We start from the raw sequence: 72,089 nt of genomic DNA on the forward strand, positions 1-72,089 counted from the left end.
TTTCTTTGGATATGGCAAAGAAGGAAAAATCCAAGAATAAATTGCCCTTAATTGACGTCCTTGGCCAAGGACAAAGAAAATAAAACACTTCTTGTATCTAATGAGGCTACACATGGCCAACTTTTGCCATTCACTACTCCCTAGCCTCAACTCTCTCTCTCTTAGCGTAGTGGATTTTATTTCTATTTCATTCTTTAAAACAATCAACTGAGGAAATTTAGATGGAGTCTCTCTGTGAGTTTTTAAGAGTGCATCAGGGTCATAAAAACAGAGCGGTTCTATCTCTATGAAAATATACATTTCAAATATATCCATTCTAATAATCAAATTATAAGGGGAATTGTCCTCTAATAGGGAGCTAATAGAAGTTGATTCTTAAGGCTGCCTGGAGCTGTAAGCAATAAGAAACAGATTTATAATGTGAAGCTTTTCTGTTTTCTTCTTCTTCCCACTCCCCTCATTTTTATTATCTATGCCAATAACTAGATGACTCAAACTTGGATTAGAAGGAAATAGATTTAGCAATCAGAGTTCCCATTTGACCAAACCTCCCCCTACCATCCATCCATTCAAACACACACACATACACAGTTTTTAAAAAATTCATGTAAGGGTTTGCCTAAAGATGCTAAATTTACTTCCCTGTTTGACTGGAATTTTCCCCTTCTGTACATTGCAAAATTGTTCCCTGTGGGACCATTGATTAGCTATTGAAACTGTGCTTTGGCTAATGAGGAGACTGTTAACAGGGCACAGGAAAGCGAATTTGGCATAACGAGCTTTTAGGTAATACATGGGAAAAGGAGAGGCAGATTTTTTTAACATCTTAATTTTCTAGATGCTTTCCTGAAAATGTAGCGTTTTACACCTAAACTCGCTTAATGAGTTGTGCGTCTGTTACTGCAGAGAAAGCAAGCATGAGAGAGGGAGAGAGATGAAAATAGATCCCTGTTTCGAGGTTATAACCAATTGTTTCCCAGATGAAAAAATATAATAACCAGTCACACACTTCTGGCTGTGACCAAACATAGATTTTTCTCACTAGTTTGTTGTCATGCTGATAGTAAGTCACAACAGCCTGAGTGGCAGTGCATAGCTGGGGCAGACAAATATGGGTGATAATCCAGCCCTTCCACCCAATTAATTTTCCTAAATGACTGAGAAAGATCTCCTCCATAAGGCCATGTGGATAAAACCTCTTCAGCCAGGGAAAAAGACCTTTCTCACTCCTACTGGTTAACATGCTAAAACCCCTCCGCATAACGAACAAAGAAAATATCACAGGAGGAAAGGCCCACAGGATCATCTCCATACTGTGCATTATAACACACGGCATAAGAGTAACGGTTTTTTTGTGAATTTAAACAATAATGTCCCTAACTATTGACAGCAAAAGGTAGGGATAGCATACTAGTGTGGCACAAGAACATGAAGATACTATTATCAACGTATTCAGATGCCAAAGAGAACACAGGCATAGCACTTGGGTTATTTGGGGGATAAATACTGCTCCAATAATTATTTTGGACTGAGTTTTATGTCTTGTTTTGTTTCATTTTGAATTTAGGCAGGGCTCACATTCTCCAAATTCCCTGCAGATTCAACGACATCTTTTATCTATACCCAGCCAGATTCACACATTTATGTTACCTATCGCTTCCTTTAAGAATTTAAGTTTGAGACCCTGGAAAAGACAAACTGTGGCTGGGTACTTTTCACAGCACGTTTAAGAGAAGCTATCCCTTCATTGAAGGCCACATAAAAGAATAAGGATTAGATGCGGCTTTCAGCAAGTGCATGAACAAAGATTAAGACCAAGTCATCAACGCTTGAAGAAAGAAGTCATGTAACATTTAGAGATGAGAGTCTAGGTCAGCAAAACAGTAGCCACTCACCACATGTGGCTATGGAGCACTTGAAATGTGGCTAGCTCAAATGGAGATGTGATGTAGCACAAAATAAATAAACACCAGATTCTAAAGATTTACTAGGAAAAAAATGTAGACTATCATAATCTTTATACTAATTACATGCTGAAATGACATTTTGGGCATATTGGGCTAAATATTATATATTATTAAAATTAATTTTACCTATTTATTTTTATTTTCAATGTGGCTGCTAGAAAATTTAAAGCTACATCTGTGGCTCACCTCGTGTTTCTATGGACAGCACTGGTCTAGAGGGAACTATAACCACTCCCTTCAGGTTTGTTCCCATTCCTAATAGACTTAGTACTTTTTGGAATCTCCTCAGTGAAGAGGAATCAGGGGCTAATATCAAAAACCACTGTGTATAGCTTATAGCTTATAATACATCTGTGTGTAATAAACAATATACGGTAATCATTACACAAAATGGATTCAGGCGTTCTTAGAGTTTTCTAAAAGAACCACTGTGTAGGTAGCACATGTGCATGGACTCTACTTGTTTGGACTCTACTGGGCTACTTAACCAGCGATAATTACAGAATCCTAAAACAAAGCTCATTCAACCATCATAGTGCATGCTCCATCCTTATTTCAGTGGATTCTCTGAACACTGACCTGGGAACAGACCTCAGCTCTTGAAATAACCCCATGACCGCTCTCCAGAAGCAACCTTGATGCAAGAGAAGAAAAATTGAACTTCTAATCCAACAATGGAGGTGCGCATCCTGGCTTTATATTACTAACTGTGACACTTCAGTTAACCCAAGACACTTGAGTTAACCCGAGACACTTCGGTTAACTGCTCTTAGACTTACTCCCTTCAAATATAATAAAACTGGGTTTGTAACGACTGTTCCATCAAGTTTCTATGAGGATTACAGGGGATACAGTGCATGAAAGTGCTTTGAAGACTGTACAATTTTACCTAAAAGCTTGGTGCTGTTACTGCGAGTTGGAAGTTATAGTCACACCTTCCTCTGGAAGCAGAACCTAATGCCTGTCTGCGTTCACAGTCCTCTCAGTTGGTGGCATCCCTCTGCAAGTTGCATTCACTCCAGCAGGCAGGCAGCAAGACAGTGGCTGTGCACCACCAAACAAATCCTGCTAAAAGTTTAAAGATGCTGTAAGGTAACCAGTTGTTCTGTCTTCAGTGTCAGACAACTGATGAGATTAAACTTTTATTGATTGGACAATTTTTGAGGAGTTCTCCTGTTTCTGTTGGTTGTTTTCACATTGTTCAGCGAGACTGCTTGTTCCCTTTCAGGGCACCAGTGTGTTTGTCTCAAAGACACCACAGAGCCTGCACTGCATACCTTTCTTTCTTGCTTGCTTTCAAGCTTTTAGGCTTTAGATATTCTACTCCTCTCTCCCTGTTTTGCAATCTCCTTCCATTATAAAAAAAAAAAAAAAAAAAAAACTACAGATAATTCTAGGTTGGACCATCCTTCCCCTTTCTTCACTACAAACAATTTTCCCCTGAGACAATAAACACCTCTCAGGGGAGATACTGGTGATTCTATAATCCAAGTTCTTATAATGTTTATGTGGGTACTTCTTGTCATTCCTCTGAATCTGCTGGTTATAACAAGTAATATTTTACTGATTATTTTTCCAAGTTAATGTATTTATTGTTAGTTATTTTATACTAAACACTCTGATAGCCCCTATAAATCATTTTTTAAAAAAGCATGGAGCCAGCCCTGATGGCCTAATGGTTAAAGTTCAGTGCTCACCGCTTTGGCAGCCCAGCTTCACTTCCCAGTCACGGAACCACACCACCTGTCTGTCAGTTGCCATGCTGTGGTGGTGGCTCACATAGAAGAACTAGAATGACATACAACTAGAATATACAACTATGTACTGGAGCTTTGGAGAGGGGAAAAAAAAGAGGAAGATTAGCATCAGATGTTAGCTCAGGGTGAATCTTTTCCTGCAAAAAAAAAAAAAGGATAATAAAGATACACACACACACATGCAAAAGCATGAAGCAGGTCCCTGATTTCTCTCCTATAGATCTGGTATAGATTTCTTTCTCCCTTCTCTATTGTCATGGCCCTCAACTCCTTAAATATATCACTTTGATTCCTTGACAGGAGACAACTTGCCTCCTACCCACAAATTTACTCAGTTCCTAATTTTCGTGTGTATAGGGAATTGCTGGTAGTCCAGTAAATCTCCCTCTTCCTAGAAGTCTTTCCTCAGCCTTGCAAGAAGTTGGGTAATTGCACAAGTTACTTAACCTCTCTGTGTCTTCAGAATCTTTGTGACACAGAGACACTAGTAGCACCTACCTCAAAAACTTGTGAGAATTAAACATTTCCTGGCACATTATAAGCACAGGATAAACATTAGACACTCCTATGATATCAATGGAGTACAGTCCAAAATTCTATTAGATACCCCTTCTCTATAGCTACCATAAACTGTATTTATCTACAACATTGCAATATTTATTCTGTTGTAATAGCCCATATACAATTTATTGTTTGCTGTATATACCAGACTCTTCGCTTATATTAACTCATTCCATCCTACCCAACCTTATGTGATATATACAATCATTTTCATTTTTTCAGCTAAAGAGAGTAAGACTTCTATAGAGCCATATACCCTAGGGCACGCACTTAGTAAATGAGAGAAACAGGACTTGAGCCCAAAGCACGTGTTCTCAACTGCTCACCACACTTGGCTACCTCCCTTGAGGGCCTAGTCTACCATGTCTGTGTGCCCCTGTATCTAGTACAGTGCCTGACCCATAAGTTTACATTCACTCTTTGGTTCATTAATATAACACCTTTCTAAGGAAAGACATAAATATGTTTGTGTTTCAACCAAATATATTAAGACACACAAAAATAATGTATTTGTCACATGGATCTTTGGATAGATTTTTAGAGGGTTAAGCTGACCTAGCTTTCCCATTTTAGAAGTACTGTCATTTCCTTATCAAGAGGGAAAATACATACAGGAATAAATTTTAGGCAGATGTCTCATTTCTCCAATTTATTATTCTGGGGTGAAAATATTGAGTGACATAATGAATCACAGGACTGTCATACCTAAGTATGCGACAATACATCAAACAGGCATGGCTCTTGGAAAAACTAGCAAACAGGCCTAAGCTAATGATGAATTAAGTTATGGGGATGTTTTAAGGTTATTAACGTTATGGGGGATGGGAGAAATGTCTTAGGGAAGAATGTATATTCCTAAGCTGAAGGTAATTTATGTTTCAAATCAGGTTTAATTTAGGACTCCTGAAAAATCATAGAATAAAGATATCCTTCAATAATAAGTGTAATCTATTGGGGTCTCTCTCAACAAATAGTTTCTAAAGTGAGGATCTCAGGTTTTACGGAAGGAAGGGAATGGCCGAAAAATGAGTCTGTGGGTGAGTCAAGAGAAAGTGTATAAAGGACCTTGAATAGTATCTCAAGAAGTTTGGCCTTCATCCAATGGACAGAAAAGAGTCATGTCAGCTTTTTGGGAAAAAGAATGACATCAAGGTGACACATAACTCCAGATGAAATAAGGGGAATTGGAAAAAGAAATTTAGAGGCACTAGGAATATAATGGAGAGAACAGATTTAAGGAGATATATAGGAGGAAAAATCAACAAGACTTAATGGCTACTTGGATGAGAGAGGAAAGGAGAACAAGACAGCAGGTGGAAGGCAGAAAGAGAAACAGGAACAGGTTTGAGAGAGAAGGGATAGTAATGATGGATTGGTGTGGTGGTGGGAGATAGCAGATGGGAGACTAGATGCAGAGAGAGGCAATTCATTGCTAGTCCTTAAATATGACAACTTCTCCACTCTTAGATGGAGGGGGAAAGATAATCCCTTTGGCCTTTAGCACAATAAGTTATTTGTGCCATGTCCATAGCCAGCCCAACAAATAGTTGTTGCTGATGTTGAAGACATGAGCGGCAATGCGGATTTGGAAACTAATTCTATACTACCTGTTGATATCACTTGTACCTTTGTGTTATGCGGTTATTTACTGTTTTTTTTTTTTGTCTGGGCCTTGGTCCCACCTATGAAGTAAATCCCTATGGACCTCATTGTTGGGGATTCTGTCCCGTGTCTTTCCGTGTCCCCTAGAGAAAAGGACATGGTTCCTAGTTTCTGCCAGGTGCTTTGAAAATAACTGTTATTTAATTGATTACTTGGTTGACTAACCTTCCCTCTGAGACTCCCCCTCCTTCCACCTCTACAAATTCTTCATCACATCAGCCTCTCCTTGGTCCCTAGATGCCTTTCCCTGAGACAAGCAGAATTAGTAGATGTGTCAAACTAAATTGCTCCTTTTTTCTAATTGTGTTTGCTGTTCTTATTACCATTTAAAAATATTGTTCTATCATTATACTTCCTACAATATCACGGAAAATACTTTTGGCATTCCAAATTGGCCTACCAATTTCTTCTGCAAATGAACCTACAAGCGATGTGACCTCTGCAGAGTATTACTTTGGCACCGAGCTCCCTTCTCTTCAAAAGAAAAATGAACTGCGAAGTATAGGACAAGCACGCATAACAACAGTCTGCCCTGCTTACATGGGGGTGCGGGTAGCTGGGGACTGAACAAAAACATGGCTGAAGGCAGCCCTGGAAGACACTGTTCTGAATGATCTGAATGCTCTCTAAATGCTAATTCCCTAGGTTTCATCAGGCTTCAGACAATTTTATGCTTTATTCAATCCTCATTGAAATCAAACGTAGTCTCTCCTCTTGTCTTCCCTCTGAACTTACATAATACATGTTCTCCAAGGGCTTAAGAAAAAGAGGGCCTGGTAGCACCCCTCTTAAACTCCCCCCATTGATGGGAGGCAGTGATATATTGTATAAAGCCTCAAAAAGACTCAGATTCAAATCTCAATTCTACCAATGAGATTTGTGTGAACCAGGGCATGATATTGAACTACTCGAAACCTCAGTTTTTTAACAGTTAAAATTATTTCAGGGGGTGAGCCTGGTGGCATAGTGGTTAAATTTGTGTGCTCTGCTTTGGTGGCCCAGAGTTCATGAGTTCAGATCTTGGGCACTGACTTACACACTGCTTGTCGAGCCATGCTGTGGTGGCATCCCACACACAGAATAGAAGGAGGTTGCCACAGATGTTAGCTCAGGGACAATCTTCTTCAATAAAAAAAAAAAAGATTATTCCAATATCCTTTACTTTCAGAGTTGAGTATCTAACAGATATTAGGTACTAGCACAATGTCTGACATATAGCATGCACCTAAAAATTTTGAACTATAATTATTATTACCTGGAAGATATAATTATTTTATCTGAGCAATGACCAAACAATATTCCTCTGCATGGCTGGAAAAGAAACACAGACCTGGAGTCAAAAGGGCAAGGGCTTTCTCTCTCTCTCTCCTGGCTCTCTCCTGGGTAGACAACCCTCTAGAACTGTGTGCTGGGCAATGTTGCTAAAGGCATGAGACCCAGGATCTGCTTGGCATGGGAGGGAGAGCTAATTCCTCCTTCTCTACTTGGATTTTCTCATTGAAACCCAAACCATCATGGTCATGTGCTTCTACTCTAAGAAGCACTATTCCTTACAAGTTATCTGTTCTTGTTTTTCCTTTTTTCTCTTTGTTCTTCCATTAGCTACAGAATCAAATGTTCCACTCAAGTCCTGCCTGCTAAAGACGGCTGCTTTCTGCAGCCTCGTAGCACTTCCAGTTACCTGCTCAGCCCTGGCTGGTTAAGATGGTGTGGATTCCAGCCTCCGTAGCCTGCACCTAGTCTGATGCAGATATTAAGGTCCTTTCTTAAAACAATAAAGGAGGTAAGCCAATTGTTGTATATTACCATTAAGCATGACCATGCTCTGTGAGAAAACTATCACTATCTCCCTCTTGCTCATGAGGAAACTGGGACTTAAAAAGAACAAATAACACAGGTTCAAAGAGTTAGTCAGGCAGTAGGCAGATGAGATGCGAATGCTGTCCGAGTAGAAGGCTCATATTCTTTCCACTTACAGAAGCTACACACTGGCAGCACACAGATGTGTTTGGTTTAGCCTGTACAATCCTGGCCTTATGGTGTTTTTCAAAAACTACCAATTGTATATTTCCAACATTAAAAAAAAAGATAGATTTGAAAATCCAATTTTTTACTTTTTCTTTTCAAAAATATCAGAAGAACTGGCAATGCTGGGCTTGTTTTCTTCTGGGCAACTGACTATTTGCTGGAACTAAGGATCAGGAGCTCCCTTCAGAGAGAGGATGTATGGCTTCCAGCTGCCACAGTCATTCCCTTTTGCTTTCCCACACCTCACTTTCCTCACTCTTCAGTTACTGGTTTGGCCCTGTAGGCTTTTGACTTTGTCCCCTGCATTAAATCCTGTTCCCAGAGGACAGCACATCTTCCTTTCTGCTATGGGTCTCAGGAGGCAGCTGGCTTCGGTCTCTTCATCTGGACCTTGTGCCTCCCCTCTCCTTCTTTCTGGTATGATGCCTTCCTGGTTTTGTCTGTTGATCTAACTTCTGACCATGCCTGACCCTAATTCGCCATTGCTGAGATATGCTACACCCCTCATTTGCCGGTAGTCAGGGTCTAATTCTCTAACTTGTGCTGATCATCCGTGTTAGATTGAGGTCCAGTCTGAATTACTCACTAGATCTGCCCTCTCCTTCAACTTTGACGGCTCGCATTCTATCAACACAGTCCAAGACTTCTCTGCACTCCCAATCCACTCCCTCCTACCTTCCCCACACTGCAAGCTAGTGACTGGTTGGCCCAGAAGTACTTTTCTTCTATTTGTCATCCTTCTTGCTCCCCTCCCACAGCATTTTGGGCCTCCCAGCACTGTCCTCACAGCAGAGCCCAAAGGAGGGACTTAAAGACAAGACAGGATTGATCAGTGTTCTCTGAATAGTACAACATGAGGAACTTTTTAAAAGCCCTCTGGACTTTGTGCATCAAGGATATTTCATAGGGAACTTGACAGAGACTTGTAAAATACATTTCATATAAGAAAGAAGTTGAAAAGGGCAGAAAACGCTGCAAGTCTGACAAGAAGAAAAAGAAAAAGGTGTACACTGAACTACTGGAACTGAAACCCTATTGAAAGCAGAGCTGCCTCTGACCTTTGTGCCTGCCTAAATGAAAAGGAAACTTCTCCTCCTCCTCCTGCATCCCTGAGTTTGTCAAGCGTGATTGATGACTCGGCTTTCCTAAGGACACTGCTGAAACCTTCTCACGTATCAAACGAGAGCCTGCAGAGCACTTATCTGCAGAAGCAAAGGCAGGCTATTGTACAGATAGAGGTCTGGCAATTAAAGAGAAAAGAGTAGAAGGCAACGCGGTTGCTGGCAGAACAACATGCTTCACCAACATGGTCACTGTCTTTAAACTTACTAGGGCAAGAATCAAAGATGTAAGGACACATTCCCCACCACTCTCCAAATAAACTCTCCAGTCCTAAAGAAAGAAGCCAGTGTCTCCCTTTTAAACCCATTGGATCATGTGTATTCCAGCTTCTAGGGCTGTATTCTCCTCCTAGATTACAGCTGAGCTCACCAAAATCTACCCATCTTTTAAGATCCAACTCAAATTCTATGCCATTTCTCAACTATTCCAACCTGCTATGCCCTATCCCTTCTCTAAATTCTATAACAAATACAACCTGTGCCCACGTCATTCACCAACTAGATTGTAAGCACTTCAGAATCAAAGCAAGGACCTGTCATTTTATCTCTACTACAGTGGCTAACATTTAGTAGATGCTCAATAAATATTGAAAAAAATGAAATGAATGAATATTGCAGTCTTCATTACTTATTTCATTTCTTATATGTTTCTTTTAACTTCAAGAAGATTATAAAAGGTCCTCAAGTTCAAGGATCGTGACTTCTTGTATTTCTTTGGCAGCCAGGATGGTACCAAACCCACACTAGGAAATGAATATTTACTTGATAAGAGTTGTTTGATTGACTAAAAGGAATTTAAAGCTTTCAAAACAAGTTACCAGTTGCAGCATGAGACATTCCTTCACTTGAATAGGAAATATCACTTTATGGATGGAATAAAATTGTGCAAGCTAGGGACAGCCCACGGTTGTTCAATGCCATAACTTCACTAAGCTCCAGAGTAAAGCCCTGAGTTTCCCTCTGGGATTTTCAAACACCACCTCAAAATGAGTGACTGGCATCTGAGCAGCCATTCTGCGGATCTTACTTCAGAGTTCTCCAAGCTTATCCTCAAAGGGAAGGGCATATCACACTTAATCAGCTCACATGTCAAAAGACAGTTTTGTTTTTTAAATGCATTTGCTGTGAGTTCCACTTGGGACTTGCAAATCCATATGAGATCTTGATTTGCACATCATTGTTGGATGCAAGACTGTGTGAGGAGAGCTTAGTTGTCAATGAGAAGTGAAGTGTGATGTCAACCTGCTTCTCCTTCTCTGCCTCCCGCCCTTGAATCTCCTGGGTGGATTCAGGTAGAAAGCATTGACAGTAAGCAGATAGGATTTGAAGGCCTGGGAAAGAATGCATGTGGGAAAAGAAAGACTGTCATTAGATTGTTTTCCTGTCTGTAATAACTTCTCTAAGACCATCAGCTTTAAGTAATAAGTTTTTGAAAACCAAAAATTTTAGATACAATTTTGTCTAAGCAAATCATTTGTGTGAACAAAACTCTGTATTTTCTCATGCAAACAGCATTTTCACATGCAAATTGAGGTGTTAGAGCTTTAGCTAATTGAGCAGTGCATAGAATTCAATGCTTTTTGCAAGTCCAAGTAGGAAGTGATACTGGTATAGCTACAGAGAATGTTGAAGAGAGTGGCTGGCCATCTACAACTGTGTGGCTCAGTCTCCTTGGGATGCTATAACTCTCTTGAGAGGTTGAATGAACAAATCATCTGAAGTGAATATATTTTCAAGCAAGTTATTGGTTAATTGACTCCTGCCAACTGCCTTCTGCATCAACAAGCTTTACTCCAGGCTTAAACTCACACATGCCACCCAAGTTAGTACTTCAATATGGCTCAGAAGAAATAGTCAAATGGGCTGGTCTTTTGGGTAGAGGTAACTACTTGAATACATCTGCCATTCTAGAATCTGTGTTAAACTGGAAATTGGCAGCACATTGAAGCTGGGTACTTGAGAAGAGGGTAATAAAGGCACTATTTGCAAGGATCAGGAAAAGCAACAAGAGTGTGTTCAGTACCTCAGGACTAGTAAATGGTTACAAGATCTAGACTTGAAGGGAAAAGGGAATGGGTCAGTTAATACAACCTAGAGAGAATTCTAAAAAGAGAACCATCCAACAGGAGTCTCCTGTGCCTTTCAATTGAAAAAAGTAGCCAATCTATCATGACCACCAAGGAGAAAGCCAGAGAGATCAATACTCTGATTTCATTCTTCTCTCTTCCTCTGGTGTCTTGCCAGCATCCCCCATCTAACAAACCCAGTTGTAAAGCAGAAGGCCAAAGCATCTCTGATTCTACCTCCCAGGTCAACCTCCTAGGCACAGGGCAAGACTTAGAATGGATGTGGAGGGACAAACCAAAGATATCCTGCACAGCTTCCCTAGAGCCAACCATTCTGCAGCTATCAGATTCTTTATTTCTTATTTCAGTATTTCTTGGCCTTAGGCTCCAGAATTTCTCTGAGAGCTACATCACAACTATACCTTGCTCAGCGCAATTGCCCACCCTCAGTGGAAATATTCAAGATGAACAATAGCTATCTTAAACCTATACAAATCATTCTTAAGACCTCAGTAATTTTAACTTCTAATGCTAATAAGGAAATGATCATGAAGTTCATCAATGATTGTGGACTTGATCAGTTTAGCTTATTTCCTAATCCTAGTCCAAAGACACTGCATATATAACGTAAGCCAAATATGAACAGAGACTCTTCTTCTTATTCTGCATCCCTACTTCTACGTGGTATGTTTTTCAACTACTCCTTTTATAAGTGTCACTGTTTTTAAATGCCTATGCGTATTCAAAATAATCACCATCACATAGTTCAGATTTAATTGTTCAGTAGTCATTTAACGTGTGCTATTTCTTTTCTCCCTACCTAAACTACAAGCTCTCTAAAGTCAGAGGACATAGATGATATTTATTCAGACATCTATTAGTCTCAATAAGGACTTCTCACTGATTAGCTCTCTGGTAATTTGCAAGTTCTGGTGACCAGCATTTATAGAACAGTATCTATGCACCTAGAACTCTGACAAACTGCAGACTACTTGCAAGCAAAAATTAAAGTATGCTTTATCTCAGGACCTTGGACAGTGCAGAGCACAGTGTCTTTCTACATGGTAGTAATTAATTACTCTTGAAGGTTGCAGGAGGGAAGGGATTGGAAAGGATGGAGAGAAGAGGGATAGCCAAACGTGCTCCTTGTTTGTCAAGGCACAAACTGCTTTAGGCATGTGGGCAGTTGTTAGATACACAGTAAGCAGACTTGTTGGAAAATAACTTGATCCATTACCTAACCCATATAGTGTCACCAAGATACTATGAAGATAATTGGCCTCTGAATATTTAGAATATGATCTTTGTCCTTCTTTTTACAGCTGGTTCTGTGCATCTTTATGTATAATAAGCCAACTTGATGTGGGTGATGTGATGACTCAGATACATGTGTACTAGGAGTCATGAATAGATATCAAAGACATCTATAAACACCTCTGAGAGATTGTGCAATAAAGAAAATGTCCTGACAAATTAGTCACAGCCTCAGAATACAAAGCTAATAATACATCCGCTCACTGTTCTCCCCAGCAAACAATAGGGGAGAATGGTGTTAGATTGAAATTAATCAATCTAACACTAACAATCGGGAAATTTTAAGAAAAAAAATTATTTCTTAAGGAAGGAAGATATTTTTTAAAATATATTTATTAAGACATAGCTTCATCTCTCCATTTCATTTTGGCCATGCCAAAACAATCTTTAAAGTGAACAGCAGCACTGAGAGCTTGCTTTTCCTTAGGCACAATATTTGTCAACACAGCCAATATGCTTTCAAGCAACCATTTTTAGACAAAAGCTTTTGAGGGGGTGGGAAAGAGCTATTAATATGGAGATCATTCAGCCAGTGTTCTCTGGGACAACCAGGGTTTCATGCAATTGTATTCATTTCAATATGTTCAAATAAATTAATCCTACAGCTAAATTTGCTTTTATTTATACACCTTGGGAAGATTTTATGGAAACAAACTATAAATCAGAAAGCAAAAATTTTTGTCAGACAACATGTCAGAAGTACTTACTATAATAGAAGCTCCACTCAACTTGAATGGGACACACGCACCACCACTCCCCACAACTTAAGAACCCCACAAATTGGATCCCACTCCATAAGAAGAAATGCTTTAGTGTTGGGAATGTAAAAGTCAACAAAACAGGTAAGGAGCCCTAAAGTTTTTATTCCAATCTGTGTAAGTGACTCTGTCTTTTCACACTGAAATGTTCACAAATCCAGCTATGCTAATTCTATCTCTGCTCTCTCCATCAGAACCACGGCACCTAAAGTACTAACCTTCTGAAACAAGTTCCAGATGTGGGCCCTTTCTTGCTGCTCCCCCTGATAATTAACTATCAACCCCCCAACACTGCTGGGTCTTATCCAGGATCTGTAGGGCTTCCTGACACTGGCGCAGGCTCTTTCTTCCTCTTCTGGGCAATCATGAATGTTTATTGTGTGGGCTGGAAGGCTGTTACTGCTGTTGTTTTGTTTTGTTGTTGTTTGGAGAAGGGAGGTTTGAGGATCAGTGTGATGAGTGAGGCTAAGTAAGGAAATTAAGTCATTATAACTGCACTGTCCAGTAGCCCCTTGCCACATATGGCTACTATTTAACTTAAACGTAAATTAAAATGAAATAAAATTAAAAATTTAGTTCTTCAGTTGCCTAGCCACATTTCCAGTCCTCATAGCCACCTGTGGTGAGTGGCTGTCATATTGGACAGCATAGATATAGAACATTTCTGTCATTGTAGAAAGTTGTTTTGGACAGTTCTACACTATGGTAAGTTACTAACCCTTCTGGCAATCTAGCCTCCTGGCTCAAATTACTTTACCATTTCTATAGATAACAGTTTATATTCTGCCTTGCATCTTTTTCCTTCATTGTGTCTCAAAAGACCATCATGTTTATGAGCAGCTAAAGCTTTTACACGTTCCTCTGTATGAAGCTTTTCTTAAATATTACCTTGGATACTAATTAACTAGGATTTGAAAGTGAGAACACATTGGCACTGTTAAGGTTAATAGCTTAATCCTTTAGCACAGGAGACAACTTCAAGAGCTTGTTTGAAAGATTTTTATTGAAGCACAGGGAATGTACCATTTCATTATCCATGAGCATTGTCTATTCCACTCTCCTTAGGAACTGAGCCATCTGTCTGTCCTTCGAGTAACTGATACTTAGAAAATGTTTCCAGGTCTTAGCATTTCTATTGGAAAAGTAAACTGCTAATAAAAGAGAGAAGGTTATTTTTCCAGATAATTCTGGAATCACCAAGGTCCAGACTTGGTTTTCGATCCATTTCTTAGAAATTAACTTGGAGTAAATAGTTAATTATTTTTTATTTAGGAAGAGTATAGGTAAAAGATAAACCATTGATGGTGCATCAAAAAGTAACTTCAGGGGCTGGCCTGATGGCACAGCGATTAAGTTCATGAGCTCCTCTTCGGCGGCCCGGGTTCACCAATTCAGATCTTGGGCACAGACCTACACACTGCTTATCAATCCATGCTGAGACAGGTGTTCCACCTGTAAAATAGAGAAAGATGAGCACAGATGTTAGCTCAGGGCCAATCATCCTCGAAAAAATAAATAAATAAATGAAAATAAGTAAATAAATAACTTCACTGGTTGCTAGGGTCTGGGGGGTGGGGGAAATAGGGAGAGGTTGGAAAAAGGTACAAACTTTCAGTTCTAAGATGAATAAGGTCTGAGGATCTAAAGTATAATGTAGTGACTATAGTTGATAACACTGTATTGTATGAATGAAATTTGCTGAGAGTAGAACTTAAATATTCTCACATACACAAAGAAAATTGTAAACTATCTCAATAATTGTATTTGGATTATATAGTGAAACTATTACATTTTAGCACATTGGTTAAATGAAATGCTATTAAAAAATTTTTTAAATAACTTCACAACTGATTGTTACACAAATCCTAATTCTTGTATTTACATTGCTGAAACATTTCCAAAGATTAAAGAGCACAAAGTGGACAGGGAGTTAGATCAATAGTTTGGAATAAAAAGATCTGGTTTTTGGTTGTTTTATGATTACTTCTGTTTTTTAAAAAAAAAAAACTTTGCTTATACGTGGAATATATGTGATATGTTAATCATGATGGAAATCTCAGATGCTTTCTTAGGTATGCCTGGTAATATAGATAAGTGAGATGGTTCAGATATCAGATGATAGGGAGAACTGAGGACTGAGGTGGATTGGAAGGTGCATATCCCCACCAAATACATGTATAACCTAAATTTGATGCACTGGCTGCCTATTTGTTACCACCACATCTCACAGCATCCATTCATTGTCTTATATGTGTTAGTATTGTTCTGCAATTAATTAGTATCTATATTACTTGAGAACAGGCATCATGTCTTATCCATCTCTTGTATCCTTCGTAGTGTGTAGCACAGAGATAGATACATCAAACGCTCACAAAGGATTGCTAGTTGTTGGTTAATGTCATGGGCAGAATAATGTCCCTCCCCAAAGATGTCCACATCCTAAACCCCAGAACTTGCGAATATGTCACGTTACATGGCAAAGGGTAGTTAAGGTTGTAAATGGAATTAAGATGGCTAATCAGCTGACCTCAAAGCAGGGAGATTATCCTGGATTATTCCAGTATGTCCAATGTACTCACAGGGGTCTTCAAAAGAAGAGATGCAGAAAAGGAGTCAGAATCAGAGGAGGAGATATGAAGACGGAAGCAGGGGTCTAAGTGATGGACATCGTGTGACAAAGTCTGGACCAGCTGTGACTGGCTCTGGATATAGAGGAAGAAGACCACAAGTCAAGGAACACAGATGTCTTCTAGAAGCTGGAAAAGGCACGGAAATGGCTTCTCCCTTAGAACCTCCAGAAAGGAATAAAGCTCTACCAACACCTAACTTCAGCCCAGTGAAGACCCATTTTGGACTCCTAACCTATATAATTGTGAGAAAACAAACTCGTGTTGTGTTAAGCCACTGAGTCTGTGATAATTTGCTACCGCTGCCATAGAAAACTAGTACAGCTGAGATGTTTCTTTGTCTTCGTTTTCTTGAAAGAGAAGAGTGTCAATTTATTATACCTACTGCTCCTAACCATCACCAAATATTCAATCATCTAGGAAGAGTACAATGTTGACAGAGGTATATGCCAAAAGAAAATTTGGGATTTTACCCAAAGGAAAAGCTACTTTACTCTTTTAAAATAGTGTCCCCCGTCCTACCTCCAGTGATTTGCTTATTTAAGAAAATCAATGGTCCATTTAAAATTCCCTTGTGAGTGGGAACTTGGTGCCATATAAACGTTTGCTTGCTGTCATCTCTTTCCCAGGGCCAAGTGCCAGCTTTGCACATGGAATTACTTAATTGGTAATTATTAAATAAAATGAAAAGAGTCATGATTAGCAGACTAATTGTTGACCAGTATTTCTATTGGATTTGTTTCCAGTGCAAACTTCTCCCCTGCTCTTGGCTCAAGGTAATCAGACATTCTTTTTTTATTTTTTTTTTTGATTTGTCAGAAATCCTTGAAGTGTTTCTGTAGACTCCAAACAGTCACTCACTGATAGGACAATTTTCACTTGAAAGCTGGACTCTGTTGCTTTTGCCTCAGGGCAGGGAAGGGAGCTTGGCAGAACAGGTTGCATTGTATTATTTTCTTAGTTTCCCTAGAGAGAAGAGGGAACGATAAACCTAAAGAGAACGGGTTATCCAAGATAGCTATTTATCAGAGAAAGAAGAACCTGATAATCAAAACCGATGGGTTAAATTCAATATTGAGGGAGAAATTTCTTCATGGAGTTGGCCTATGGTGCTAGATAATGTCTAAGATCTCTTATGGCAGAAAACTTCTTAGACTACCTCTGAACATCACAAAATCATGCATTTCAACATCATTCTGGAAGCCTATACCTCCCCTCTACCTTCCCCTATACAGTACTCCCTTCTCCCACACCTTTACTTCTCACGCCAAACCTCACCCAGTCAGGACTGGGACTGCTTCACGTCGCTGCTGGTCCAGGAGTCGTTTCTTAGTTCTTTTTAGCCCTGCTCATATTTGTAAATATCACCCCATCTTTTGACAAAATCTACCAAGCACCTGGCTGATGAAAACCTCTAGCTTATACTCATGGAATTATAATAAGTAAATACCCTGCCGCCTGTTACTCCTTATCTGCAGGTACCCATAGATTTCTTGTGGATAACTTCCTTTGGCCTAACTTAATCAGAAGCCTGAATGAAATGGAGCTGGGTAATTCAGTCCATAGAAGTCAGCCTCCCACAGCAAAGAACAGAGCGGAAAATAATGAATGTATTCAAGAAGGTAGAAATTAGACAGACAATAGCTTGTACAGAATCTCTTTGTCAGAGCAACCAAGAGTCATAAATTTCCACTTTTGATCTTGAAACTGTAACTCATCTTGGTTAAATTCCTACCGTGTTTGGGGTGCATTTTTGTTTGAAATGAGAAGAGTATAAACATTCTGCAATTGTCCCTTCCTTTTTTAATTTATTTTTTTTCTTCATGGTCTTACTGAATGGCTACTCTCTGCAGGATTTCTTAGCTCCTTTTATTTCTACTACTAAATAAACCTGATGTCTCCCTTCACCCATATAATAGACTCCCTTTGCATCCTCACCATCTGTCTGACATTGACAGTATGTTTGGCAAATGGTAAGCATGCTATAAACATTACCATTTTTATTTTTATTCCTTTTTTAAGCAGTCCATGTCTGATTAAATAAGGAAAAGCTTTTGGGATAATAAGGACATTTATAGATTTAAAAAAACATATATTCAGTTAATCTAGTTAAGATTTTAAACCCAACTTCCAGTTTATTAAGAAGCAGAGGAGATTGAGAAACAAGTTAAACAATGTCACACAAAAAAGAATCAGACAAATTAAGAATGTGGGGCATTTTGTAGGAAAACTATCTAGTTTCTTCAAGAAGTCAGTGTGGGGTACAAAGAGAGTAGAGAGAACTTTCTGTATCAGGATTCAGCAATCTTTGTCTGTAAAAGGCCAGACAGTAATATTTTAGGATTTGCAGACTATGCTATGTCTATGACACCTACTCAACTCCCAAAACCATAGATAATACTTGAATAAATAGTGTGTGACTATGTTCCAAAAAATTTTATTTACAAAATGGGCTGCAGACCAGGTTTGACCCTTATTGTGTGTTTAAAGATCTTAAGAAACATAACAACTTAACAACCAAGTATAAAATGGACACCTTTAATTCAAAAGTTTTTAAAAGGTGCAGGAATGGGCAGAGGTTTCAGGGGCATTGTGAAGCCAGGAGAGAAATTAGGCTTACATAGTACACTGTTGGAGGAAAATGACACCACTCTTTGACTGTATTTTTCTTATTTATGTGTCTACTGGTTGTGCTTCCACATTGCTTCCTCTAATATCTTTTCATCTTTGTTCTCAAAACGATAATGACAGTATATATATTTTACATAGTTCTTGAAAATTCAGCAAGTTAGACAATGCACTGAAGGGAAGCATTGCTGTCCTCAGTCCATATCTCCCAACCAACCCTCCCCAGGCAACTGTGCTTTGGGTGGTGGGGGGTGATCTGTTACTTATTCCCTTAATTAGTCCTCAATATTATCCCAATTCCATCAAAAAAGAACAGTTAAAACTATCTCTTTTCAGCAGCGGTAAACTATGGAATCCATTGAAGTCACCATTCTACTGAAAAGAGTAAGATTAGGACCCCAAATGGTGGAATTTTCTCTTTTGTTCCTGCATAACGTTGACCACAAATTTTAACATCTCTGGGTGTCTTAGACAGTTTAGGCTGCCATGCCAAATGCCATAGACAGGGTGGCTTAAACAACCAGCATTTATTGCTCACAGTTCAGGAAGCAGGAAGTCTGAGACCAGGGCACTGGTAGTTCCCATGTCTAGTGATGGCCGCTTGCGAATGCCTGTCTTCTCATTGTATTCTCACATGGTGGAGAACAGAGAGAAGAGGGAAGCTCTCCCATGACTTTTCTTACATGGGTCACTAATCCCATCATGAGGACTCCATTCTCATGACCTAATTATTCCCAAAGACCCCATCTCTAAACACCATCATATTCGGAATTAGAATCTCAACATACCAATTTTGGAGGGACACAAACATTCAGTCCATAGCACTGGGCTTCAACTTTTTCATTGATGAAAAAGATAGTTTGAACTAGAATATACTTGCCAACATTCTTCCACTGACCGGAAGCCTGAACTTCCATTAATTATAATAGGAACTCACTCAAAATAGTAACTTTTAGAACTGCGCTATTTGCAATAAGAATTTTGTGAAACATTTCTGTTTGACAAAGGAGACCCGAATTTCTTTAATTATTTAGTGGAACATGAAAAAAATGTCAAAAGATGTTAACTAAAAATAAAATCTGTGAGTCACAGCTTAGAAAAGTTTTGTATCTGTGATCTCAGAACTGAAGATGCAAAAAAAAGGGGAGTTGCTTCCTAAACAAAGAAGAAACTGTTTTCAGGCAGTTGAGAAAATAATTCACTAATGTGAGCAATCAGCTTGGGAGGAAATATCTTTTGCTCAATCTAGGCGAAGGATGAGAGAGAAAAAATGAGAGAGGAAAAGATAGAAATCACTCAATCAAAGGAAAATGAATCCAGATACTAGAGGAAAAACAAATCATAAAGTGCCCTTAATCCAGCTTTTTGTACACCAAACTCACCACTTTCACCTCACCCATTTTAACATAACCATGCTTTAATTATCAGTGGATTTTTTCTAGTGAAATTTTCAAGCAAAGTGAATCACGATTCTAAAGTTGTCTGTATAGGTCCCGGATTGTTTAGAAGAAAAATACTATGCAAATCTAAGATAGAAATGAATATCATCAGTGATGCCTTCTGTAAATTTTAAGATTAGAAACAAATGCTATTATCCATTGGATGATTTAACCTTCCTTTCTAGGAGACACTGGTGTGGTTCAAAAATTTAATGTCCATTCCTCCTTTCCTCCTATATGTTAGCCTCAATTCAGGTCTAAAAGTTGGCTGAATGTACACACACATACAGATTTAGTTAAATGAAAACCTATTGTTATTAGGCACAAAGTGGATGGTGTTTTTTATATACCAGTGTTTGGTTTTATTTCTACGCTTCTTACCTTCTTACTCAATCAGGTCATCTCTTATTTTCACTGTAATTTTCCCATAGGCCTCAATTTCTCATTATGCTTCTACAGGCCTTCAATAGAACTTAGCAGTAATCAGCCAACTCCACTGTCTCTGCAGGCATCCTTCTTGCATATTATCTGCAATGACATTTCCCTCCACCAGGACATTTTCTAACATCTCACCAGTGAAATCATTTGCAATTGGGTTACCACCTTGTTTCAGGGACATCCATGCCCAACCCACCACTCAGGATGGTGTTCTCTTTGCCCACCAGGAAGTGAGTTAGCCAGTCCCAAATTTTCATCTTACCGCCTGCTTTCTCAGACCACCCTCAGTACAACTTACATTAGTTTAGAACTTCTGAGAAGCAGATGTCAAGGCAGGAACAAAAGTACAGGAGATTTATTAGGGAAGGAACAGGTTAAGATAGGAGAACTTTCAGACTAAAATGCATGTCTGAAGCTGTGAAAGGAGAAAGAGGAGGATTGGGCAGAAATAGCCTTCAACGGCAGCATGACTCCAAGGAAGCTTCAGGTAGCCTATTGGAATGTCCAAAAGCCAAAGACCTTTGCCGGAAGAGTTCTGCAACATTGCCAGAATGAACTTGGCTTAAAAATCTTGCCATACTCACTCAGTGGCTGAGAGCAGCCGACAGAAGTGTGGATTTGGCATGAATGTGTCAGAGGATCAATGGGGTCAGCATCTGGGATCATTATTGTGCTGCCCACAGCAAAAGATCTGTGGGTATATTTCACCTTTTTTCCCTGGCTCTTTCCTCAACACCATCAGTACCACAAAAACACACAATAAATCTTAGAAGTAAGCCTGACGAAGAAAGTATCAGTGAGGTGGTATTTTGGAGGTACCTGAAAGATCCTTTTGCACTCATCCCAAAGTCCCTAATCACTTATTTGCCTCATGAAATTCCATTAACCCAAGGTGAAAATAGACCTATTTCTACATGAATAATGTAAACGGACACTTCATCTTTTAAGGATATTTACATTGTAGGGGTGATTTCTCAGTGAACTAAGGGGTAGTTAATGTAGAAGAAATATCTTTAAAAAGTAATGACTATAAAACTAGGCTTGGTTTGCATTGCCACAAACATACCATCCAACGTTGGGGAAGTTAAGCAACATCTATGGATGTCATAAAGGGAATCGACACTGAGTTAACAAAACTAAGTTCCTGACACTATGCTCATTTGGGGGGATATAGTTCCTGCCCCGTGGGAGCTCAATTGATAGAGCTTGAATCAAATGTTCTCCATGTCATCCTCAGCTTTAAAATGACATTATTTCACAGCTTTCCTTAAAAATGAATTTTAACTAGTTGATGGGAAAGCTGTATACAGCATGCCACATGAAATGATTTAGAAATTAGACGATTTTGTAAATTTGGGGTAATTGATATCCATTGTCATCAAGCCAAGAGTCTCCAGAAATTAGCCATAAATTCTTAAGTGGTAATTAGGTGTTAATTCACTTCTTACTGCTATGTTCTGAGTTGGTTGAAATTTCTAGAATTTCTACATCACTAATGCTTGAGGGTTCTAGCCATCATATGACAGAATGGTTTTCAGCTAGGCCTGAATTCAAGATCTTTCATTTCTTTGTCTCCCTTCATTAGCAATAGGGTACTGGAAAAGTAATTAAGTTTTCTAAGCTTTCATTTTCTCATACATAAAGTGGGGATACTCATAGTGGACCTCATAGGGATATTTTGACAACAAAGTGAGAAACTACCCATAAAATTCTTAACAGAGTGCCCATCAAAAGCACTCAGTAGTCTATCATTTTTCTCAAAAACTGCTGAGTATTCTCCTGAGAAATCTGGTATTTATTAGATGTATATATTGTCTTAGATTGAGTTCTCAGGAAATAGACTCAGAGGCTGTGATGTAGATGCACAAATTTTACTAATTTATTTTACTAATAATTTTACTAATGATCCTGTGGATCATTAACTTTGGGAAGTGAAGGAAGTAGGACTGAGCAAAGAAGGAAGTTGAATTGTAATGCACTAGCAACAATGACCGTAGACAAATCCTAAAGGTGTTTTGGAGCTGGAAAGATACTTCATAGCTGTACATTGACCAGTCAGTGGAAGTGGACTGCTCCCCACAGAAGGGGTGTGACTTTGCATGAGGACCTTGTGTCCTCTTTGGCTGAGGAAAATTCCAAAAAGCAACTCAACTGGGAGCCATCAGTTACTAAGACTACTAGCCTCTGGGAGAAGCAGTGCCTCAGTCCTATAGCAGAGATCTGGGCAGCACACCACAGCACCCACTACAGTTCCCCCTTATACTTCTTAGATCCATTTCCATTTCATATAATAAGTTCTTAGAATAGATCTTCCAGGATTCTGGTTGATCTCTTTCCCTAAAGAAATTTATATGAGGAAGATTACTGGGACTTACTACATACAACACCTCTGCCGTTGGTTTCAGAGCTTCCATTGATACTCATTATCCCCCCCTTCTCTAGTACCCATTCCAGATTTCCCTTACCCTCAGCCAGCACCTCTCCAGGTTTAGGGGGCGTTTAGGGTGAGATGACCCAGAGCATCAACTCTCTCAGGCTGTGGCTATTGCACTTATCCATTTTCTACCAAGATTAAAAACAAGAGAGAAGTACCAAAAGACACATCCAGTGGATCAACTGCATACCAAACATATTCTTCCCCATCCTATTGTGTGACAACAACCTAATCTCCTTCTGACGATGAGGGACAATTACCTATGCCAAGATAGGCACTCCTTTTTTGCCTGCTGGTCTGTTGCTATGAGGATCCCAAAGTGATCAGGCAGAAGTTGAAATTAAAATTTAAAGGAATCATGTCAGTGTCCCCTGAGGTAAGTGTTCCCTCTCTGGAACACGGTCTTTAAATCCACAGAGCATAGTTGCAAAGATAGGAAGTAAAAATTCTGTAAGTGTGTCACTGGGAATGATGATAAGCAGGGCCGCTCTTACCTGCACCCATTGGTTTCTGGACACATGTATTTTATTCTCTACTGACACAGTGGTCACTGCCTCCAAGTCACTGGTTAGTCTCTTTAAAAGATAGTGCCATCTTGAGGGCTCAGCTTTGATCTTGTGGCTGAAAAGTTGGACAACTGGCAAAAATGGTAGCTAGATGAAGTTCAATACATGGAAACTATGGTCTTTAGCCCACCACCTGGTTATAAGTAGAGGGAGAGGGACAGATGTCATTGTAAGACATTCACTTTGTGATGACAGACAGAACACAATTTTGGCAGTGATGGATGACATAGGAGTCTGGTACATGAAGCTGACTAGTACCTTCCGGTTTTGCTCATGCCTAATCCCAAATGTGCCACTTCCTTCTCACGATAAACTGTTACTGGGCCCACCTAACCTTGTGATTTCATGGATCTGACAGAACACAGGTCATAAGGAGCAATTTTGCCTGCCTAAACATGTGAGCCAATCTCTCTGGACTACACCATTACAGAGAGCAGGAGAATTAACATAGCCTTGGAGTAAGATTGTAAATGTGTATACCACTTTACCAAAGTGGATGTGAACTCTTTCTGATTTTCCTTCTTGATAGGAATGGAAGGAGTACATTTGCCATTGGCCACATACCATGTATCTATCTGAGACCGCGTTAATTTATTTTCACAAATGTACTACACTTGGCATAGCTGCCACCATCCTCCAGGATCTGCCTCACTTTATAGGGGCCAGAATGACAAATTAGTCATCTAATGGGGACCACCACCCTCACATCTTTTAGAACTTTAAAGGTAGCACTAATTTTTTCCATTTTCCTTATTTATTGTTTGCCTACTGTAAATATTACAATACTAGTTTTTTGTTTTTATTTAATATCTTCATTTGTGGGGTATTTCAGAGGTTTCCACTTGGCCTCCCCCACCGTTCTTACCCCACAGGCCACGGAACCAATGTGAAAGTTTTACCAACTCCAAATTACGTTCACCCAAATACATATTCAGGCCCAGAGAAATGACCAAGTGGTGGCTCCTTGTGAACCAAACTAGGCCAGGACACCATTTATTATATAGCCCCACATGCTGTCCTAAAAGGGGACCTTTTAGGACACTTGAGGTCCCCAGATATCTATGTCAACTCAGATCTTTGGTATGTTTGAGTATCTTCTTTTCTCCAGTGTTATCCCAGTAAATGGCCATAGGCCCATTTGTGAAAGTACCAGGAGAATTAGTACCATATAATTTCTATGGTGTGGCAGGTTCATTCTTTCTGGGGAACTGGCCTCTCCTTCAGTTAATGGCTTCTGGGCCAGAAAACTGTCTCAGGTCTGAAAACTGGTCAAGAGATAATGAATTCTTATTGGAGTACCCGTCTTCAATCTCCTGATCACCCAACCTTGACTTCTTTTAATTGTACAGATTGAACGAGACTCTTATTGACTGCTCCTTTACCTTGTCTCTAGGAATATCACGTTCTTATAACCATCTCCATAGTTCTTAGTGGGATAGCCTCCTAGATGCCACTCTAGTTTTGCCATGTCTTATGATAATAGTGCCCAGCTTGCTTCTGAGTTAAGCACTGCCACCTACTTTTTATTATTTCAGGACCTTATCATACTTTTTCCTTGTAAGGAGTCCAATTCTGTAACAGCATCCTTTACCATTGGCCCTGGCCTATAGAAATCAAACCACCACTGACCTTCCCAACAAATCTGATAGCCCGCTCATCAGTGAATTCTTTACCACTTTAGTAAACAGACTGTCTTCTGGGTTTTCCCATGGAGCATGGTTAACTGGTGGGTTACATAATATATCAAATCTAGCATGCCAAATTCTCTGAGCCTCTTGACAACTACTGCTACTGTCTTCCTCAGCAGCTCTGGCATTTCCAGCTCATTTAGGATGGCTATCATTTTCTCCAAGCTTCTAGCAGCATGCCAACCCAGGAGCACATTAATACCATCTCCTAAGTGCTTTGCAAATTTGTTAAATTCTGTATCACAAGGTGCTTCCATATAGACAAGCTTCCCTCAGCCAACCTAATATTTCATATCCTACCTTGATCCAGCATCTGAATACTCAGCTCCACATGTGGCCCAGATCACACAACTATGTATTAGGTAAGTATTGCAATTCCTTCATCTTCTCTTAGCTGGCCCAGAACTTTCCTGGCCAAGTTATGTTGTAAATTAACCCTAGTTATTGGTTTGGTGACCAGGATGAGAGGGGATGGTAGGTTCTGAGGAGATGCATGTGTCTTGCAAGGCAGAGACCTCTGCATTATCTTCAAGCAGCAGGAGAGCATTAGCCTGTAAGAGGGGCCTTTAATGGTTTAATAATAGCTTTTAATGGGTCACTCCTGCAGGTCCAGACTGTTCAGAGGGATTTAAAGATTTAAGAGATTCAAGTGCATCAACTCAAATATCCTCATCCCAAGTCTGATAAAGGCCCTTATCTTACAGAATAGATTTGCTGAGGCTGAAAATTCAACCTTTGGATCTGTTCCACTCTTATAATTAAGTCCTGGGCATAATCTCCAGCTTTTTCTATACTCTGGCTGCAGTATACTCTATATATGCTAAAAGGAGACATTCTGGCCTTCAACTTAGCCTTTAATTGGTGATCAGTCACTCCAGTCACCCCAGTCAACTCACTATTGTATTTCTTAATGTATACGCTGCCCCCAGAAATTCCAGTCTTAATAATTACTCTCCCCTCAAACTTCCCAAATATCTAAGACACTGCCTCCACCAAGACTCCTCTACCAGTGTCTCATTGCAGTTCAGCATGGTGAAAATTTTAGCAATCCTGTCACCACAGCATGTAGGAAGCTATCTATGCTCCTCTTTCCAACAGTAGTTGGGTCTACATTGCCAGCACCAAAAGCCCATTTTAGAAACTGCCTCCTCATATAATTCTTGGCATCAACAGTTTAGAAACAGAGTCTGAGATGAAGCTTTGCTTGCAGGAAACTTATTGGAGAGTGTCCTCAGGATCAACAAAGAAAGCAAAGAAAGGAGGCAAAGAAAGGAGGATTAGACAGAGAGAGGAGCTGAACAGCAATGCAATCACAACAGAGACCCAAGCCAATTCAATGGCGAGCTCTAGAGTTAGAACGGCCCTTCCAAGCTGTCCTGTCTTGAGACAAGGGACCAATAATTTTATATCCCTGCATCAACCTGTCATTGGCTGTGGGCTGCCTCTAGGAACAGGGCTTGAGCTTGAGAGTGGCAATTCTCTTTAGCTGAGGACAATTCCAGGGAGCAACTCAACTGAGATGTCAGCGGCAAACACTCCCTGACACTGGGGAAATGAGTGCCTCCGTTCTGCAGGGAGATTTAGATGGTGGCATAACATCCAACACATGTAATCCTGCTGTGGTAGGCAGAACAATGGCCCCCAAAGATGTCCACATCCCAGTTCTTGGAACCTGTGAACTTGTTACCATACATGGCAAAAGGTACTCTGCAGATATATTAAGGTTAAGGGCCCTGAGATGGAGAGATTATCCTGCATCATCCAAGTGGATTCAACTTAATAATATTAATCTTTGAAAGCCCCTTTCCTGGCTGAGGTCAGGGTTAGGTAGACCAATTTTGAAAACTGAGGAAGAAACCACAAACCAAAGGATATGGTCAGCCCCCAGAAGCTGCAAAAGCCATTCAAATAGATTCTCCCCGAGAGCCCCCAGAAGGAAATACAGCCCTGCTAGCACTTTGACTTTAGCCCAGTGAGACCTGTGTTGGACTACTAATCTACGGAATTTTAAGATAATAAAGTTTTGTTGTTTTATACCACTAAGTCCATGGTAATTTATTTCAGCAGCAATAGAAAACATGCTTTGACTGTAAAGGATACCAAATTATCAGTTTTTGCATTAATAACTCAAGTGTATAAGTACCTGTTTTATCATCAGGTTAGAGAACTAGTTTTTATTTTATCTTTTACCCCTTTCATCCAATCTCTGTATCATGAACAAACAGCCCTATATATGAGATTATTGAAAATACTTTTGTCTAATCCAACCCTTAGCTATTTAGGACTGTTGCACAGCCTCTTCCCTAGGCCTGAGCACCATGTTTCCATCATGAGGGAGTGCCTCCCTGCCCCTACCCACCACCTGTCTTTGGACCTAATTTTAGCCCCTGAAACCATCATATAAAATATTGGGTGGTAAATATCAAGAAATTGAATCATTTTTAATTTTTCAAAGAAATTTAGAACAATAATGGGATCAAGGATCTAAGTTCACTGTTTACACTCCTCGTGCAATTTCTCAACAGCACTATTGACATTTTGGGCCAGACAATTATTTGTTGTGGGAGCCCATTCTATGCATTGTAGGATGTCCAGCAGCATCCCTAGCCTCTACCCATGAGATGCCAGTAGCAGCCCCACAGTCCATCTCCCCTCTCTCTAGTTATGACAATTAAAAATATCTTCAGGCATTGTCAACGTCCCCTGGGGGACAAAGTGCTCCCCTCCCCTTCTTATGAACCGTTGTGCTACAGAGACATCTATAGAATTTAGACTGACAAGGGCTCTAGAAATTATTCAACCCTGCAATCTAACTTTAAAAAATAAGAAGTACTTCTCAAAGAGGTTGTTTGACTTGCCCAAGTCCAACTAGTTAGTGGCATGGTCAATGGCTACATGCAAGTCTATCATCTCCCTGGAGCCGTAGAATAGAATAGACTATTTGAAAACTAAACATTTTTTCTAAGAGTATTAATTAGCTTCCAGAGTTTCATTCACATATGCAGACAACTAAAATAAAGCACTGCAAGTTGACCCAGTTTTCTTATCCTTCCACGTTTTTTAAGGTTGCATTCTTCAGAACTTTTGTGGATAAAATTGCTTCTATGAGTAGCTGTCAGAAAAGCGTTTCTGCTAATTAGCAGTGGTGACAGGACAGAGATATATGGAGCCAAATAGGTAACTCCCTCAACACCAACCTTCTTCCTTTTCCTTGAGCTGAAATGCATTGTTACTCTGTACACGAGGGATAGGGACTGAGAAATCCTTCCTTTCTGGGCAAGGAGGTCATTCCTCAAACTTCCTCAGAGATTTGATCATCAACAAGCCATCAGTTGCCAGGGCTTGGCTGGTTTTGTTAATTGGCAGTTCCATTTGCACTGAACAGAAAAGCAACACCAATAGCAGCCATGAAAATTTCTAGGTTGCTCCAATCTCAATTCTTACTTGTATTTAAAGGCATAACAATGTCAGTAGAATTAATTAAATTGCTGTCATTGTTTCTCTCTGGCACATCACTCACTCACACACTCCTGTGTTAACACACATTGAGACCAGCAGAATACACATTTACATATGCACCCACCTACACATGAAGGAAAATACGCTAATTTTTTTTCATTCGAATCTGTTATCTGTGGTTCTGGATCACTTTGAAAGCATATTTAAAGAATATAGGAACTGTGAGACAACTAGGCTTTCTCAAAATGCTGAACATTAAGCACCCTCAGGAGTCTGCTTCAATCCTCTGAAAACATGGGGATTTACTAAATGATTAAACAGCAACCTAATCAAATTTTGATCTATAATTCAAGAAAAGTAGGATGCCATATCCTATTCAATTTATCTGGTATAGCTAGCCTAACACCAGGAAGGGAGTTTGACCCCTGGGGTCGGGGAGGGACAACATCACAGGTGGCAAAACAACATTCCTGTTTGACTAAGCTTTCCCAGCTTACCTACTGTGTGGCATTAGACAAGTCTCTACTTGTTAAACTGGGCTGAGGAGCTATTGCGAGACAAGTGAAATTACATGTGCCTGGCACGCAGGAGATGCTTAGTAAAAATTTCCTTATGTTGTGTTGCATTTTCACAAATAAACCCAACTGAAAAGGTAATGTTTGTATCTGAGATGCTTCATGTTTCTTCACGGAATTGTCAAAACTCCTTTGATTATAGCCCCCATCACAAAGCCTGGCACAGGGTTTCAATTTAAAACTCCCTCAGATTGTGCTCCATTCAGGAGATACTGCAGGTGCTGGCAGGGGAGCATAGATGTCCCATTTCTGCCACCGCTGGTTTTCACAAATAGAGCTCTGGGCTTTGCTTTAAGAACTATAATATGCCAAATCAAACACCAAGGCCTCTACCACACAAGCTGTCACCACTGAATGGCAGAGATTCACCCAAGAGTGGGATATTCTGTGGCCTCAAAGGGTAAGGCATTTCTTCTTTTATGTGACTTAACTTTTGCCCTGAAATCCAGGACAGCCAACAGCACAGACTCTATTTGCAAAGAGTAAGACAGATATCACACCTCAAAACTATCATTTGTCTTCTATGTCTGTGAGGTAGGGTGATAATAATATCTAATACATACTGACCATTGACAACGTGGCTGCCATTATGCTAAGTGTCTTTCAATTTTTTTATCACTTGATGCTCACACCTTTCCTGTGAGTTAAGTACTATACATGTTCTGAAGAGGAAGCAGCCTATGCTTGCCCAAAGGCTGACAAATTTTCCCAGTTCTTTATTTTAATTGCCATAAACATTAGGAGTAGCAGAATCGAAAAAGTTTTCAGACCCATATTCATGGAGCAGAAAGGAACTATAGAGGTTAAGTAACCAAGACCACTCTAGCCACATTTTAGTGTAGGAAATGAGGTCCAAATCATTGGAATGCTTTCTACAAGGTCAGAGAGCTGGAAAGATATCAGGCAGGACCCACCCTCTGGTTTCCAATTGCTACCTGACCCAGTGCTGTTTCCACTACACCACGTTATCCATCTGTAACAGATACTGGCTCATCCTTCTATCTTTAGTCTTCATTCCATTCCCATGTGGGTGGCTGTGTTCCCAGGATCATTGGAATGAGCGTGGCTTGGGTGATGGTGAAGTAGGCAGGGAGTAGCCTTTGATTCCTTTGAGGGCTGGTGAAAAGGAGGAAGAAGATTTGAGCTCAGAGAGATGAAAAGAAGCTTTGAAAAAAATAGAATATCTATACAAATAATGTTATTTTTCACCCATGGGAACTTGAAGTGTCCAACAGAATTTTCTGGGACACGAGGCCTTGAAAACTCAAATTTGGAACATTCCCACGTATACTTAGCAACTGTAACAGGTCCCCAGATCCTCTTTCAATCTGAAGAACAGGGATTAGTACTAGAAAATTCTTTCTTCCTATGCCCTTTTCTGTCTTTTATGGTCGGGCAACTGGGCTTTTATCTCTAGCAAATTGGGGAGAGACCCAAACACTCCCTCAGTGGGAACAAAAGCAGCTAAAGGACAAATAATGAAACTGCCTTTCACACTGCAAGCTTCACATTTCACTTTTCTTTCGCCTTTCTCCACGCTTTGCTTCATTTGGGAAGAAAACCTATTTTTAAAAGCACCAAACCCCCTTTCTGTCAGGGAACTCGGCAGGATTGATAAATAAGGGGAGTCATCTTAATGGGGATGCTGTCAGCAAACTCCTTCTTTTAAACAAATAAATGTGAGAAATGAGAACATTCAAGAGGCCCCTGTGTTCTGTAAGAGAAAAGAAACAGAAGATTCATTTCCACAGCAATATCGAACTGGACTTGGCCCAAAGGAACCTCCTTCATGATTGGAAAGGTTTGTTAATTAGCATGTGAGAACGTCTCTGGTCCCTTCCCCAATAATGCTAAGGGAATGATTTTTACAAGCCGGTGGGCTGTCCCTGGCTTTACACCAATCTGAGTCATCCTGGTTTCCTATTCGTTTTCTGGTGGGCTCCAGGTGTTGCTGCCTGCTTGAACACACGTCTGGTTACCACTGATTTGCTGGATTTAAATAAGAATCAGACCACTCTCATTTATCTCCATGCAGACACTGCAGTTTGTCAAACTCAAAAAATGCCCATCAGTGTAAAGGATTTAGGGAAAGTGGAGGATTGAGTGAGGAACAAGAGACTGGTGTAGCAGATGAGCCTTTGAAGAGTATCAGTTTGATCAATCAACTGTCAGACATCACTGATGCCCTTCTCCACCTCTAACAAATAGAGCGCAGGCTGCTTCATGCAGCTTTCTTCCACACGGAGTGAGCAGGCCACTGATTCTCACACGGATAAAATCAGAAGCTTGGTCCATTCCATTTCAAGCAGGAACGTTTTCATTTACTTCCCAACTGAATGACCCGTCCTCCCAGAGCCTGACTATAAAAAAATAGATCCCTGCTCCACTCTGAGTCTGACCCGGGGAGACTGGGGTTTTAGCTCCATGGGGGTGCCATGCTTTACCACGGAGTCCTATTTGCCAATCTCCTGCACAGGTGATGCTCTTTTCTGACCCAGTGACATGGCTTATATTGTTGTTGTCTTTCCAAGAAAGTCTAGCCCTCTTAAACTACGTGCTACAACATAGCTCTTAAGGAGATTTGAAGTTGCTTTTAGTCTTTGTGGGAGAATTGAATTAAATGATCACCAAATTTCTTTCTTCTTTTGCCCAGCTCACAGTTAAACTATATTTCCAAAGCTCCCTCACAATTAGGCGGGGCCACGTGACAGAACTCTGGCGGAAGGAATATAAGCAGAAGTGCTTCTTGTCGTGTCCAAGCTTAGCTGATAAAAGATCCAATGCGATCTTTCTTGTTTCTTTCTTCCTGTGCCAGCTAGACTGATACAAAAAATCCCAAAGAGAACTTCAAGACCCCAGGGGATACTTGAGTCCCTAGAAAAAGACTTGGGTCCATCAATGTGGCTGAGCAGACGAGCTTCAACGGAGCTTCTCGGCCAACCTGCACTGGACCAAGAGAAGAGCAAAAAACAAACCCCTATCAAGTTAGTCCGCTGAGATTTGGGAGTTGCTAGTCACCCACTCAGGCTACCCTCACGAATGCAAACTGGGAGGAGAAACATCTATATTAGCTGCACTGCACTGTGATTAGCTTGAAGGAGGCCAAACCTTAAGTTACTTTTATATCCCCGGCTTCTCATAGAAAGCAGACTTTGTAACTGTTTGGAGAGGCCGAGGGGGCACAGAGAGATAAGGAAACCTATAAAATACGTCATATGGCAAAATTAAATTAGCTCTATAGTCAAGGTAAACGTGCAGTGAAAAAAAAGAGCACATAGAACAGTTGTCCACGAGTGGGAGAATCTGGGAAGTCTTTCTGAAGTCTTTCCTTAGAGACATGGAAAGGGCATTCAAGGAAGAGGAAGCTGCTGGTTAAGCAAAGCTGTCTTGGATTCTGTGGCTGTTCTAAGAATGGCAAGCGATCAGTCAGAGGAGCAAAGCTTTTTTGTTTATTTTTTAATGGTTAAAATGGTAAATTTCATGTTATGTATTTTTTACCACAATTTAAAAATCCTTACCCTCATGGGGCTTACAATGTAGGAGAGAGAGAGAAAGATAATAAACAAATAAAAATATAAAATAAAAAAGTACAGTCTAGATCAGCTTTTGGTCTGCCCCTGTTTTACAGACAAGAAGCCAGAGGATAGAGAGAAAAGATAACAAGAGTCTGCCCACTAAGACCCTTGTTGTCTGATTCTTGGATTAATACTCTTTCTGTTGAATCTTGCTTCCTTTTTGAGCTTTTATTATCTCTATTTTATCTCAACCTTTCAATAAAATACTGGAAAGAGAGCAGGCTCTGAAACCTGGATTCAAATTCCACCTCAACTGCTTCCTGGCAGTTTGATCTTGGGATTTCCTTCTCAAATGGGGATAACAGACCTACCTATAAGGGTTAAATGTAATTTATTAACCTTACACCCATGCGCAAAGTAAGGAGTCAGTGAAAATTATCTCCCTTCCTAGGAACAAAGTTTTATAAAGAAGCAGCATGATCTTTACCAGAGTTTTAGAAAACCAACTCTGGCAATAACATGAAAAATTGATTTGAGAAGCAGAAGATTGGTGTTCAAGAGCAATAAGGAATAGCGACAGGTCCTCCCAGAGAGCTGGGGGCCTCTGAGTGGCATTAGCGGTAGGAAATTAGATTGACAAAGACATTTGGATTAGCCAATGAGTAGCTAGGCACAATAAAAGGCTCCATGCAAATGTAGATACAACTTAGTTGTGGTTGGGGACATTTTAAAATTGAATCACAACTGTGTATTTCAATTCACCATGAAGAATTTTTATTGGTGGTCACCGTACATTGCAGCACCAGAGAATCTTTGACTTCTATTGTCATTAATATTAACCTCCTCTGGGTAGAAGCTAACAGTGACCACTGACGAGGAAGAACACAAGACCAGGTTATCTACTATATCATCAGTAAAGCTGAGAATGGGGCAAATTCCCGGAAGAATCCAGTTAGATCAGACTAATGCAATCCTGTAAGACACTCCTTAGATTTAAACCTTCCCAGAACTTCCTGTTACTTACAGCAATGCTTCTCAGATGGTGATTCTTGGACCTCCTTCATCAAAATTAACCGAAACACTGAAAAGTCATATTCTCACTCAAGTCTAACTCATGACCTACTAAATTGTCATCTCAGTTGGTAAGACTTAGAAATTTGGATTTTAAACACTCCTTTCCCCTCTTTCACCTCCTGATCCTTAATCACACTGAAGTTTGGGAAACAATAGCCTAAAAAATATATTCATGCTTCTCGGCATGGTGCTTACAAACTCCTTCATAAACTTGCTCCAACCACCTTTTATCCCTCATTATTCTTTCCCACGGGTCTATGTTCTAGCATACAGAATGAATAACTATTTCTGAACATACTAAACTTTTTCCCAACCTCAGAACCTAATCTGTATATTGTTCCCTTTGTCTATACAGCTTCCTCTCTAACCATTTCACAAAATTCCAATCGTCTCAGTACATGGGAGATACTATATTACCTTTTGAAAAATGTTACCCAAAAAATCAGTACCCAAAGCTTTAACTGCATCTTTTCTGTGAGCTTGTGGTGATGCATAAGTAAACTCCTTATCTGAGGAATGAAAAGAGAACGACTGAGTCAAGCTTGGGTTTCCCATAGTCAAGCAGACTCAACTACGCAATAGCACTCCTGACCCTGAAAACTCCTTCTCCCGCAGGTAGAGGGAGATGGGTTCAATGGCATATGGTATGTTTTCACTAAATGTTTGAATGAATGATTAGGCTAGAATGATGTTCTTGATCTCCCATTTCATTTTGGCTAATTTAAACAGTTTTTATGCCTATTCAAATTATGGCCAACTCAGTTAAAAGCCCAAACTGTTTAAATGTTTTGAATACTAAACAATGGTTGATTGAATAGATTTTTCACTCTTCAACTGGGTAGTGTTGCTACACAAAGCCATAGCCTAATATAGAATACAAGACTGGCCTCCTGTCTTGGCAGACCAGCCAATGCAGGTGCAGTTCAGACCTCCGGACAATTCTAAATATGCCTAGATTATTTATACAAGTGGAACCCTAGCCTATTATGCCCACAGCCCAGGCAAGCAGGTGAGACTATAGAGAAAAACACCACATGCACCTGTCTCTCTGGTTATGCCATGACATTGAACCAGCCAAATGTGAAAAGGCCAAGAGCTAAGGAAATCTGCCCTTTCTCAGAGGATGCTGTCCTTAGGGCAAATTTTCTATAGCACATAGGCTTCTGCTGGCATTACAGTTTTTTAGACATAATTACAAAAGAGAAAAACGTGTCTTTCCTAACTTCCCTTATTCTTCCCTCTGGACATGGCTTTCACGATGACCACAGACTGCCCACCATGCTCCGCTTTCATCTAACGCTCTCATATATCCAAAATTACTTTTAACTTTTACCCATCAGTGAAAACACGTATTCCTTCAAACACATAGATCTTGGGAGACAATGTGATTAGGATATTGGTAACTTAGGCTTTCCCACACACAGTCCTTCCTACCCACGTTGCTCTCTCCCTCTTGCACATATAGGTCCCTCTCATCTCTCCTGTCTCAGTTTAAATGTCAACTTCTCATCAAACCTCCCCTGACCACCCTATCTGAGGATGTCGCTCCCTTCTCCTATCCTCTATCACATCCTATTTTCTTCATAGCACTTCTACCATTGTTTAATTATATACTTGTTTATTGCGTATCTCCTTCAGCATATGATAAGCTCCATGAGGAGAGGAACTATGTGCTATTTACTGCTCTGTTCACAGCTGCTAATATAAATGCCTGGCACGTAGAAGGCTCTTAGTGAACGTTTGTTGAGTGAATGGATGCTTGGCATAGACATCTCAAGAAGGGTTTATACTTTTGGAAAGGTAGCTCCTTAACAACCCAGACCAAGTAATGGTTAATGAGCTAAAGAAGTGGCTCCTTTTATACCTCATTCTTTTGCTATTGAACCTACACCAAACGTTTGTATACTCTCTTTGAGTTTGCATTGTTCACGATTGTGGACGTACGTACAAACACACACACACTCAGAGTCAATGTAGGTTGTGTGATGTAACACTAAAACAAAATTCATAAGGCAGGCAGAGGCTGTATCTATCCAGTGGGCAGTTGGACTGGACCACAGCTGATCCTTTATTTCCTTTGTCTTCCTCCCTGCTGCTGATTGTCTGGGCCAGATTAATCATGGAATGATCCAAATGGATTGTAGAGCCGGCTGGAACGACTGATTTGGTCAGTTTGCACATCACATAAACGGATGTCCAGGCAAAAAAGTAAGGAGAAAATCCCCTCTTGAAGTTCTCAGTACTCTGCCTATTAGTGTTTACTATCATTCAACCATGATAATACAGAAGTAAAATATTAATGCACCCACTTAACACTAATGTCCATAATGATAATGAACGCTTTGTAGCCAACTTAGTGCCTAGAGAACAGAATGTTATAAACATAATTTCTTGGTTTTGTTTTATGATAATTGGTAGTAGTTGGCATTAAATTGCAACCACCCAGCTTCAAGACAGCATTGGAAAGCAATAGCCCTCAATGAAAGTTGTCCTAAGGGTAAACATGTGCTGGAGTCACATGATGAAAAACTCACGAAATAAGACAAACCTGCTTCCCGCTCCTCTCCCCATGTACATACACACACACACACACACACACACAGAGTCCAGGAAACAGACAACTAAGCGTGCTAAGGAAATATAAAAGCATGCCTAACAATGACAAGTCCCAGAGCTATCGTCTTCTGCGTGGCTGGAAATCACCACGCTGTGCAGGGAATAAACAGCCACATTGCACAGACAGATGAAAAGCCTATCTGAGGCAAACAGCTTAGAAAAATAGAGACAAAAAAGACAAAGAGAACAAGGAACAGAGGCAGTCTTTATCTCCAGTGAACGAAATGAGCTTCTTAAAGATGGCAGTGAGACAAAAAGAGCCTCTCGACCACCAGCCTGAAAAAAGAGAAAGGCACAGCGTTTCTCCAGGCCTATCCCCGCAAAGCCAAGGAAACCTCGCTCAGTGCCTTCTAGGGGTCAGCAGGGCTTTGGTATTGGCCTGCACTGGGTGTGGTCACTTAGTTGTCACTGAGCAGTGACCATGGAAGTGTGGTCTCCAGATCACCAGCAGCAGCAGCAGCAGCAGCAGCAGCAGCAGCAGGGATCTCGTGTGAAATGCAGTTTCTCAGTCCCTACCCTAGACTTACCAGATCAGAAGCTCTAATCAGCAATCTGTTGCAACAAGACCTCCAAGTGATTCTACGCATGTGTGCTCGTGCTCAAGTGGGAGAAGCACTGCTCTGAGCTACATTGGGGTGGCTCAGGGGGCCTGCTTCTCCTGGTACATCACTCCAAGAGCCATGTCAGCCCCTCAGCATTTCAGATGGCCCTTCTTTTGGACTGTAGTGTGTCCCCCAAAATTCATATTTTGGAGCGGCTGGCCCCGTGGCCAAGTGGCTAAGTCTGTGCGCTCCGTTGCGGGAGGCCCAGTGTTTCGTTGGTTCGAATCCTGGGCGCGGACATGGCACTGCTCATCAGACCACGCTGAGGCAGCGCCCCACATGCTACAACTGGAAGGACCCACGACGAAGAATATACACCTGTGTACTAGGGGGCTTTGGGGAGAAAAACGAAAAAATAAAATCTTTAAAAAAAAAAATTCATATGTTGGAGCCCTAAACCTGGTACCTCAAAATATGGTTGCATTTGAAGATAGGGTCCTTAAAGAGGTAATTAAGTTAAAATGAGGTCAGGTCATTAGCGTGGGCCCTAATCCAAATGACTAGTGTCCTTATAAAAAGAGGAGATTAGGACACAGGAGAGACACCAGGCATGCCTGCCCACAGAGAAAATGTCATGTGAGGACACAGGGAGAAGGCAGTCATCTGCAAGCCAAGGAAAGAGGCCTCAGGAGGAAGCAAACCTGCCAAAACCTTGATCTTGGACTTCCAGCCTACAGAACTGTAAGAAAACACATTTCTATTGTTTAAAACCCCTGCGGAAGCTGTAGCAAATTGTTAACAGCCCTCTTCTCATATTTTCCAGCTTGGCATGGATCCCATCATGGTGTCCCTACAGGTTTCTCTGTTTCCCATCTTCGTGCTTAGTATGTTGTGTGACAACAACTTCAACTCCCCTCTCTCTTGCCTACAAGACTATGTCTTATCCATCTTTGATTCCCCAATGCATAGTGCATGCCTAGCTCAAAGTAACCACTCAAGTAATACAAGGAAGGATAATAATGGCTCGGAGAACTACTTTGTAAGGCTTCCTGATCTACCCGTGGATCCTAATTTATATAGTAGGGTTATCTGTGAGAGTAAAATCTATAGAGCTGCAAAGTATCTTTGAGATTGAGAGGTCAGTGCAATCTTTGCCTGTGTTTGACCGTATTAAAAAAAGACTAGAAGGAAATTCAGCTGACCGGGTTTAAATCTCCACTTTGCTATTTATTGCTTGTGTGACCTAGAACACATTTCTAAAATATTCTTAGCCACAGTTTATTCATAGATAAAAAGGAGATTAAAGAGCACCTATTTCTCAAGTGAGGATAGGGAGGATTAAGCAAGAGAATTTTGCCAATGATTTAGTACTGCTAACTACACATAACTAACATTTGCTGAGTGCTTATTATTAATTTTAAAAAGTTCCTTTAAGAAGAAATAATTCACTTAAAACCCAAGATATGTCACACGATTTCTTATCTGAAAGACTAGGAGTTTCACAGTGTTACTAATTTATCTGTTTTCCACCTTTTCATTTCCTTCCTGCTGCTTTCAATTTGTGCCACATCTGTATTCCTTATTCCCATTCTTTCCTGCCAATACTGTCGTGTATTGGTCTGCCAATTTCCCAATTTTGTCTTTTTTGTCTATGTGAGAAAAATAACTTACTAGTGATTTACTACAATTTGAACGAGATATTTTAATTCTAAAGTAACATATGCAACTTTGTGATTCAACTGCGCAAGTCTGATTCAGTTCTCATTACTTGTGAGAATGGAACAGCCATTAGAACAGTGGAAATAATTAAGATAGCATACTAGAAAAAAATATCAAGCTAACCATTAACAGCCTGTCATATATACCTGGCTCTTTCGCTAATTGATTCTATAACTGAACAATACATGTTACCTCTTTAGCTTCAGTTTTCTTACCTGTAAATGGCATGGTGGGCTTTTTCTTGAAAAGGAACACTTTGAAAAAATATTTTTCTAGTATCTTGCAATCAAGTTAGGAGCCTGAAGCTTGGTGGGTAGGGAGAAAGGGATGGGGAAAAAGATGAGAGTATGAGCAATGAGGTGCTTGCATGGTTCCTCAGACCAGGGCCAGAAAAAAGGATGGGTGACAGAAATCAATCAGAAGAAGACTCAGGGGGCCAACCCTGTGGCCGAGTGGTTAAGTTCGCGTGCTCTGCTATGGTGGCCCAGGGTTTCTCTGGTTCAGATCCTGGGCAAGGACATGGCATGACTCATCAAGCCACGTTGAAGTGGCATCCCATGTACTACAACTAGAAGGACCCACAACTAAAATATATAACTATATACTGGGGGGATTTGGGGAGAAAAAGCAGAAAGAAAAAAAAAGAAGATGGGTAACAGTTGTTAGCTCAGATGCCAATCTTTAAAAAAAAAAAAAAAAAAGAAGAAGAAGAAGAAGACTCAATGATGGCTTTTAAAGTTACTAGGTCCGAAGCCATGATCTACTTATTAACCTAATCTATAGCTAGTGCTCACCTAAGCAGGTTAAAATCACAGAACTGGAAGACACGTTTGAAAGGGAGGAAGAAGTTTTCCTCTACCCTTCTAGGTTCTTCTGGCTGATCTAAGAATTAAATCGACATGAAACAGATTAACAGGAGAAAATCAAACAAGTTTAGTAACAGGTATATAGGGGAGAAATGCAGGAAATTGAGTAATTCACCAAAATGGCTGAAGCCACCACCTTAAATATCATATTCAGCTAAAGACAAAAGAGGATGTTTGGGGTGGTGGTTTGGGACTTCAAAGGAGAGGAAAGCAATTGATGTGGAGATGGAAAAGCAAATGTTTGGCAAACAGTTGTTTGTCATGCTTTGCAGAAATAATGGGACATGGAGAGGACTTTGATCAAAGTGACCTTGCTAGGTTTCTCCCTGTCTACCACACCTAGTTCATATCATACTATAGTTATCTACAGGGACCGCTCCTTCCTGGAACAGGCCTTCTATCTTAAATTCTTTTAGGCAATTAGAGGAATGTCAAAGTTTCTTCTGGAGTCTTTTGTTCTTAAAAATAATCAAGCCAAAAAGACAAATTTTGGGGTTGCAAATTATGTTCCCCTACACCTTTAAAGCAGAGAGATCACTGCATTTTAGGTTTCCAGAAAAAGGAACCTGGAAAGAAATTTAACTGAATCAGGATGCTCAACTTCCTCTATACTATCAGAGGCATTTAATCTAAGTATATCTGTACAATCATCAACTTCACATTTTTAGGCTTATACAATCATTGGGTCTTATTCATAATGATTACCATCTTTGTACATTTCTCTAGTAAGTGAAATTAGCATTCTCTCATGAACTGTAAATGCTAAATTGCTAATAATCTCCCTGGGGTTTTCTTCACTTGATGATGCCTTCAATGATTTCATCATAGTCTAGTGTATCAAAATATCACAATTTATACTCTTAAGCATAATAATTTCCCTAAGGCTTGATCTAAAAATGGTAGCTGTATTTTTAAGCAACTCAGTAAAATCTTAGATAAACCCTAATCAAGAGACCAATCCTAAAGAAACTGACTTTTATTTTAAGGAATTGACATCACAAGAAGAAACCAAATAGTCTTAGAGAATTCAAAATTTTGTAACCAAAAACTAAATGTCTGAAGTCTCAGACCAAACTAATGCAAATTACAAAAGTTATTTCTAAAGGACTTGTATATGTTAATTACCATCAGCAAGGGCCATAAAGCACGAAATCTCACATTTTGCCAGACTAGTTCCAGGTAAAGAGCACTATGCAATTGAACGTTTATTCCACTGAAAAAGTAAGAAAACAATTTGCAATAAACCAATGGAAATAACTTCCCTTGTCTCTACCTTTTGATAGAATCCAGGGAACAAAGATACACTGAAGAAGGGAGCAACAAAAAAATAAATAAATAAGAGCACATGACTATGGAATACAAGGATGCTTATATGCCTACAGTTTCAAAAATGCAACTCTGCTATGTTTGACATCCCTGTGAGACCAAACTTCTAACTACATTCTAGTTTAGGGGAAAAGAAAACTTTAAAAAAAATCAAGAGTAAACACTGCCAAAGTAATTCGTATAAAGCTAAGATTCCAAGAAAGGCCACATGGAAAATTCTGTCCTTTCCATGTTTTCAACCAAGGTGAAAAGAATGTGTGTGTGTGTGTCTTCTTTTCTGGAAACAGGAGAAGGATATAAGAATGCAATTTTGTGCTCATTCACTCACTCATCCATTCACTCATTCAATTGACAGTAATTTAGAAGCCACTCTGTGTCAGGCACTGAACTAGGTGTCAGAGATTCAACGGTGGGCAAAATAGACGCAAACCCTGTGCTGAGGGCACTTGAAGCCTAAATGTATAATTGAAGGATCGCCCACTTATACCTAGGAAGAACAAGGCGCTCTAGGTTCTCTGAGAACTTACACTGGTAACGTAATCTAATTAGGAGGACAGAGAAAGTGTTCTTGGGAAGAAACACAGACATTGCCATCTCACATGAAGACAGTTTTCACCTAAATGAAGAGAGAGAAGAGGGTGCTTGAGGCTGAAGGCATACAAAGACATTGCAGTGGTTAGGAGGGCACAGATGGTAAGCACAGGGCCTTGGTGAACCATCTCCTGGGGACAGTGCCCGCCACCACATGAGACCAGACAACGAATGGAGAGAGAGAGCGTGGAGGAATGCTTGGGCGATTTTATAGACACAGCCTGAAAGTGGTATTACATCACCTTAGCCCACATGCCATGGAACAGAACTCAGTCATCTGGTCTCACCTGACTGCAAAGGTGCGATATTGTGATTTATGATAAGAAATATATATTTGGTTTTTGTTCTATTCCTAGCACAGAGCTCCTAAAACCCTTGGAATTCCCTGTGATAAGAGTGATAAAGGTGTCTTTTTTTTTTATGTTAATAAGGTGACATTTGGGAAACACCTAAGGATGAGGGCTGGTTGCCAGTGGAGCCAGCGAGGTGATTAGAGCATTGGAACTTCCAGTCCTACCTCCGACCTCTGGGGGAAGGGAGAGGGAGTGGAGATCGAGTTTAATCAACGATGACCAATGATTCAAACAACCATGCCTATGTAATGACGCTTCCGTAAAACCCCAAAAGGACAGGCTTCAGAGAGCTTCCCAGTTGGTGAACATGTGGAGATTTGGGGAGAGTGGAGCACTCAGAGAGCTTGGAAGCTCTGCACTCCTTCCCACATACCTTGCCCTATGCATCTCTTCCATCTGGCTGTTCCTGAGTTACATCCTTTTATAATAAAATGGTGATCTAGCAAGTAAAATGTTTTTCTGAGTTCTGTGAGGCACTCTAGCAAATTAATCAAACACATTGGAATCTCTGATTTATAACGGATTGGTGAGAAATACAGGTGACAACATGGTTTTGAGATCGGCACCCAAAATGTGTGTTTGGAGGTGGGAGAGGCCGGTCTTGTAGGACTGTGCCCTTGATCTGTGGGATCTGATGCTACCTCCAGGTAGATACATCAGAATTGAGTTGAGTTGTAGGACACCCAGTTGTAGGACATCCCAGAACTGCTTGGTGTGGGGAAAGAATCAGAAGAGGAGACTGCAAAATTTACTCTATATCTTGATGGAAATGAGAAGACAGAGGAACTCAAAGAAAATGACTCATTTACTTGGATTCATTCACCATGAGATGGTGAAATAGAGGAGCTAGACAGTCAATATGGAAGTATGACAGTTTAGTTGAATAGCATGGACCTCAAAGAAGTGGAGATTGTACCAGGGGGTGTAGAAGCAGTGATCTTGGAGTGGCAATAGGAAGCAAGGAGGAGATCCTTGAAAAGTATGCTCTTACACACACACAAAATTCATCTCAGAAGCTTTCTAGATTACTTATTGTCTGTGTGGAGGCAATATAATAGCAGCTAAAGCCTAGATTCGAATGTACAAAATTCCTGGGTTCAAATCTCTGCTTTGCCTCTTAATACCTATGTAACATTAGGCAAGTTACTTAACGTTTCCAAGACTTAGTTTTCTCATCAATAAAGTGGGACTAATTATCACCCTACCTCTCAAAGTCGTTGTTAGGCTTAAACAAGGTTAGTGGTGAATATAATCAGAGTGCCTAGCATATAATAGGCACCTGGTAAATGTTTGCCGCTGTTAACTACATTGCTACTGCAGACTGCTTTATCTTTTGATAATAAAGACAAAAATTTGTTCTACCCCAACTAAGTAGAAATTTCTACTAATGAAAAAGCCCCATTCCAAAAGTATTTTAATTAACTGGAGTTTTCCTGTATACTTTGTGATCCAAACTAATCCTTTTCTGACTTAACCACCCCCAGAAGAGGTTATAACATACAGCAAAAAGTGCCTGGGATCCTCTGAGAATTAGCAGGAGCTAGCCACAGAGGAGACCAAATGGAAATGGGCCGAGCAGTGCAAAGCCCTGGCATCTCCACCCACACATGAGAGGCTTGGACTGCCCGCGTGAAACCTTTCCCAAGTTCTGTGGCAAAATTCCTTTCCCATTCCTGTGAAGCACCAATATCTTAGGGCCAGTCAATTTCTAGGAACAAGTCCAGGTTAAAGGCACAGCTTCAGGGCCTCAGTGCAGCAGCATTAGAGTCCAGCTAGAGAGCTTAGCCAGGAAATCAACTTGAATGCAAACAAGGAAGACAAGCAGTGAAAGTACTGCCATGAGGAAGAAGTGGCAGGGGACCGAGAGAGGGGCAGGCCCAGTTCACTTGGGAGGAAGAAGATGATAATGGAGGGTGACGAGCAGGATTACTCTGGGAACCCCCACCAAACAAGTATTCTAAGCACGCCCTAAAGCAACTCCCCAGTGAAGCTTTGTGTGTTCAGAAACAGACACATCCTACCCAGGGACAATCCCCGCAGAAGGGTGACCTATCATCCTCCTTTGCCTGGGGCTGTCTCAGGTTACAATTGCTGTCCCAGCAAAATTACTAATGAAATCCCTTCTCACTTACAAAAATGTCCCAGCTTGAAAAAAACAACCCTTGATTTCCTAGAGTTGTGGGCTCTTCCAGAAAAGCTGAAATCACTGAAGAGATTCAGAGGCACTCAAGACATTTCTGGCCCACATCAAGAAGAGCCTTAGGAGATAAGCCAATGGGCGATACAGGACAGTGTAACCTCTTGTGCCAGCAGGGAGCTATGATACAGCTAACAATGCAAACAGCCCTCAGTGAAGCTTTATAGTGAGAGCTTCTTCATCAAGAATCATAGCTGGCCTTTGAAAAGTTCCTTAGGCACTTTGAGAGTGTGAGGCCTTGTGATATGAGTGGTTATCATGAGTTGATATTGAGAGGCATAGGCCACATGTTTGCACGTGGACTGCTGAGGTCAGTCTGGTAGAAAAATTTTCCTAAGGGAGTTGAGTATAAAGAAGCGAGACTCATCTGCCAGGCAATCCGAGTCCGTGGTAGGCATCTCCTGCATATGTTACGTTTAATTGTTTCCGACACTCTGCTTGCTGTCAGAAAAGCAGAGCCTGCATCTGGTTCATGGAGTCTATTTCTTGGCCCAGCCCAATATGCTATGCTTATTATTAAACTAACTTTGATACTCTCATGTGTCCAGGTTGCCAAAAGTCAAACAATCATCCCCACCATTATGACCTTTCATTGGAATAATTCTAATAATTACGTAATGTTGAACACAATTCAGTCCCTGCAATTAGGAGAAGAGGCTGCTGTTGATTCAAAAGGTGAGCTATGTCACTAGAGAATGCAAACTCAGGTATCAGGTCAACAATACCATATTGAACCCATACTTATAAAGGTCTACACTGTACTAAGGGCTGGCATCTCAGTCCTCAAGAAACTTACCACCTAAAATAAGACAAGTACAAAAGTAACTGCAATGCAATATTAACTGGAATGAGAATCTGTTCCATAAAAAGAAAAAAGCTGCTATACTGTAGACTTCATCATGATCATGACTTTTGGGACCCAGTAAGCTAAATGGTCCACAGTTAAAGTTCATGTTTCTTTCTTGTGTTTGGGTTTTCTCACTATGGACAAGAGACAATCTTAAGCTAAAGCAAATTAATAGTGAATATTGACCCACCACTGAATTTTCAGTATGTAAACAAAATGTGATTAAAGTAATGCAGCTTTTAAATAAAGAAACCTATCCAAACACCAGCATCTAATGAATATTTTTCCCTTTAAAGTGATGATTATGAGGGTACTTATTCTAGAAATGCTGTCATTGCTCAAACTGTTTTTGAAATCTTGCTTTAAAATTGGCTTTAAAGCAGCAGACCCGTTCTTTGAAAAATTCTCAATGGATGAAACCTTCATGTGGTGGTGACTGTTTTTTGGAACAATCATAAGGCATGAGGATGAATAACTTATATCTAAGGTGAGCAATCAGAATCAAGTGAAGCTTTATTAGGAAAAGATTAATTTTTTTGTAGTTCATGAAACAGTGACAAGTGATAGGGAGAAAAGTAGAGACTTAATAAGCTGAAAAACATTAGACACAGAACTATTCAGAAGGGAAAATAAGCATGGACTCCCCTGGAACTTAGCATTAAGAAGCTGGAAGAATATTGAGTGCTCCAGCAAAGAAAGCAAAATCTTTCACTTTTGAATGCTTAGTGCCCAACATAGTGAATAGCATATAGTAATCAGCCAATAAATGTTTGAAAGACAAGACTTTAAAAAATCAGTTCCATTATCTTGACAATAATTATGCCTCCAAAGATGTGAAAGCAATGCAGGTAGCATTTTGCATATTAGTCTCCCATGATGTCATTGGTTTGCCATTTCTAGAGTCTCTTGAATGGACTCAAATTCTCAACCTCATGTTTTAATTTAGAAATTGTCATAATTTTAAAATACAAAAAGTGCAAGGAAGAATGTAACAACCACCAACTTAGTCATCAGCCAGATATAACAAATGTTACTGTCCAGCTATTTTTTAGGACTCCAACAGAAAAAATTATAGTTGAGATTCACTAACGTTGTGGTTGGCAGGACCAGGAAAAGATACCAAAACTGCATTTAGAAAATAGTGTCCTTCCTTATCTGGCTGCCTTTGTAACTTTCTTCTTTTTTTTCTATTTGTATAGTCTCCTGATTCTTCAAATGATGCCTTTAAAACTTTGCTTTTACTTTGTGCTTCTCCCTGGCTCTTGGAAAGACTTTTGTAATTTGGTGTTAATGGCATATTTTGGGCTGTAATCTCCATTTTACTTATTTGGAGTACATTTTTCTCCCAAATTTCTCTTCCTTTCCATTCGGTCCAAGCTACAAATAATAATAATTTCCTCCAAACTCCCACCTTGACAGCTCTTTTATGCTCTCCATCTTACTCTCAGCTATGTCCTCCAACCAGACCCTTTAGAATAAAAACAACAAAAAAGCCTCTCATTTTAACAGAGAATCAAGCCATTACGCTATGTTATTTTACTGTATTTAGGTACTATGTTTTTCATGTTCTAATGTTCTATGCTTCTTGGCATCAAAGAACATCGCTTTATTGTGACATTTTCAAATGAAAACTACATGACAGTAACCGTTTCCAAAAAGCTCTCATTTACCTTGGCAACATTTATGAGTGGTGGGGGGAAAAACACATAAAACCACCGCTTTGAGCAAAATGCTACAATGATTATTTAGCAAACAAGCTCACATATTAGAACGGCAGAGGGAAGATTGCTTCTACAGACTAAATTACACTTTACACACAGGCGCTGCTGAATGGCTTTCTACAGAGGTTGCATTTAAATTACAGCTCTTGCTAAGCAAACATCTCGCGGTTTGTGTGTGAATTTGAATTATGCATTTCACAGGCAGCATGTTTATGGAAAAAAGTCAAGCCGATAGATTGCTAAATTGCTACAACATTTCTAAGGGACAAAAATAGCTGTGGTGTCGGACAATGAAGAGGCTTTGAGAGAGGTCCCGAAGACTCTCCAGTAAGAAAATGATTTCGCAATTCTGGCCCACAGTGAGTGAGCAACCTTTGGCTTCATTCAGAAGCATCCAAAAATTGCTTTAGTGCTTTCTCTTTAGAAACATAATTTGCTACCTTATGCTTGGAGATTCTGAATTTGGAAAAGCACATTGTATGACCTCCAGTTTTAATTCCTAGAAATAAGGGAAAATCTATATGAGCTGTCCTAATTCAGGGGAAATACACTGTTAGGCAATCGAAATAGGCAAATTAAGTAAGAGGACAACATCAGGGAAAGAATGACCTAAGTAAAGAGCATTCAACCTTTTCAGAATCTGCCAAGTTCCCACGTACATTCTGGAGAGCATTGAGCATACTGTGACAGAATGCATCTTACCTGGATCCGTGTGAGTGCATCCTTCACAAGGGGGAGAGGAGGGGCAAAATGGTATTCACATTCCCATATGACTCCAAGATCGTGTGATTCTATTGCTGGCACATTATGCATTTATCTATCAATAGTCCTTGGGAATTTTGTGATCTTTCATTTCTTAAGATTTGCAACTCTTCTGCATGTTGGAAATGCAAGTTGAGTTTCTGCTGCCGTAAGCATAGGCTGACCACGGAGGAGTGTGGTGGCAACAAAGTTTCAATCCACTCACCAGAGAAGAAACATTTCTCCTAGTCCCCAGTGCTGCCTGGGTAAAGAAGATGAGGAAGAAGAAAGTGCTGACTGACATCCTATACAGGCCAGCAAAGAGCTCAGAAGAAAATAACTGGGGAAAATCAAGCTATAGAACTCCTGCCATTTGATGGTCCAGAAAATTCATAAATGCATCCAATTAGACTTCCATATATATGTGTGTGAGTGTGGAGCTATAGGTTTAAAAGGGGGCTGCACAATTGCATTTATATAATATTCTTCAAATGACAAAATCCTAGAGATGGAGAACAGGTGAGTGGTATCCTGAGGGTGTGTGGGGTAGGGGGAAGGAGAGGGAAAAAGGTGTCTATGGCTAGAAAAGGATCCTTTTGGTGATGAAACTGTTTTTATCTTGACTGCGGTGATGATACACGTGTGATAAAATTACACAGAAGTTCTTATGGGTTGAATTGTGTCCCCCAAAAAGATATGTTGAAGTCCTAACATGTAGTACCTCAGAAATGTGACCTTATCTAGAAATAGAGTTACTGCAGATGTAATTAGTTAAGAGGAGGTGATATTAGGACAGGGTAGGCCCCTAATTCAATATGACTGGTGTCCTTATAAGAAGAGGAAAATTTATACCACATCTTCTTTATCCATTCGTCCCTTGATGGGCACTTAGGTTGTTTCCAAGTCTTGGCTATTGTGAATAATCCTGCAATGAACAGAGGGGTGCAAATATCTTTTTACATTCATGTTTTCCTGTTCTTTGGATAAATACCCAGAAGTAGAAGAGCTGGATCATATGGTAATTATATTCTTAGTTTTTTGAGTAATCTCCATACTGCTTTCCATAGTGGCTGCACCAGTTTGCAATCCTACCAGCAGTGGATGAGGGTTCCCTTTTCTCCACAACCTTTCCAAGACTTGCTATTTCTTGTCTTGTTAATTATAGCCATTCTGACAGGTATGAGGTGATATCTCATTGTAGTTTTGATTTACTTTTTCCTATAATTAATGATATGGAATATCTTTTCACATGCCTGTTGGCCATCTGTATATCTCCTTTGGAATAATGTCTGTTCAGATCCTTTACCCATTTACACAATGGAATACTACTCAGCCATAAAAAAAGATGAAATCTTGCCATTTGTGACCACATGGATGGACCCTGAGGGTATTAGGCTAAGAGAAATGGGTCACGTGGAGAAAGTCAAATGCAGCATGATTTCACTCATAAGTGGAAAATAAAAACAACAACAACAACAAACAAACGCATAGGTACAGAGATTAGGATGGTGTTTACCAGAGGGGAAGTGGGAAGGGAGGTGGGAGAAAGGGATGACAAGGCACATGTGTACAGTGATGGATGGTAATTGGGTGGTGAACACGATGTAGTCTATACAGAAATTGAAATATATTGATGTACACCTGAAATTTACATAGTGTTATAAACCAATGTTACCTCAATTTAAAAAATTAATTAATTTTTTTTAAAAAAATAGGAAGGAAATTTAAGCACATGTGCACAGAAGGAAGATGGTGTGAAGACACAGGAAGAAGAGGGGCACGTGATGACAGAGGCAGATATTGGAGTGATGCTGCCACAAACCAAGAAGTGCCTGGGGCTTCCAGAAGCTGGAAGAGGCAAGGAAGGATCTTCCCCCTAGAAGCATTGGAGGGAGCATGGCCCCACCGAAACCTTGATTTTGGATATCGAGCCTGCAGAACTACAAGAGAGTAAATTTCTCTTGTTTTAAGCCCCCAAGTTTGCTCTACTTTGTTACAGCATCCCTAGGAAACTAAAACACAGCTAAATACACACACATACACAAATGAATGCATTTCAACCTGTGAAATCTGCTAAGTTCAATGGATTGTCTCAATGCCAGTTTCCTAGTTGTGATATTCTACTATAGCTATGCAAGAGTGAATGTTGGAGGAAAGTGAAAATACACAGGATCTCTCTACATTATTTCTCATGACTGCATGTGAATTGTCCCAAAATAAAAGTATGAAAAAGAGGTCTGACTTCAAGTACGTTGGCTCCTCAATATATCCTCAGGAAGCTAAATCAAGCCTAGTTTAAAAATGAAAAAATTGGGGCTTAGGGAAATTAAGCAAATTTTGAAAATTCATAAGGATACTGAGAAATTCAGTTCTTGAATCTCCAACTTGCAAACCGCAATCCATCTTGTTTTGCTATGCTATGATCTTCTTGTGCATAACTCAATTGTTTAAATTCATTCAAGATGACAAAGATTTCAAACTGAGAGGGGGGATTTCACACAGCAACAGAAACAATATAAGGATGCTGAAGAGACAGCTGGCTCCAAGGCTGGTCACTGAAAAGAGGCATCATCATAGCCCATCTGGCCAATTTTCTTTTACAGAGAAAAGGAGGGAAAAGTTGGCTACCTTGGGCATAGGTCACATGAAGTTCCCTCAGAAAACACTGGCTAGATTAAGACAGGAAGCTGTAAGAAAAAAAAGAAGCCATATGAATCGAAACATCTAGAGTTTATTCACCATCAAACCCCAGGGCACTAGCAGTGCTCACACAAGCTATCACTTCTTAATTGCATCCAAAAGCGTCAGAAACGGGGAGCGATTTGTGCTGGGCACAAATCTGTGCTGGGCAGCCACTGTGTGGGCCTCTCAGGGAGCCGGGCGGTTTATACGAAGTGCAGAAGACACAGAAAGCAGCAGCAGCTGGACCACAATTCTGGAGATAAATGACTCAACAGATGACAACTCTCCCACTTCTTGCCTGGGCTTAACAGGAAAATGGGGAGAAAGGCACCAAATTATGTTTAGGTTCATGTGTAAATCAGACGTAATAGAACAAGGACTACAACGATGCTGGTTATCTTGAATTAACAAGGATCTTTTTATAGCCAAAAAGTTTGATAGATTTGGAAAACTCAGATTAGACGATTTGGAGCAAATGGATCAGGAAGACGGAAATGGAAAAACATTTCTCCCAAGGTGGATACGGAACATCAGGATTACAAGTTCTCATAAACCAGAGTTTGAGAAAACCTTTTTGGTCTCTTGGGTTTCCGTAGCCATCATCTAACCGCTCTGTTTGAAGTAGGGGTTTCATTGAATGACGATTCAGTTCTGCTGATCAGCTCTCTGCTCCGGGCAGAGGAGAGAAGCTGTTCAGATGCAGTCTGCAAATATTGAACTGGCAGAGGCGATCCACAACAGGTTCCTATGGACATTTATTTTCTCCCTTTAAGGAAGCCCCTTTATTTTCCTGTAATTGTATCGGGTGAGAGGAAATGCAGAAGTAAATGGAACAGAAGCCAATCTGAATCTTTGCTGGCAGGCTTATTGTTTATTGACTGCTAGGCTACCTGCCCTGAGACAAATATAATTATGGAGCAATCATCCTGTGTTCCCCAGGGAAAGAAAAAAAGATCCAGGGATATATTGTGTCCTGCTGTTTAAGTTTACAAAAACTGTAAATTCAGATAGTCATAGTCACAGCATTAAAAAAGAAACTGGGCAATTATATGTGTTTCACTGAGAATTCAGTTGTTATTTTATCTTATACACCAGTATTTCTCAAAATTTAAAGGGCAAGTGGATCACTGGAGACGTTGTTAAAGTGCAGATTCTGATTCAGAAGTTATGGGGTAGGGCCCAAAGGATTCTGTGTTTCTTCTTTTTTATAGTTTTTTAAAAATTTTTAATGGCTTTATTAAGGTAAAATATTTTGTTGACATACAAACATTGTATATCTTTAACTTGTACAACTTAATGTTTTGATGCATATGCATTATGAAATGGTCTCCACAATCAAGCTAATTAATAGATTCATTGCTTCCACATAGTTAACTTTCTCTTTTTTATTGTTTTTTTTTTGTCATGAGAAGACTTAGCAAATTCCAAGTAAACAATACAGTATTGTTAACTACGGTCACCATGCTGTACATTGGATCTCAAAAACTTATTCATCTTGCATAACTGAAACTTTGTACCCTTCAACCACCATTACCCCATTTCCCTCTCCCCCAAGCCCAGTCCCTAGCAACCACCATTCTATTCTGTTTCTATTCTGAGTTTTACTATTTTAGATTACACACATAAGTGAGATCATACAGATTTTGCTTTCTGAGTCCAACTCATTTCACTTAGCATAAGGTTCATCTATGTTGTTGCAAAAGGCAGGATTTCCTTCTTTTTAAAGGCTGGATAACATTCCATTTTGTGCGTGCATGTGTGTGTGTGTGTGTGTGTGTGTGTGTACGTGTGTGTAGACAGAGAGTGAGGCGGGGGAGAGAGACAGAGGAAAGAGAAAGGAGCAAATACAGCAAAATCTTAACAGTTCTTGACTCTAGAGGTATACATATACACCACGTTTTTATCCATTCATCTATTGACCGCCATTTAGGTTGTTCCCATATCGTGGCTACAGTGAATAGTGTTGCAATGGATAGTGCTGTATTCTCAGACCACACTTTGTGTATCGAGGTTCTGGTGCACAGTATCTGGGATACAATTCAAGTGTACAATCACTGTTTACAAGAGAGCTGTGGGAGTCTGCTTTCTTTCTCAACTAGGTCCTTTTGTTTTCTCAATTTTATCATGAACATGAAACATACACAAAAGTTAGGAGAATAATTCAATGAACCTGTATACCCACCAACTAGAGTCAAGAACTACTAAATTTTTGCCATATTTACTCACCCTTCTCTTCTCTATGCCTCTTTCCTCCCCCCTAGCATATATATTTATATATGTGCATATATACCTATACACATATGTTCTCCAAACCATATAAAGTTGAGGATATCATGACACTTCACCTGTAAATACTTCATCATCACCTCCTAAGAGAATAACTTCAATGCAATTATTCCATTTCAGAGAGTAAACAATAGTTCCAATACATTCTATATAATTCCAGTAATTCCATAACATTTACTAATAGCCAATCCATTTTCAAATGTTTCCAATTGTTCAAAAATGCCTTTTATAACTATTTTATAAGACAAACAAAGATCTGATCAAGGTTGAAGCATTTCCCTGGTTGTTACAGAGCTCAATTTCATCTTTTATTTTTCTTCTCCATGACATTGACTTTTTGAAAAGTTCAGACCGATTCTCTTTGAAGATGTCTCATAGTCTATATTTGCCGAATTGTTTCCTCACCATGTTTTGAATTTTGACCTTAATTGAAAATTATGCTTAGACAATTGAAGGACACATTCACGTTAAACATTTGTAACAAGTTAAATATTTTTGGCAAGTGTACCTCATAGGTGTTGCATGCTTCATATTGCATCTCATCAAGAAGTTCATAAAGTCTGATAATCTCACTACTAGTGATGTTAACTTTGTTCATTTGGTTTCAGTAATAACCCAGATCTCTCTGTTATAAAAGTGTATTTTTCCCTTTGCAATTTAGCAATCAGTAGTTAATCTGTGAGGTGATACATTAGCCAATTGTGAATAGCCAGCTTCCAAACAACATTTTATCTAATGGCTTTAGCATTGATTGCTGACGCTTACCTGAATCACTGAGTCATTTATTTCAGTGGGATTGAAAATGGTGATTTTCTAATTCTACCATTCCTTCTCCATTTATTAACTAGCATTCCCTTATAACAGTCAGTCCCTCCCCTCTCCCCAACCATACATCTCCACCATGATGAACGCATAACATTTTGTTCATTTACTGCATTGTAATTTATCAGTCATTATTCTTTTGATGCTCAAATTATCCCCACTTTGCCAGGGAGATACCCTTCAAGCTGACTTTTGTCTCCCTTAGACTTAATCTCATAAGTCTTTGAGTGCTTCCTTATTTTCTTTCCTTGTTTTTTTGGTTGTCAAGTGATCCTTTATTGAAGTACTGTCCTTGCCAGGTCTTAACGAGCTGGGCATTCCACCGCACCGCTGTTGATGTCATCGATGACATCATGAGGGTGGCGACCATCAATATTGCAGCCCACAGACTGGGCAGTCCCCAGGATCTCTTTAATGCTTCTGGAGAGTTCTGTGGCCAAGGACCGGTGCTGCATCTGTCAAGCAATGTTGACAATCTTGTCAAAGGTGATGTTTCCACTGTGCTTTATGTTTTCCTGCTTCTTCCTGTTTCTTGGTGGTTCTTGGAGGGCTTTGATGATCAGGGCAGAAGCAGAAGGTACCACCTCAATCTGAGCCTGTCCGTTCTGGAACGTCAGTTTCACAGTGATCCTCAGACCCTTCCAATCACCAGTTGCCTTGGTGATGTCATTGCTCACCTTTTTTGGAGACAGACCCAGGGGACCAATCTTGGGAGCCAGGGCAGACATAGCACCTACACCTTGGGTACACGACTTTGATCTCTTTGGGGTCGAACTTGGGCAGCATGGTGGAGGCAGCTGGGGTCAGATGAACCCGGATTCAGGACGACCGTAGAAAGTTCCTCCAAGCTGAGTGGAAAGATGGCTTCCTTATTTTCTGGCACAAGATGTTCTAGGCCACCTTGTTCTTTCCCAGCCTAGACCTAGAATCAGCCACGTCTCCAAGGATCCCTGGCTGCCTTTAACGGAGAATGACATTTAGAACCAAGATCTAGACACTAGGTGTGCTCACTGCTACTCAAGTGTCATTGTTTCCAGGTATGTTCAGTGACAGAGGTTAGAAATGTTCTGGTTTTTTTTTAATTGAAAGTTTATATTGGTATTTCCAATTTCATTTAAATTACAGGAATTTTTTTAAATTTTACATTTTATTTTCTTATAAAAACCTTAACATATTTACTTATTTGCTTTAGCTTATAATATATTTTAAAAGTTTCAAAATTACAATTGTTACTGCTAACAATAAACTACTGTGAAGTTGAAGATTTCTTTGCAGTCCTTTTATTACTAAAAGTGTAGAAAGTAGTGGATTCAAAAGTTACTTGAAATAATTATTTTCCCCGTAAGTTTGACATAGATTTGTATTTTTCTATTTGTGGTCAATTTTAGTTAAGTTTTGGAATATGTAAACCATGTGTGGCTTCAAAGTCAAAGCTGGACTCTCAAGGAAGTCTCAGCCCGTTTCCACCCGCTCCATCCCATTTCCCCCATCCCTTAGTGGTCACCATTTTCATTAGTTGCTAGTTTATCCTTCTTTTGATTCTTTTTGGAAAAAAGAGCAAAGCTATCTATTTATTCTTATTTCCCCTCTTTTCTTACACAAAAGGTAGCATACTATATACTCTGCTCAATGTCTGGCTTTTTTACGTTAATAATAAATCATAGAAATCAACAGACATCAGTTCATAAAGATCCTCTTCATTTCTATCTTAACAGTGCATAGCACTCCATTTGGGGGATATACCAACGTTTATTCAAACAGGCCTCTGTTGAAGGACATTTGGGTGGTTTCCAATCTTGTGCTATTACAAATATGCTGCAGTGAATAACTTTCTGCATATTTTCTTTACATTTGTTGAAGAGTATCATCAGGATAGACTCATAGACTCTGGATCGAAGAATAAATACATATGCGATTTTATGAGATATTCCCAAATCACTCACCATAAGAGTTGTACATTTTCGGATTACCACCTGCCATGGGTGGGTGCCTGTTTCTCCACAGCCTTGCCAACATAATGTTTTGCAAACTTTTGAATATTTTGAAGTATGATGGTATCTCAGTGGAATTTTTATTTTCATTACTCTTATGAGTGAGGTTAAGATCTTTTCATCTGTTTAAGAGCAACTTGCCTTGCTTTATCTGTAAAATGTTAATGTCTTTTGTCCTTTTTTCTATCATGTTTTTGGTCTTTTTCTTCTAGTTAGTGTTGCTATATGGATGTCAGACAATGTAGACATTATGGCAAAAAAAATTACCAGAAATAAAAAAGAGAGATTTCTTAATGGTGGTAGGTCCCTTTTACTTCAGAAAATAAGACAATTCTCAATTTGTATTTACATAATAGTATAGCCTAAAACTACATAAAGGGAAAAGCTGGCTGAAGTAGACAGATCCACAATCTGAGCAGGAGATTTTAACACACTTCTCTCTGTAAGTGACAAAGTAAGAGAAAAGTCACCCAAAATGTAAAACGTGTAAGTAACTAATAAACATGATCTAGTTGACATATAAAATACTTCATCCAGACAAACGTTTTTATATTAAATGGGAGAAAAAAGTTTCAAAAGATTACATACACCATCACTCTTCTTGTAAAATATAAAACAACTAAAATAAAGATCTAAAATTTTAAGTATACATATACATGCAATAAAACTATATAAAAGGGAACAAAAGACAAAGGATTCAGGATAATGGTTATGTCAAGTGCAGGGAAAGAGAGAAAGAATGGAGAGGCCATGTGGTTAAACAAAGAGTCAAGGTCCTAGCTCTTTTTTTGGATGGCAGTTTTACAAAAGCTTCTTATGTTAAATAAGTAATCAAATGTGAGCCAATGTTATGTCATGATCCAAACACTACGATTAATCCACTTTTATGCCTCTGAGATTGAAAGAAAGCAACAGAAAAGAAAAAGATGAACTTTCAATCCATGAAAGCTAATAAAAGAACAATATCCAAAGAAAGAAGAAGAGAGATTAATAGAGATGAAAATAGACATTAATGAAGTAAAATAACAAGAAAATGAAAACAGTAGAAATGATCAATGGGAAGGAAAAGCTTGTTCTTTGAAAAGATTAATAATACAGATAATCCTTTGGAGAATATGATCGAGAAAATAAGAAAGAGGGTTAATAATGTGCCAGGATATGTACTAAATAGGCAATAGATCAGAATTTGTCTTAGAAAACTACTTCCTGGTCTACATAGCACTATGGTAGAAAAAGCAAAAAAATAAAAATAGTTATTTTTCTGGAGTCAATAATCATAATTCTAGCTCCATTGCTCCATAGCCATTTTTTAAGCGATTTCCAAACACCTTGCATATCTTTATATGCATGTCTTCTTTATGGCTTGACTTTTAAATCCACCTTTCTGCCACCATGGTAACCCGAGATACCACATATGCCAACTCTGAGTCCCCAAGCATTCGGTTTACACTCAGAAGGAATGAGGGGAAGAAGTCTGGGGATTTATTGGAGTAGTTCTGAGTATTCCTTGTTACTACATTTTCTTTTTCTTGTTTATAAGGCAAATACAAGTTAAAATCATAATTGTTTTACCTCTGCCCATTAAAATATGCAATTTAAAATCATCTTAATGAATAGATATTACTATCTGGTGATGACTGCTCTGACCCCTGTCTAACAGGCTCCGTTTACGTCTTGTTTGATGAAAGTTCTCCGTATCTGCAAAGCAAAAGGGCAAACTGATTTATGAACAAGACTTATTGTCACAGCGGCAGATTTGTATAATGAGAAATATATTAAATCTAATGAAGGGAGAGCGTGCCTACCAAGGCAGCAAGTCTGCGTTGTGATTAAGTGATTCAATATCCCTCAATGGATTAATTTAGACAATGAACCGGGGTATGTAGCCACTGCCAGACTCCTTTGCTGTAATGACAAATGCTAAGCAATGCTGCATATTTGTGCATATGTATTGGGTTTTTAAGGTGTAATGATAAAGTAAGGTGTCACCCTCAGACCTCTACATTAACAAGATGAATCCCAAAGATGCATACGTCCTACTGATAGAGAACCAGGACGATCTGTCAACCATGTCATCTTTTAATATCTGCTTACAGGAAAGCATTTACTAGAAAATAGACATACTCTTTTACCTTTTTGACTAAGACCAGCTTACTGTATCTGACAAACACTAAACGCAATCCACGTTAATTCCTTCTCTGGTCCCCAGCAGGGCCCAAGTCAGGCAAGGACGATCAATCATGGGCTCTTGTTTTCAAATAGGAGAATGCTAGCTATTATTTAATTGTCTACATTTACATACCCCATACAATAAGCGATGTCATTTATGAGATTTGAAAGCAACAGTGAACTTGTCAGGGCCCAGCAGCCACCTTTCTCTGATTTGGAAGAAGTCCCGTTTCTGGTTGTTTCCTACCATTATAACTACATAAAGCAAAACCCTGTACCCTTCAGTTTGGGAGATCACAGAGGGAGGTGAATTCTACATTGAAAATAGCATGATTCCAACACAATGCTCTTGGGATACACAAGTATGCTCAACCCACATCTTAAACAGGAAAATGGGCTGTCTTAGGCCCTCAGTGACACGTGGAAAAAATATTCAGCACTTTAAAGGTCTGCAGGTAATGGATTCAAAACTTCTGACATTTTCCCCACCCCTTTTCTTTTCTTCTAAGAGAAAAGTATCTCAGGAGCACCAGCACCAGAATTAAGAACCTGGAAGAAAATAGCCGCTTACTTGGTGTCCAGCAGCCTTATTAAAAAGAAGTAGAATTTCTATTGCTTTGGGCATCCATTCTGATGACTACAAGACAGAGAGAAACATAACAACTCTAGGTTCCTCTCTTTATAGTAACTGGGAGAAAGAAAGAAAATGTGACTTCTACAATGAGGCAGGGTGTGAAAAAAACGCTGTCACACACACCAAAAAAAAAGCTAAGAGTAGGTTTCCACTTCTGCTTTGGTTCCCTCTAGACTATTGGATTCCCTCAGGCTTAATGAAACCACCTGAACCATTTGATGTAGGGAATATGAACAACTTAGAGCTGGGGACAAGCTAGCAGAAATTGGAGTCCTATTCTGCAACAGACGATCTATGTGATCCTGATTACGCTCTCTATTCCTTAAGGAATTAAAACTCCTAATAATATCACCATTTCAGAAATACTTATACTAGTGTAATAAAACAGGAAAATATCTTTATTAATAATTCCCCAGTGAGCTTTAAGGAGGGTGGCTCCTTGTCCTAAAGAAGACTTCTTTGATGAGGAATGTGGTAGAGGAGGACATGCAAATGAGGAAAGAGAAGCAGGAAAAGAGATAAATTGCTCTGCATAAGTAAGTTGTAATAGACTGAGAGGCCTTGGGGAAGACACGGAAACTCAGTCGCTGAGTATTCAGTCTGGTGTGGAAAGAGGCTTCACAAAGAGGCAGTTGAGAGCTGGGTTATACCATGAATGCCCGCCACATAGGATTGTAAATAAAAGGGCTTCTGACACACGAAGCCCTATAAAATAACTACCAGGTATTATGTAATACCCTCTGACTATTCTTAGGGGCCAGACTGCTTATGTAGAAAGGCTACTGCTCCTAAGAAGACATGACTTGGTATGAATGGAAATTTTCTTTTTTTTTCCAAGTCACCTTCATTTCTATTCACTCTAGGAAACAGGAAATTCACTTCCCAAATGTTTCTGAAAACAAGTGCTGGTTCTGGAGGCTCAAAAACAACAATGCTTGTAGCTTAGTCTCCGGACATGGTAAGACCTTTCTCTGTCATCAGACATAACTGCAAACACTTAGAATTTGTATACAATGTATATACATACACTTACTATGTATTAGGTACTATACACGCTTTGTATATATTAACTCATTTACTCTTCACCACAAACTTATAAGGTAGACTTTGATGTTATCCCCATTTTACAGGTGAAGAAACTCAGGTATGTTAAGATTAGATAACTTGCCCAAAGATGCACAATACCGGAATGGGATTCAAAGCCAAAGAGTTTGGCTCCCAAGTCTATGCTTTTACATACTAGATTATCCTTCCTTTCTGTATCGATCTTAATTTAGATAGAGAGATAGGTAGAACTACCGGTTCAAACAGATACATACACAGGAAGGAATAAAATTTAGATACAGAAATACAGATGGAGAAGCAAATGTAAGTAGAAATATAGATAGAGAAATATAGACATAGATCTTAATGGGCCGAGTGGTCAAGTTCGCGCGCTCCACTTTGGTGGCCCAGGGTTTCGCCCCTTCAGATCCTGGGTGCAGACATGGCACCCCTCATCAGGCCATGCTGAGGCAGCATCCCACATAGCACAACCAGAGGCACACACAACTAGAATATATAACTATCTACTGGGGTGCTTTGGGGAGAAGAAGAAGAAAAAAAAAAGATTGGCAACAGTTGTTAGCTCAGGTGCCAATCTTTAAGAAAAAAAAAAGAAATGTGAAAGAAAGTTCTTCAGGCTGAACGAAAATGACACTCAATGGAAACCTGGATCCACAAAAGGAATGAATAACATTGACAATGGCAAATGCGAGAGTAAATATTAAAAAGTTACTTTTCTCATTTTTAAAATATCTTTAAAACATAATTTAAAACAAAAAAATTATAACATTATGTTGTGGGGTATGCAATATATGTAGAAGAAAAATGTACAACATAGTACAAAAGCCATATCAATGGAAATTCCACACAAACTCCATACAAAGGAATACTAAAAATAAAAAGGAACAGCTACTGCTACATGCAACAGCATGTAAAATTTCAAAAACGTTATACTGAGCAAAAGAAGCCAACACAAAAGAGTATACGCTGTATGAAATTCTAAAATAGGCTAAACTAATTTATAGTGACAGAAAGCAAATCAGGGGTTTGCCTAGGGTTGAGACTAACATGGGGATTAACTGCAAAGCAGCCCTTCCATTCGGAGGTAATGGAAATGTTTGCTACTGATTTCGGTAGTTGCTACATGGATGAACACATTTGTCAAAATTCATTGAACAGTATACTTAAAATGGGTTCATTTTATTGTATGTAAATTATAACTCAATAGATCTGATTTTTTTTTTAAGTTTCTAGAAGATCCTTAACTGCCTTCTCCCATTTTTCAGTGAAGGCAGCTGAAGACCAGACAGATTAAATGGCTTAACCAATGTCACATTGCTCCTTTAAGTACCACTAAGAGTGGCACTTAAAACCTTAATATAGAGCACATTGCTTTTTACAACCAGGCATAGAACAAGAGAAAAGAGATAAAATGGATCAATCATCCTGAAAAATGGATTTATTCACAAAGGGAAATAAAAATGTTAAAAAAAAAAAAAAACGCCTTGGATTCTGTTTATTGGGGTGGCAGAAAAGACTTTTTTTTTAATGTAAAGATGGGGAGGATTGTTAAGCCCCTTAGGTACAAATTATCTTCAGGAATTAATTCCTCATGTTGTCTCTTCCTCCCCAAGTCCCGAAAGGACCCCATTCAAGGTTTTCTCCCTGTAGAAAGAGTCCTTCCACTTCTTGTTCAGAGTCATTTATTTCTTGTTTTGAAATTCATTTCTGGACAACTCTTCTCATGTGTTGAAATATTTTAGTACAGAATATTGCTATTTTCAACTTACTCTAAAATGACCCAGCAAAAACAAGTAATACACGTACATTTACACACATGTCTACATATGTGGAGAGAGAGAGAAAAGAAAAAGAGGGGACAAAAATGGCAAAACAGTAACAATCTATAGATTTGAAAATTGTCTTAAATTAAAATATTGGAGGTGGCCGGGGTCAGAGCAGGAAGAGAAGAACCTGCGGAAAGGAATTTATTCGTTGGAACCTAAGTTCATTGCGAAGGAAGGAGGAGTGGAGAGAAAGAGGTTAAGGTGAAGGATTGGGGGAGGAAAAATGAGGCAGGAAGAGGTGGAAAGAGAAGAAGGATAGGAGGAAAACTGGGGTGGGAAAGAGGCACACTTCCTGCAGAACTGAAAAGCTCTCATCCTTCTTATAAGCATTTGCATTGTGCCCACAATTCGCCCTATAATTAGTGGCCACAGACACCACGTGTTTAGATAAAAGTGTCTATTTTCCTGAAGGAGATTTGCCTGTCAAAGCCTCAGCTGCAGAATCATCGAGGGTCCTCTCTGTGCTCTTAGTGGAGGTAACTAAAGAAACACTTTGCTGCTTTCCCAACTAGATTTAGAAAATGCTCAGTTCCCCGAGTTGGATAAGTGTACCCTTTTATGATCTCTTCAGCTGTGGGAAGTCCCCAGGGCTACTTGGGAGAGCCAGGACCTTACACCTCAGCACTGGTGCCTGTCAGCCCATCTCAGAGCGGGTAACAGCAGGCTCACTGAGAAGGGCCAGCCCTGCCAATCATGAACCTCTCTCCTCTCCATCCCTCCCAGCTTGCCCCGGTCCTAGCCCAGCCCCCTTCCTGGAAACAAAATAAGATGAAAGAAAACTCCTCTTAAACAAGAGGGCTGTCCTAAGAGAGTCGGGGAAAACGAAGACTAGAGAAGCCAAACATTGATAAACTTAATTAAATTTCTAATGAAAACAGAGGCAGCCTGCAGTGATTGCTCTCTGTAACTGAGACTAATATTCCAATTAGGCTAATTCATCCCCTGGTGCTCTAAACATAGTTATAGGCTTAATCCATATTTCTCCCCTCTTGTCAGCAATACATTTCCATCATTTTGAAGCTCTGGTTTCAGTATAAAAAGTGAGGCCTCGTGGTCTCCTTGGAGTCATTTGTGCCTGGCTGAGGTCTGCCTGGTGCTTCCATTACAGCACGGCTGGTTTTCTCTCCTCTCCCTTCTCTGAAAGACCAGAATCTTTCTGAACCTCTCAGAAGCCCCGTTTCAGACACCCTTAATCTTGTTTTTCCTCCTCACTGCCAAGTTAATCCTCCTCCAAAATTCAAAAATAAAATAAATGTGACAGAGGAAGGGTTTCATTCTTTCTACTGCTCTAAAGTGGAGACAACAGCTACAAACCATGGCTGATTATTAACACAATGGAGCCAAACGTACTCATCAGAAAGCACCCGTGTCCTCCTGTGGTGCCCAAGACACAGGTTACCCCACTGGCAGCTACCAAACAGAACCCCATGAGCCCATTGGGAAGGGGTTGGCCTGGAACCAGGCCTCCTGAGTCTGCATCCCAGCTCCTCCACTTACCACCGGGAGAAGTGGCTCAATATTTCTGAGCCTGCGTTTTCTCATGTGTAAAATGAGAATAATAAGAGTTTTCTCAGATTCTGTTGTATGGGTTAAATGAGACAAAATAGCTGCTTTTTTTGCTTATTACTACATGTCTAGGACAGTGAAAAGCACCTTACATATATTATTTCATTTAATTCTCCCAAAACTCTTTTGGCAAAAGGAAATTACAGTTTATAGAAAGGAAATACCTTGCCCAAGTTCACAAGTGGATCCAAAATAAAAAATTGAGTCTGTCTGATGCCCAGGTCTGCTCTCCCCGCAACCAAAACTTTATATATACATGTTCCATTACAGGAAAGGTCAAAACTGCAGACTATTTTTAAAAGCAGTTTCTTTATCTTCAATTAAATACATTTACTTGAACTAATCATTTTTTTAAAAGGTTGTCAAACAGGAATCTTTCTCAATATGCTTTAATGAACACATAAAAGTCATTTGTAATGAGCACATTGTTTATATGTCAATGGTATTACCAAGCGCTTGAAAATAGTTTGTTTTCTTAATTAGATTAAACAGGCTTCCTGCAATCTTCCTTCCTTTATTGATTTACTTAATGAACCTTTTTTTCATAGATAGTACAAATGTAAATTTAAGCTTGGCCTGTGAACAAATTATCTTAAAGTCTGAATCAGTGGGGCCTTAATTAATGAGGCTTTGCTCTATATCACTAGTGAGCCACAAAGATTTATTATGTTAAAATAGTCATAATGAGGACAATTCTCCACATGGGGCTAAGGAAGAAGGCCTTGCTCGGGTCACTGGAGAAGAAATCGCTTCCTCCCACTTCCACTCAGGTTAGCTTAGGTGGCTGCCGCATTGTCACATAATGGCTCAGTTAGAAGCAAAATGGAGGAGGCAGGAGTTGAAGGAAAGAAGGAATAAGTGAGGCCTTTTGAGAAGGAAGAGTAAAAGGCAGAGCAGGCGCCAGGAGCTAAAACCTGGCAAGTGCTATATCTGGGTCCGGGCAACAGGAAGAGGAAGACAGCCTGAAGATCATGGTTCTGACCAGAATGTTAAGTCCTAAAATTGAAACAAACCTGTGGCAGGTCAGATCAGCAGGTGATCAGAAGCCAAGTAGCAAGGCAAACAATAAAGTCGTTGAGATTTTAGTTGGGGGTGACTGAAGTGGTCTCAGTAAGGCCTAGCACTGGGGTGGAAATAAGAAGATGGCAGTGCCCCCTGAGCTTGCTGGGGTGGCCCAGTTTCAGCAACTCCCAAGAGCAGCCAGTTGGGACCTCTGTGTTTCCAAACCATGAGCCCCACTCCGACAGGACCACCTTCTGGGAAACCTTGCAGCCACCTGGAGAAGATCCAAATGATCTAGACATCAAGACATCAGCCACCCACTTCTTCTCACCTCTAGGACGTTATCTAAGGGGTAAGCTAGACTTATTGCCCTAGGATGCTAGTCATAAACAGGAAGGAGTCCAGTTACCCAGAGAAAGAAAAAGCTACATAAAGGATAGACCTTCGTTAATGCTAGTTAACAGTTCATTAACTATTTTCTTTGTGCCTGGTAGTGTGCTAAGCATTTTACAAACATTACTTAATCCTCACAAGCACCCAAATGTACAAGTGTATTACTAAACCATTTCAGATGTGAGGAAACAAAAGCTTAGAAGTTTCAAATAATTTACCCAAGGCCACACTACCAGTAAGCAGCAAAGCTAGAGAAGATCTGACATGGAGGCTGACACCAGAGCCCACAGTGGGACACACAGTGATGTGCTGTTGAGGAGAAATAACAGATCTGAAAGTCAAAGATCCTCAACCACAGTTAAGGAGCCAGAGAATAACCATGAGCAGACACAGCAGACTTCAGGACTCCGGAGCATCAAGGAAAGATTTATGTTGCCTCAGACCACTGTGATCAGGGAATCATAAATGGCAAGCCATTGGTATGACCCAAAGTCAAAGGTCTGACCTAATTTGACAAAGGGTTGTTTGTCTCAAGGTAGGACCCTGTGTCTACCTGAGGACAGACGTGGACTCCGTGGTTGAAGCAGAGAAGTGATACCTCTGTCCAAGTCATCTTGAATGGGATTTGTGAGGGCAAAATGGGATTACAGGAAATTCCAACAGGTGACGCCAAAGAACCCCTTTCTACATGCAAAATATGAGCTGCCACCATCATTATCTACCTAACCATCACCATCCCTTGAGGTAATAAAGTGCTTTATGAGAGGTGGTTTAAAGTAGTGGTAGAGAACTTGAGTTCCAGCATCACTCAGACGTAGGCTCAAATCCCTGTTCTACTGGTGGTTATTATCTCTGTGATATTGGACAAGCAATCTCGCCTCTTAAAGCTCTGTACTCCCATCTGTAAAATAGTGATACTAAAAATAGAGTTGACTTCATAAAGTTGTCATAAGGATTAAAATAAATCATGTCTACAAAATGCTTAGCCAAGTGCCTGGTATGCAGTGCTCATAAAGACTGCCCATTTACTATTATTTATGCTTTTAAAAACTCTTTCATAGTCACAGAGTCATCTGAATTGGGAAAATCTGGTACCAAGCTCAGCATGCAAATATGAGAGAGTGTATAAGATGTCAAAATTTTCTTGGCTGTGTCTCTGTTCCATTCCTCCACTAAGTGATTTCCAAACAGAGCTGGCAGTTCAAGAAATAGCTTGCCAGTGACCATTTACTGTTTCCTCTGCCCGGGTGGGAAAGGACAATAGTGTGGACACCATTCACTGAACTTTGAAATTTTTCAACAACTAAGTACAATAACCTTAGGTTTTGAATTTTCTCTTGGCATGCATGTTGAGTCAACCCAAGGGAGCAAGCTTAACCTGGCCTTCAGGAATTCCAAGTCCCCACCTTCTCAGTACTTACAACTTAGCAGAATTTAGAACAGGTCCCTTAGGCATGTTAGTTGACATCTACAAATAACTGACTTCTGTTGTCACTATTTTAAGGTAAACATGCACTATCTCCCTAACATATTGTAAACTCCTTGAGAACCGAAACTTGACTTATACTCTCTTCACTTTCCCTGGAGCATCTAGAATGGTGTTGTATGCATAAAAAGTGCCCAATAAATATGTATTGATATTAATAGAGGGACTCAGTATTCAGAAAACAAAAGCAATTTTGTTGAGATGGAGGAGACCTGTGAATCCTTTGTTTACCCATCCCTAACAGCTCCAGGTAATTTGTGTATGTAATTAAGTAATTTATGAGAGTATGCAGGAATAACTGGGGTGCTTTTCCAATGCCTACCCTGATTGCACAAGAGAATAATGTATTGCCAAAGCCATCATGGTGCTAGAGCCCTCCAGGCCTGGAGCACTTCGGTGCTAACTCAAGGACAGTGATTTCTCTGCACCTCAGAGCAACCACCATGGTGGCTCCAAAGACAGAGAATGGTATACTTAAGTACTGACCAAAAAACCGGCTCCTGGAATCTCTGAGTACAAGATGTGACTGTAGCAATCAGTAACTCAAAAGGCCATCCAATCTCTTTCCTGGATATGGATTTAGAACTGCCAGCTGTGGTGTAGAAGAATAGGTGGGCACTGGGGGCCCCTTCCAAATCCGACACGATGATTTTATTCTTTTCTCACTTACTGTAGACTACAGAAGACAGTCTGGCACCAAAAGCAAAATATCTAATAAAATTAAGCACCTGAGTGTTGAAATTTTTAAAAGAGCCATTTGGCAACTTCTATTACTTGCTTGTTGACAGTGTAAACTTTGCTTGGCAAGTTGAAAAGCTATACCAAACAAACCCTATCTCTGGCAATTAGAAGCACTTAAATAAGCTAATATAATCAATTACATGTTTTAATTTGCCAGACAGCATTTACAGGGTTTAATTTTTTGCTGCTACACCTTCCAAATTATCTTCAGGTGGTGTTTGGAATCTACTAGGAAGATGCATGGCAATTGCATTGATATTATCTATGCTGAATTCCTCATACACACCTCCCCCCAGACCAACACCCTCTGCATCCCATACCTAGAGGTGAAGTGACTGCATAGTGAAGAAGAAAAGTCATAAGATGTTTACTTAATTTCTTTATTGCACAACATTCATATAATCCTCCTGCCAGTTTTCCCAAAAAGTTACATAAAAATCAGTTCTGGTAATGATAAAATCCAAATACAGAAAAATATTATTTAAAGGAAAGACACAATGGAAAAATAAGAAAGAAATAAGGAGAAATAAATTAAAGACTGAATCTCTTATCATGACCTGATATCATTTAAAAAGAAAGTTCCCTGATAGAAAAAAAATTAGATGCAAGAATCATCATCAGGATTTTTAATGTTACCAGGGACTTCTGTCATTCTGACATCATCTGGTTTCAATTTTCTAAGAGGATGGCTGCTCTTTATGTTTATATGGTTGCTTATTCCTGATGACGCATAGGAAAGCACCACTGTTTATTATATGTATATTCTAGTGCTTTCCAGATATAGGGAAGAATTATTTGTGGCCCTTATCTATCAATTGAGAAGTAGTTGCCGGCCCCATGGCTGAGTGGTTAAGTGAGCATGCTCCACTTCGGCAGCCCAGGGTTTCACCAGTTCGGATCCTGGGCACGGACATGGCACCACTGATCAGGCAATGTTGAGGCGGCATACCACATGCCACATGCCACAACTAGAAGGACACACAACTAGAATACGCAACTATGTACTAGGGGGATTTGGGGAGAAAAAGCAGGAAAAAAAGATTTCAGCCAGCATAAAACAGAAATACTAACTTATTTGATGTCTTTGAGCAAAACCTCAAATACTAATACCAATTAAATTATGATATTTAAAACATTACCATAATGATTTAGGAGATAACGTAGGATATGGAGAAAGGACAACTGTCCACCACAAAAGAGAAACTACTTCTCAATTGATAGATAAGGTCCACAAATAATTCTTCCCTATATCTGGAAAGCACTAGAATATACATATAATAAACAGTGGTGCTTTCCTATGCGTCATCAGGAATAAGCAACCATATAAACATAAAGAGCAGCCATCCTCTTAGAAAATTGAAACCAGATGATGTCAGAATGACAGAAGTCCCTGGTAACATTAAAAATCTTGAATAAAGGAAAGAGAGTAAGAATTCATTGGTATTTTTCCAGTTCTCTCCACAGACTTGAAAAGGACCCATATATTTGGCATATGTAAGTATTTTAGTCCACCCAACAGACGTTTTATTGAATAAGAGGTACAGCCCTGAAGGCCCATAGCAGCCAGTGTGTATCATTCACAGAAGATTTTTCAACTCTCTTTGCTCAGAGTGAATTAATTATAAAAAGGTAGCTTGCTAAGCTTTGATTCTAATTGACAAAGCTTGGAAATAACCCAGATGTCCTTCAGTAGGTGAATGGATAAAAAAACCGTGGCACGTTCGGACAATGGAATATTTTTCAGTGCTACAAAGAAATAGGCTGTCAAGTCATGAAAAGACACAAAGGAACCTTAACACACATTACTAAATGAAGGAAGCCAATCTGAAAAGGCTATTTACTGTATGATTCCAACTATATGACATTTTGGGAAAGGCAAAACTATGGAGACAGTAAAAACATCTATGGTTACCAGGTGTTGGGGGTGGAGGAAGGAATAAAGCAGAGCACAGATAAATACATGTCATAATACATTCGTCCAACATTTGGACAACACCAAGAGTGAACCCTAATGTAAACTATGGACTGCGGTCAATGCAGGTTCATCAATTGTAACAAATGTACCACTCTGGTGGGGGATGCTGATAATAGGGGAGGCTATGCACATGTGGGGGCAAAGAGTATATGGGAAATCCCTCTGTACCATCTCAATTTTGCTGTGAATCTAAAACTGCTCTTAAAAAAAATGAAGTCTTAAAATTAAAAAAAAAAAAAGGTATCTCATTAACTTAAATTGCCCAGGATCCTGATAGCAAGACAGGAGTATCCTAGAGAAAAAAAGAGAAGGGAATCTGAAGGTCTAAAACTTGAGTTCTAGTGTCGTTTGCCACTCCTAGCCATGTGACCTTGGAAAGTTACTCTAACCCTTCTAGAGTTTGTCATTGTGCAGGGCCCTTCCAGCTCATATTTTCAAGGAGTCAATGGGATTCTGATCACTGGAAAGCTATAGTTAATTTTCCAAATTACTTAATTGTTTTTACTTTAATTGAAATCAGTCTTTTTTGAGTGTAATGAGTGAGAACCCGTCTCCCAGAGACACGTCACCTTCCGAATACACTGATGAAATCAAGTTTCTAAACCCAATGGTGGAACACTGGACAGCCACCACAAAGTCAAGCTGAAGGAGTTCACAAAAAACCCCAGCGGGAACAAATAGAAAGCCTCGGGGAAACCTCCTGAATTAGACAGGGAAATGTAGCAGATGTCTAATATAAGTTATATATTATATGACATATATATACTGCTGTGGTCTGAATGTTTGTGTCCTCTCAAAATTCATATGTTGAAATCCTAACCCCACAAAATGATAGTATTAGGAGTTGGGCTTTGGGAAGGTGCTTAGATCCTGAGGGTGGAGCCCTCTTGAATGGGATTAGTGCCTGATAAAAGAGACTCCAGAGAGATCCCTTGCCCCTTCCCCCATGTGAGGACACAGCAAGAAGGGTCTAGCTATGAACCAGGAAGAGGACTCTCCCCACAACACGACCATGCTGGCTCCTTGATCTCAGACTTTCCAGCCTCCAGAACTGTGAGAAATGAATTTCTGTTGTTTATAAGAGACCCAGTCTCTGGTATTTTTTTATAGCAGCCTACATGGACTAACACATATCATATGTATAACCTGTTTTGAAAATAATAGTAATATATATGGAATCTAAAAATTGAGAAAAAGTATGAAGAAGTAAAAAATAATCATTTGTTCTAGCCATAGATAAATCACTCTTAACATTTTGCTATATATCCATAGCCTTTTATTATGTGGAGATATATATGCTTTTTTAAAGAACACATTGGGATCTACTCTATTGACTCTTCTTCTTTTTCTCTTAATAAAATATATTAAGCATTTTCCCACAGCCTTAAAAACTTCTTTGAGATCATTATTTTTAATAATCACGCAGAATTCTGGATATGGATGTACCATAATTTATTTAACCAACCCCCTATTGTTTGACATTTAGGTTGTTTCCACAGTTTGCTATTACAAAAAATGCTGTGATAAATATCATCATACATAAATCTTTGAGCGCATCTCTGATTATTGCCCTAAGATAAATTCCCAGGCATAAAATTACTGGGTCAAAGGGTATGAATGTATTTAAGGCCTTTGATATATATTGCCAAATTACTCTCTGAGAAGCTTGTTCAAGTTTACAAGACTATCAGCCATGGAGAAAAGTGCCAAGGAATTTTAATAAATGTTAGGATGGCTAAAGAACCCCAGACACTTAGTAGAGAGAAAATGTATCATTTTAAATGGCATTAAACATATACAGCCAATCTTATTCTCACATGGGATTAATTCCAGGGGAACTTGGTTTCAGGTGCATTGTTTTAGTGGATGGCTTATTTTAAACATTGATTCTAGAGGATTATCAAAAAAGATGATCTGAGAAATATGAGATTCTGAAAGTGCATGCTATTACTTACGATTTCTTGCCTTCAGTCCACGGACTTATTTTGCTTTTATAAAGAAAATTGATAAAAAAATATTTTTAATTTGCTGAAAATATTCCATAGCTAAATCTATAGAACTAAATCTGGTCCAGAGAATGAGATACATCTGTCTTCATGTAAAAAGCCAAATTCAAAGCAGTAACTTGCAACTCACTTGTTCTCTCAACTGCTGTGGATGGCAGAAACAAATCCAATGGTAATACACATTCCCATTTTCGAAGTAAAGAAACTGAAACCCAGAGATGTAAATTGCCTTTACTAAAGTCACAGCAAATAGTGGAACCACCACAAAACTCCAATTTCTTTGTTGTAGTATTGTATTGTCATATATCCTACTACACTTTTACTTTTTTTGAGGAAGATTAGCCCAGAGCTAACATCCACCGCCAATCCTCCTATTTTTGCTGAGGAGATTGGCCCTGAACTAACATCTGTCCCCATTTTCCTCTATTTCATATGTGGGACGCCTGCCACAGCATAGCTTGATAAGCAGTACAAAGGTCCACGCCCAGGATCCAAACCGGTTAACCCTAGGCCACGAGAGCAGAGCACGTGAATTTAACCACTACGCCACCAGGCTGGCCCCAACTACTACATTTTAAAAAAAAATCCCAACCCAAAACATAGAAATACCTGTGTTACACACATTCAACAAAGGAAGGTCTTTTCCAAGGTGATGGACAGCTGGCAGGAGCAGATGGCCAGCAGGAGAATGCTCCAGCCAGGAGCTCTGAAGGACAGATGGGTCACAGTGCCCTGCATCACTCCACCACATGCTCAGTGGTCCACTGGCTTTAGGGGCCTTGAAGAGGTTGCAGCTGTCATCAGGCCTGGGATTTGCAATTGTAGAGCCACACAGACCCCAAACATAGAGATAAGTGTTATATTAGCCAGAAATTGGGTGCCTAGCTCTCTAGCGAGACCCTAAGAAAAATAATTCAACTCGAAGTTGTACAACTTTGATCACAATGCTGCCTTTGCTTACGTGTATTTCTGCTTAAGTTTGCATGTCAAAATCCTAGCTATTTCTCCATATTCACCTCAAATATTGTCTCTTCCCAGACTCCCCAGCCAGACGTGATCTCTGCCACCCCTGGTCTCTCAAAGTCTTTCACCTCTCTCTCTCATTACACTTAGTATTTCCTATCTTGTATTAAAATTAGTTATACACACGTCCTATCCTGGCCTCACTGAGCTGGGAGTCTAGCTGAGGAGATGTCTGCCTCTTCTCTCCCACATGCCCTATAACATTTTGCACCATAGGTTGGAGCAGAAGCTGTTCAATAAATGTTTACAGAATAACGGAATGAATGAAAATGTATTATGTAGTCATTTCCTGACAATTCCATAAAGTAGCTCAAATACTAATCAACAACTCTCTCGAACTTTTAAAAGTTGCCTCATGGAGCCAGAGATGAATTATTATCTCAACATAGATTTATCCTAAAACACAGAGCTTAAATTTTTTGTTTTCATAAATTTAAAAAGGGACACCAAGTGAAAGAGGGGAAATGATTGATAGTTTATTGTGCTAACAAATTCACCATTCTGGGAAGTTTTCCTCGCTCGGTTTTAAAACAGCCAGAATTTTCAGGCTTATAAATATTAATTGTTTCCCATACTTGTCCAGGAGGACCCACGTGTGGTATCTCAGCTTAGAGTAAAACTGAAGATAGTGCCCATGTCAAAATCATGTTTCTTCTAGAAACAGCTGCTAATATCCACCCTTTCTTTTTAGTAGAACTAGTTTCCCAGTGGTTTAGGAGAGCTTTATCCCTTCAGCAGGAGCCAAAAAGCTCAGAGTAGGTATCTAGGAAGACAGTAAACAAAGCAACATTTCATTTTTAAATCACAGGGCCTTTTTGAATATTATTTAAGTAAGAACTTTTTAGTTTATTACTATAAGAGAAACACTCATAGCCTATTAAACACCTGGTCAGGCATACAAGTGATAGGAGTATGCGGACTTAGGACTGGCGAAAAAACAGTCCCCATAAGGCATGTAACTGCATTTGCGGTGTGTTGGAAGAAACATTTATGTTGTGCAATATCTGTGGGGTCATGGGGCCAGAGCGACTAGATCAGCATCCGGGAGATGTCAGCACAGAGCTGGGACAGATTGTTTAGTATGGGCAAAAAGCTGAGCAGAGGCTTTTGTGGGGGGAAAATCGTATTTGCAGCTCTACTTTGTAACAATAATCTGGCGTGAGCAAGATATTTATGCAATACAGAGAAGACTAATGAACACATTTTACACAATAAACTCTCATGGG

The 72,089-nt window shown here is 39.7% G+C and overlaps 1 long non-coding RNA gene and 1 pseudogene across 1 annotated transcript; both read right to left on the minus strand.

Annotated features, from left to right (window-relative positions):
• Positions 1-14,219: 14,219 nt before the first annotated feature.
• On the minus strand, positions 14,220-47,378 carry LOC139080080 (uncharacterized). The gene is made up of 2 exons (XR_011534241.1): positions 47,158-47,378; positions 14,220-14,686 (listed from the first exon to the last, which is right to left on the minus strand). It is a non-coding gene; the product is annotated as an uncharacterized lncRNA (long non-coding RNA).
• Positions 47,379-53,215: 5,837 nt separating this feature from the next.
• On the minus strand, positions 53,216-53,772 carry LOC103556523 (large ribosomal subunit protein uL11-like; annotated as a pseudogene).
• Between the last annotated feature and the right edge of the window lie 18,317 nt (positions 53,773-72,089).

Source organism: Equus przewalskii, chromosome 28 (genome assembly GCF_037783145.1).
Source record: "Equus przewalskii isolate Varuska chromosome 28, EquPr2, whole genome shotgun sequence".
In the NCBI taxonomy this organism is placed as follows: Eukaryota; Metazoa; Chordata; class Mammalia; order Perissodactyla; family Equidae; genus Equus; species Equus przewalskii.